We start from the raw sequence: 68985 nt of genomic DNA, 5'->3' as shown, positions 1-68985 counted from the left end.
AAAGATTACAAAATATGTTTCTGTTGGAAAATGTTCTACATGTTTTCCTATCAAAAGCACTAAAAAGAAAAAAAACTGCCACCCGTCAGTGAAAATGTTAATCTGTTAAACAAATATAACCTACAGTATCAATCACGTCTTTTTAAAAAGTGAACTTAAATTACTTTCCATCATGCAAACATCTTATATCGATTACTCAAGAAAAGACGACTGACGTTTAGAAAAGTAATGACCAAATGTATGCTGACATGGTTGGAATATTAAAAATATCAACAACACAGAGCAGTTATTAATGCTGTCTTTGATCTTTTAGGATACCATCTGCAGTACTGTATTAAGGTTTACAAACATCTAAAAATGAAAAAATTTGCATTCAGATACAGATTTTCATCGTGTGTCAGAATCAGGCAGGAATTTTGAGAAGGAAAGATAGCTTTACCAGACGCCGGGCTTTCTACCCAAAGTAGTATGTACATACATGGCAAACCCCTAACAGTCTTCTCGCTGAGCAGATTACAGACCTTTTTTTTTAACTTTTTATGAAAGTAGGGTCAGGGGAGGGGAAAAAAAACCCATAACAACAAAACTCCAAAAATTCCATCTCCTTTAAATAATTATTTAAAAGCAACGAGCAATCGCTAATTCACATTAATTGCCTGTGAGTGTTCGCTGTGGTAGTCGAAAACCAGAGCAGCTCAGCCCACTGCCTCAGGGCCATCGCTGCGAGCAAAGCATGAGCAAACCACGGCGAGGTGGCTGTAGGGTTGGATTACGTTACTCTAAGCTACTCCAGCTACTTTGACGACAGCCCTCTGAAATTTGGCGTTTGTTCTTTACCTCCCACCAGCTCCTCCCCCCGTGCCGTGCCGTGCCGCCCGGGACCCCACGCCATTTGCAGGCCAAGGCTGCGAGCGCAGCTGCCTTGCGAGCCCGAGGAAAAGCGGGCTAACGCACGCCTACCTCGCCGGGGCCACACCACGCGCTGCATCTTGCTTATTTGATCAGATTTCTACGGTTTTTGAATCACGACAAGAGAATTCGATCATAAAAGGATACGTGGTCCGCAGCTGTGGCAAAGTCCTTCAGACCTACTCGTACGCTTCCACACGGACAGAAACCAGAAATGGTTGGGGTTCCCCATCCAGTTCACCGCTGGGATCCGCCACTTTGCACACCTGCCCCTCGGCGCACACAGATCCCGTACGCCACCCACAGCAGAACAAGTCTCACCCGTTGTCCCATTTCCACGCCTCGGACATACCGCAAGCACGGCTTTGGAAGTAAGAAACAACCGGCACGGACTAGCCACCTGAAAAGCTCATCATGAATATTACCATTTTGTTTTTCATCCTCTAGCACCAAGCAAAGTTTTCTTTAACGAGGGAGAATTAAACTACTTCAGTCAACAATTCTTCTTGGTTTACTATATCCTTCAGCCCGACAGACGACGGCCAAACCAGTTGGTTTTACCTGAACTCATCACCTTCCAGAAGGAACAGCTTTACATGTGCAAGCACTCGGGGACATTTTTGCATACACCTCAAGTGATGTTGGCAAGCTTTCAAACTGCACAATGCTTACTGTTGTTTCAGTTTTATCAAAGAAGTATTGCTAACTAACTCAGGCTTTTGCCCCTTTTTGTCATTGTGAAAATGGACCCTCCAGAAATACACCTGCACTCTTCTGCCCGCAGGCTCCCGAGGAGCTTGTATCATCCCGAGAATTCATGCGGGTGCTCACACGGGTCACGTCTGCGTCCTACCGAGGAGGCGTGATGCATTTTTCATCAAGAGAACACCTGCCTGCCAGGAAAATCCCACTAATGGCCTCTGAATAAATCATAATTAGGATGTAAATGGAGGATAACTGTCGCACTGCTCTCTCCAGCACTGGGATTCAATAACTACCACAGCAGGGGCTAAAACCCTGGTTTGATTTACCTCCAGAGGAATGTTGTTTTGTTAAATGAAAGTGATGAAATTCAAAGGAAGATTTATCATACTAAGTTGCTCTCAAAAGTACTGGTGCTATTTGCTCTAAGTTTGCCTCCAATAATCAGTATTTTTTGCTAGCCCTCCCAATGATTGCTTGAGACAGTTGTCACCTAATTTCAATTATACCCCCACCTGTTCAAAAACACTCAACATGCATTTTCTTCAGGAGGCCCGGACACTCTTTAATTGTTGATTCACCTAAAAATATGAAAAAAACCCTCCCTAAAACCCTAGTTAATGGGAACAATTATCTTCTCTTTAATGCTGCCACCATTTTGACTAATGCTGCAACATCAAACAGTAGCTAAATCCCCAGAAACTCCATGGTTACTTCATTCCAGTGGGATTACATTTGATTTTGAGAGAAAAGGAAAATTAAATATGCTGCATAAAAGTCTCTTTCATCCTGGATTACAATTTTCTTTTCTCTTTCCTACGAATTGCCAGTTTTACTTTCTTCCTGTACGTCTACAACCCCATCAACTTGAGGACTAATTACAGCAGCTCTGTGTGGCCAGCTGAGGAATACCCAAGTTCCCAGGCCAACGTCCAGGCGCAAGACTGGAAAGAGCAAGCGACCCTCCGTGCCTGCCTCCCAGCTGTGGTGCCTGCAGCAGATCTGGGAGAGGCACGTTCTCCACTCTGGGCATGTGCCTCGATCTAATCTTCCGCCCATGGGGCCGTGGGATGCTCAAGAAATTCTCATACTCATCCTTAAATTGCAACCTTTCTTCCTTAAACATGTAATCCTGGAGCATCTCAACCATAACAGTACTTGCAAAAGCAATAGCAAATATTGTAGGTTTTTATGAATTACAGGTTTTCCAATAATCAAAAGCCTCCTCTTTCAGAGAAAGAAAAGCCACAGACTGTCATTGCTGCCCTCCCAACCTACTGAACACTATCAGATGGCTCAGCTCTATAATCAACCACAGCACATCTGCATTGTCTCTCCACACTTGAATCAGCTGGTGCATCTCCCTGGGGCATTTGCCGGTCAAGTGCCTTGTGCCTTCTCTGGACCGCAGCCCCGGGCACAGCGGGGTTTGCTGGGCTGCCCAGGCTCACACCGACAGGCACAGCCAGCTGTGCCTATGGAAGGTCAGTTAGAGGGTGGACTCAAACCTGCAACCATCTTCATCAACAGCAAGGCCCTCACCATCACCGGCACGGGATCACACCACACAGACCAAGCAGGATGTGCCAGATAATTAATGAGACTTTACACAAGTACTTCATTAACACCTGGGACCAACCACAAACCTTTTGCTGCGTTATACTTACAGCAAAATTTTCAAAAGTGCCTAAGGTTCATTTTGAAAACTGACAAAATTCTCTAAGATCCCAACTCCCACTAAAAGCTGATGGGGCTCAGGCTGCCGAGTACCCAAACTGACAGCTGCCCCAGACCTGTTCAGCTCCCAGCTCAGCAGCATGGGCACGGCACTGGGTGCGAATGCACCTAGACTGGGGCACAGACTGGGCCAGTCCTCATGGGCTGTACCACTGACTGATGCTCAGTTTGTCAAGAACCTGGGCTTCTCCACACTGCATTCTACTTTCTTGGGCATTTCTGAATGAAGACAGACAGACGGGGCCAGAATTTTGGAAAAATTCGTGTGTCTAAAAAGCAGATAGAAATTTAGGAGAACTTCCTAAAGAAAACAAATGAACTTAATGTCCAGCATGGAAAGCATAAAAAGGGAGCTGGGTACAGAATTTGCTTAAAAGCCAAATGGTACTTTTAGAAGCATCAATCTGAACCTTTACAGGCTTAAACTCCTTCCAAATTCAGACCATCAGGATCTTAAGAACTTCTAACAGTTGTACAGTAAGGGTAAAAGTCCCAAATGCATCCACTCAAATGGTCCTGAGCAATCGCAGTCTTGGATTTTAACTTGATGATGATGATGCAGAGAGGTTCACACACGATGTTGGGGTAAAACTGACCAACCACTATCCTTGCATTGTTAACAAACGCATTCGCAAATGACATCTGCCCTGGCAACCATTTACTGCCAGGATGTGATTGTCATTTGCTATGAGAGCCAGCACCCCGCACAAGCTCACAGGGGAGGCCACCGGTGACACACAGCCATTTCCCTAGCTTTCTGTAAAGGATTTCACTCACAGAGGGAGGGAGTTCAGAATGCTGCCAAAGCCACAGCAGAATCCCTTTTTCCTAGTAGATTCTTGCAACTCACTTCTGACGCATGACTTGCAACATCGCATCAAAGACCACCTTCCTACTAGAGGAGGCAGGTGATTCTCAGAGATGAGTGTCAACACGCTCTGTACCTTAGCTCAAAACAAATCAAGAAATGCCAGGTTCCCTCAAGAATTAGAGCATAAATGGGAAACTATGGTCCTTTGAACATGGTGGGAATTATTACTTTTAGACACAGGCATTTTTGCGTTCTTGGAAACGGAAGTCTCAGACTCCTCCTAAAAGAAAAGGTAATAAAATAAATAGTTTGGGGCTTTCACACTCTCTACTTCCATGCGTTCCTTCTGCAAGACAAGCATAATGAGAAAAGTTATATTGCACAGTAAACAGCACGTGACTATCAAGCAAATGGGGAATACGGGGACAAAAGGGTTTGTATGTGCTACGTGACGAGCAGAGTGCTTTTCTCACTGCTCAGGGAGCTGCATGCACTGCAACAAGCCCCTTATTTCAGGGCACAGCAAACACCTCCCAGACTAGAAAGGAACAGGATCAGTCACCAAGTGACATTACAGTGGAAAAAACAGATCCAATTGGAAAAAAACAGTCCAATCTTTCTCTTCCTGTTTTTAAAGAACTGAAAACCAAAATACGTAATTTTTTTGCTACTGCGAGACACTGTTTAAATGGAGCTTGCTTTCTCTAGTATCTAACAAACCTCTTTGCATACTGCATATACCAGAAACCCGTATCAATACTGTAAACATCCCACCTGAAATCTGAGCACTTTGCTGATAGAATACAATCATTTTTCTTTTCTTTATTTTTTTCCCCCAAAATATTGCACAGGCTGTTGTGGTTTATTTGGGGTTTGCAACACCAAAGCACTGCACAAAGCCCAAAACCATCAAGGTCTAACCTCAGAAAGGCCCTGCTGCAACTGCAGGTCAAAGGTTTTGCCTCCTTTGAACTAGAAAATATTACAAAACTCCCTAAAAAATTACCTGCTTCATTATCTACTAAAAAAACCCAAAGCAAAAAAATGGTATTCACATGTTTGATATAAGATCTCTCTGGTATTTTCTTTCGTGTTATATTTAAGCCAACCTGGGAAATTTCCTGATCATTGCCTGCCAGAAATGCACTGCAAAGACTGAAAATCAGATTCATAAGGAGTGGATACTTGCAGAAATTGGATTCTATTAGTAACTATCTGGATTCCAAAAAGAGTCACCTCTTACCAAGTTAACCACTCCCAGATGCTTTAGCTTCTTCACTGGTATTCCTTCCAGTTTGGATAAAATCAACAATCGTTCTGATTTTAAGCCTGTCAGCAATTCCTTCACTGTGAAAGACCCGAGTTAATCAAACTGTACCCACAAACAGGCTTGTGTAGCAATGCAGTAACAACTTGTGACACTTGCACTGGCAATATAGAAAGAAATCTTAACAAATTAGAAGTTGACACTGATTTTACCTAATGTGAACCAAAAATGATGACTAGGAAAAATAGTAATTCCTTTTCAGCACATTTTTAGCATAATTTTTCTTAGTTCAGCCCTGTGTATGCCTGCTTCGGGGAGTATGTGGAACTCCACCTGCAGGATTTCCCCTCATTCTTGAAAACTTTTTCATAATTTTACCAACTGGGCACCCACTAACACTTTCTGCAATAGCTTCTTTTTTTCTTCTTCTAGCAAAGGCAAATATAAAAATCGATATAAAAAAATCCAGTCCCAGTAATCATGCACTGAGAATGGAGAAAAAAATGCTTGGAGATGTGACATTTTAAAACATCTCTGTAAGTTTAATTTTTAAAGGACAGAATGAGGCATATTAAATTCTTCTCATACTATAAGGTACGCATATCACTCGTACAAGAAAACTCCAAATAAAATGATTAATCAAAGTGACTGAAGAGGCGTGAAAACAGTGCAAGCAGGAATTGGTGGAGGCATCTTTTTTTCTTTCGAATGAATTCTGTTACATCCTTTCCCTTCAAAACAATAGTGCAATTTGGATCTTTGCTTTTCTGATTTCATTGAAAAACACTTACTAAATACTTCTGCTGATAAGAGCATTCAGAGCCATGCTCTAGAGTCACTCTGTGTAAAGGCAAGTGCCTTCTCTACTGGTAAGAGCAGAATGGGACGATATCAGGCAAACGCAGCCTGTAAGAAACCAAAATGCTGTCTTCCAGCAAAAGCTCACTCTAATGGAAATGCAAAGCAGAAAGAAACTCTGAAGTGATAACACACATGCTGATTGGCTTTGATAGAGAACGTTTTGCAGCATTTTTGAGGAGGTATCAATAGGATCATGAAACATGGTGAATGTGTAACAACAGCAAAAAGTGGTGGATGCAATGTCAGAAATTTAATATAGAAAGGACTTCTACAAACTCTTCCTTTCACAAGCATTCTTACACAAGCAATCCTCTTCTTGGCAAGGGGCTGCAGGATCAAAATATAAAAAGTATACATAGTCAAATGATTTTTCAGAGATACTGAACTTTATATATGTAATTCTTTTTGTGGGAACAAAACTCTAAATTGTGTGGTACCGGTTGGTGCTGCCAGTCCCAAAGAGCATTAATATTTTAGAGCCTTGATCCTGTAGACCACTGGCTTCCCAGGAGGGTCTATAGAAATTACTGAAGACTTTATTTGTTGGGTTTGGAAATGGCTATACTGTATAAAAATGTTTTCGTATTTATTTTTTAAAAAATTAGCTTTACAAAAAACCTTTTCCCTTTTTTTCTTTTTCTTTTTTTTTCTTAAAGATATCATTATCTACAGGAACCCATAAAAATTCTTCCATATTTACATCTAGATAGCTAATCATTGACAAATATAATATGTGAAATAAAATATTGAAAGTGAATATCCAACCTTTTAAATAGACATTTGGCTCACAGCATAAACAACAGAGAAAACAAATAAACAGAACAACAAAAAAGATCTGCTCTTCTTACAGGCCTGATCTTTTCCTTTCTCTTAAAAAAACAAAAAGGAAAAAAGAAAAAAGTATATTGGTGTGTTCAAACACGCTGCTTCTAAGCAGAATGCCAGCAACAAACTGCTCCCATCCAGCACCTCACACTGAAAAACCAAGTTCTCTGAAGCTCGTGTGAGCGGCTGCTGAGACACGCGAGTGCCCAGCTGACGCAGGACTGGCACCTGTCCCCCACGCTGCGCCTCATGCATCGTTTGCCTTCTATTCTGAGGAAGGGCATGGCCCCCACACTCCCCTCCTTTTGTTCTCAAGAGACGCCGTTTAGCTTCCTTCTTAAATGATATATTTGGCCACTGATGCACGGAGGCTAAGATTAGGGTAGGAAGATGACGGCGTGCCTCTAGTTTCCGAGTACGCACAGACACTTGCCCTCTGTTCGCTCCTGCCCAAACACACACGCCGCCCCGCGCAGCCATTCACGCACTCGGAAGTTACACGGAGCACCAGGTCCTCTCACGGGGAGCAGGCCAGCGTGCCACACAGTCCCTCCTAACCCTTTGGAAAATAAATTTCCTGGCACGTCCCTTTCGCCAGCAGTCTGGGAAGTGCCGAGGAGGAGGAGGAGGAGGAAGAGGAGCCCGCACAGCCGGACAGGGCCAGGCCAGCAGCCCAGGCCCCCGCGGCCCCCGCTGAGGGGCTGCTGCCTGCAGCTGGAGTGCAAACTGGGACTTGGGAGGGCTACGGGGAACACAAAGCTCCTCAAAATGGTCTCCGGTTCCCCTTGCGGGCACAAATTCTCTAAAATTCGGGCCTTCTGCTTGTTGTCATATACTGGCACATGTGCTACAGCTAGTGTAATCAGAACTCAAACTGTGCTATATTACATTACAGCCACTCGCACTTGCGAACGCCCCCTCACGCACACATATACGTTGGCAGGATACATCAGCATTCACGTAAAGCTTTGGAACTTTTATCCCTCATCATTAAGAGCGAAAGCTACTTAACCGGTACCTTACTGTTAATTGCAAATGTGCTTTAGAAGCAGCATTTCCTTAGATAACTTTCCTCTGTAAATATCACAGTGACCATAATATATCATTAAATGTATTTTGCTGAAGTGCACAGCCAATAACCCTGGCTATATATATATTTATATAATTCCACCCACCCCCAAATCTCTTTAAAGAAAGTCTGTAAAAGCCGGTGTCGCAGTGTGAAAGCTTCCTTGAGCATAGGAGTTTAAACAATGTACCTCACCATAAAAAGGAAAGAGAAACAAATTAAACAGCTGTAGGCGCATTATCCCATACTTCTACAGTGTTGTGTCTAAATGCTGTGCTGGCTTGAGAAAGAGTCTGTGCACGAGTCAATCTGTCTTAAAATACTGCTGTAAATATTGTCATTGGTTCGGTTCTGCAGTTGTGTTCTCCTCTTCATCCCTCTTGGGCTTCCCTTTCTCCTCCTCCTCTTCCCTGATGGCCTGGATTTGTTCTGAAGATTGGTGCAGCGTGGATTGCTCTGCGCCTGGCTTCTCTGTCCCGGCTAACCTCTCCTCGTCCTCAATTACTTTCTTCCACATTTTATGGTTCTGAAGCAGGTGCTGAGTGATCTGACAGTAGATTTTCCTCCTCTTAAATGTCTTCTTTCCTGTAAAATACCGTGTGACATTAATGTGCTGTTTTCTGTCAGAGAAGAAGGAAAAGGGACTGAAGTTGTAGGAAGCAGACAGGGTGTACTATGACATATAGGAACTGCACCGGCAGATTTTTTAAACCACAAACTCAAACAGTCTTAAAATTCAGAAAGCTATGCCTCTCCAGAGCTCTGGGAAATCAAAATTGTGTCCTCCACAGTTCAGTCCCAGCTTCATCCTATCATAGGCTGCATGCTGCCCCTGGCTATGCAACTCACAGAGACATCCAGCACTTGAATGACTGTGCATAAAACGTTGCTGAGCTGTTTCTGATCCTTTTTTCATAACAAGAACTTCAAGACTCTGATCAACCTACTCCATAACACACACACATTAAATTCTGTGCTCCCCTGCTGCCAATGGATCTCTGCTGATTGCCCTAGAAAAAAAGTCCTGATTTTGTTTTCTCCACATTTTATCTCTTATCTGAGCTGTAGAAGGATAATGAATAAGCAAGGATTAGTAATCAAAGGAAGCAACCCATTCCTCTGTTCCCTTCTCAACGTCAGAGATTTACCACTCCACGATAGCACTGGAGATGACCTTAAAGCCTTTGCACAACATTGCTTTGGCAGCAGAGTCTGACCACTGAAAAAGTATATAGTCATATAGCCAAATACTATCAGGGAGTTCGCTTGCCTTTGGTTTTGAAGCATCAGTCCCCTGCTGTTAACCTATGAAATGTTTTTGCCACTGGTAGTTCTCATGGCTCCTGACACAGCTGCTCTACAAGTGTTTTGCTATCTGAAGTGTGTTTTTTTCTGTGTCAATATAGCCTGTCCAACACAGATTGTCAACTCCTTAACAGTACAAAGCTTCAAAATTTTCCCTGCTCATTAACACTGGCAATGGCAGTCACAGAACTGAAATAATAACTCCTCCAAAGACAATTGCTGATTTCTTTTTTAAAGAAGGTGACGTAGAGGAATGTCTTGTACCAAATAAATTTGTGTGGATTAGTATTTGCAGGTTGCCTAAAGTATGTCTGTGTCAGGATCCAAAACGTTTAGCCCTTGAAGCTTTTGAACTGGAAACAAAGAGCTTTTCACTGAGCGCAGACCAAATCCAACTCAATCCTTCATTAGAAAGCCCTTGGTTCCCAGTAGGAAACCTTCAGGTTTAGCCCTAATAAGAAGCCCCTACCCTGCCAATGCCGCGGCAGGACATTCTCTCCTGGGTTTCCTGGGTGACCCCGCATCTTGCTGCTCTCTGCAGACACCAGCAAGCACTTGCTGTGGAGTTAAAATTTGTCCAAATCACTAAAGATCAAGCCTGTTTAATTCTTGTATTTGCATTAGCACTTCGTGGGAATTACATGCTCCTGTATAATAACAAAAATGATTTTAAACTATCTTAAGGTTTTACAACTCTTAGATTTATCTCAACTGCTTTAGTGAATTATCAGGACCTAGGTGAAGTGTTTTCTGCCACAATTATATTTCCACCTGCCTAAAAAACATTTCCATCACAAAAAAGATCTTCACCAACATCTACACAACTCTTAATACCTATGCATCTGACATCTCAGCCTTTTGTTTCATTGAGAAAGTTTAGAACATCTAAAATTGTGTTGATCATAGGTATAAATTTGTAATGACCTGTAAGACCCCTGTATTGACACAAAAGATGCCATAGATTTCTGATTCAGACCCACACAGTCACAGAGAATTTAGGGAACTGGAAGAAAACAGTTTGCAACACGTTGGTATGATTGAGAAGATGAGCACCCCACATTTGGCAAGAAGAAATTAGAAAGAATTTGTTTGGATATTTCAAAACTTGTGATACATTAATTTTTAATGTTTTGAAAAAGATAAAGAGCCTAAAAGCACCAGGTTGAATAGTAAAGTACTGTCATGGAGAAGAATGTGAAAAAGAAAATAGAAGACAACTAAAAAATGGTCTGTTTTCAATGTGACAAGGGTTAATAATGGTTTGTGCTTTGAACCTGAGAGCAACATTGTTAGACTTGACCAGCGGCGAGACAGAAGGTGAGTGAATATAGAAATGAAGTGAAAGGAAACTAAGGATTTCAAAGTAAGATTAGACACTCCAATGGATAAACGAGAACATCCTTCATCTTTCTTTTTCATACAGCAATATCAGTTTCAGGCTTTGGAGTCTATGTTGGATACCAATCACATACACTTTCCCCGGTAGGCAATTCCATAAATGCCAATCTGCCACAGAAACATGAGGCTCTGCCTGCTATTACAGAGCTCATTGATCATAAGGTGCTAAAATAAACCTATGTGTGCCATATTACTTAATGTTTGCTGTCCTCAACAACATTTTTTGTGCATGTGAACCTGCTAAACTTAAAATACATGCAAGTGTGTGTGTGAACAACCGCAACGATTTCTTAAATACAAACTGTGTACGCCTGGATCTTACTAGAGAAAAAAGGTCAGTTCTGCACATCATGAGATGTAGATATTAGTTCCACGTCCTTATGTCACTTATTGCAATCATCAAATTTTTCTGCTTCTCAGCTTCCCCAACAGAAAATAGGGATGATACTCAGTAGGGCATGAAAGTGTGTGTAAAAGAACAGAAAAAGCGAGGCCGTTAAGAGATAAAGCTATGTACCAGTATTTCAGTAGTGCAGTTAAGGCTAGTGCTTTCTAGAAGGACTAGCTATAGGAGAGGGAGAGAAAGCTGACCCAGAGGAGGGAAATCAAAGAACAGAAGTAGGAAATTCAGAGGGAGGAGGAACACAAAAGAGGGGAAAAGGTAATACATGCAGGTTTAAACTGGTAAAAGAAACAGGTCTACAGTTGCAGCCTCTTCTCACAAATCACTTCCAATGAGTTCCTGAGATCTCCTTTCAAGGTACAAAATTTTCCTCTCAGTATGACAAATGTCGGCACTGTTGCCCTTCTGGAGGAGAGGCAGGAGACTATCAGCTTTAGTTACCGATTAGCCAGAAGGGCCAAGTGACTGCAGCTCCCAGCACGCAAAACAGCAATGCTCAGTGCTGATTCTCTCCCCACTCTTCTCCACACATTACCTTGAAGAGATTTGCATTAAAATACATCCAAAACTCCTTCAGTGCATCAGTATCTCAGAGCCTCATTCTATTATTCCTGTACATCATGCTAACTCATGAAAATGAGGAGTGCTTTCCTCAAAAAATCTTCTCCCAGCCATCTCTCCTTCAACTGAAATTGCTGCAGTCTACTAACATCAGTGCTGAAATAGTCTAAAAATCCCTCATGCAGACATGGGTGATTCACCACCAGAAACCTCAGTTGAAGGTAGACATGAGCAGTAGGTATGAACAGCAATGCGTATCAGTCCTGAAACCATGGAGCGCCTCCATTACCAACATAACTGGCTACATGCCAGCTTCACCAAGGACGGCACTGAATCACTATAACTCTGGAGAGGCCCATACTGAACCTGACCAGCTCACAGACTCTATGCTTTTACAATATGGCTGCTTATTTTTTGGTCACAATAGAGAACTTGCTCTGTTGAAAAATGTAAGTGTGAACAACTTACTGGATTCAGCATTTTCACAAGTTTCCATTTCTGCTGTTTCTTCCTCTTCCTGCTCATCAGTGTCTCCTGATTCATCACTATCTTCTATCCATTTTCCTGGCATCAGACCTGCTGAGTCATAGGAGTTACATAGTGGTCCCACAATGTGAGTGATGAAAGATTCCTGGAGGTGTGCCAGCTGAGGAGCAGAGCGATCCATGAAAGGACTGATTGGCAAGCCCAGGCTAGCCTCTTCATCACCCTGGAGATGAAAAATAGCGGTAATTTCTCTGAAGTAAATGCAACAAAACCGTGTCACGAAAAGCAGTAATGCACATCAAACCAATTAAAAATGATGAAAGAAAAATAATTCAGCCCACAGCCACTTTCATAGCATGCCAGCATGACATTACTACAGTGCCATCACGTCAAATGGTTAATCGAAGTTACAGCTCTTTTCTTGTAAGAGGACCTGCTGACGACAGTGTGAATTTAACAAGGATGTTAGTTGATGACTGTGCAAAATGATGCCCACCGCCCTTGTCCTGTACTTTACACTGTGAGTGTGAAAATTTGAAAATTATTATTTTCTTTCTTCACATTATTTTCAAAAAATCTCTTCTGATTTTGTGAGTGTTAGCTCACAAGAACCTTGTAGTCAGCCACTTGTTTGCAGGGAACAAGATTGAACCTCTATACGCAAGGGTTATCTCACTGAACTAGTTTTCTTATTAATTTTGTCCTTACAACCCATAACAGAGAGAGGTCCTCTTGGCTTTGGGTCATAAGTATTTGTTTCCTGAGACTATTAGAATGAACCCTATGAAAGCAGTGGTTACTCAGAAGCAGTAAATTTTTCCCATAAAGCTTTTTGCTAGCTTTTTTGGGGGAGAGAGAGTAGAGGGGAGGTATAGGAAGACTTTTTTTTCCCTCCTCTTATGATGTGAAAGAAGGTTAAAACTTTCCTGCAGAACCAAGTCTGAGATATTCACTCACAGCTATCACAGCAAAGCTTCTGGTGATATCAATGAATTTTCAGCTCAGTAGTGGATGCCACCTCCCCGAGAAAAAAATCTAATCCCCCTAATGAAGCTTGATATACAAATTACTGTTTTAATACCATACAGAGATCTATATTTGAGAATATAGATTAGAATTTGGAGAGACATTTTCAGTTTCCATTATGCTACAGATTGCCCAAATTCATCTCCTTGTAATCTAAATTTTCCAAAAGTCAAGGACAACATATCTGGTCAACACCCTGTTGATAACTGTGAAGGTCAAAGAATAAGAGTTAAATTTTGAAGCATGTACAACAAATGTCTCATTTCCTTTTGTTTTGTTTAGTAACTTTTATAACAACCTACCCCAAAATGTTATGTCCAATCATTAAATGCAAAATATTAGTGTTAACAAAACACTGAAACATGCCATCCATTCTTGAAATAGCAAGTACATTAAGTAGAGGTGGCACCTCACTCTTCTTTACAGTACTCATCTGAGACTTCCTACTAGAAAGCTGACTATTGAAATGTATACAAGTTCTGTTTTCATGTTCCGTTAAAACGTGATTTATTATGTGAAATACCTTGCAGGGCATTTTTTGATTCTTTTTAATATGTCTAATCTGTCTTCAAACAAGTATGCTGAGCATGTGGAGAAAAACAGGAAACATACTGTAACAATATGATACAGCATTTTTAATGTTTCTATGCAACATGTTTTTAATAAGGAGTTTTTATTTATATGGGAGTTAAATTCTTCAAAGGAATTGGTGTTTATTAAAGGAAATTTAAGAAAGATATTTCATTATTTTCACAGCATAGGTGGAATGTACATATATATGATTTTTAATAACAATTCTAGGGAAATTTAAACTTCCCATAAAATTATCCTTTTTAGAAATGAGAACATGAAGACTTTTCCCTTCTCAGAAAAAAAAGGATGATCAAAAGCATGGCGAAGATGGTTTGCTACATCTCTCATAGCACAGTACATTAATGAAAATCAGATTTTAACCTAGGTTAAATAAATTGAGAATCTAGGTTATCCTCTTTAATGCCAAAAGTAACTCCTAGGAAGAAAATGTTCCCTGTTTTCAATCCCATCAGCATCCTGGCAGCATGGCAACTCTTGCCATACAAAAAAAACCAAACCAGGAAAGCCACTGGGGCATACTGATTCCTCAATACAGTGAACACACATCTTCTATTAAAATAAAACCAAAACATCTTCATATCTTACTATGTGACCTCTTGGAATTTGCAAGCCAAGAGTTCAAACACATTTGCCCACAATACCCATGCCAAAAGGAATGCTATTAACAAAGATAACATATGTGTTATTCTGAATCAAATTTTGCAGAGATGATAAATCTCAAATGTTTGGGGTTTTTTTGCTTGGGGTTTTTTTTTTTTTTTAGTTACAGGATTGTAAGAAACATAATCTCCAACAGTCCTTTGGTGAAGCTTCCAAGAGCATGAAAACAGTAGCACACCTTTCTGACTGATGGAAAACAACCCAGATTCCTACTGTGGAACAGATAACACAGTGTTGTCCCACATGTGCTCCTCCCAAGCTTGATTCAAAGCTCACTATCCAGGAATTTGACAATATTAATGTGTTAGAGCACTTACTGCCCTCTGACATTAGTTATGCTGGATCAAAGGAGAGTCATCCTATATCCGATTAACAGGTTTTGTCTGCATGCAGTAGTCACCCACATAAGCTATGATCATCACCAGAATTAAGTGAAGTACAATTTGTTGGGAAAGTTGTAATGAAAACAGACAAATATGAAGAAAAGCATTTCCTAAAAGACAATTTGGGAGATGAAGGTTAACCACTGTAGTTATGGGACTCACTTTCTTTAAAAAAAAGAAAAGAAAAATGGAACCAACTATATATGCAACATATATATATATATATATGTTCTTTCTTTTTCTCAGGAGATCTGAAATAAATGAAGAAGTTTCAGGTCAACATCTGGATTTTATCCCTTTTCCCATTTCTTTCCATACTGCAGAAGGCAGCAGCAGCAGGAAACCCTGTTTGTTTTTTTTTTTCTTCAAACTGTAAGTACAGTAAATTTAAGGGAAGATGAAAAGGCTTTAAAAGGGATTACTCTGTGATTTCAGGTTGCTGCACAGGCTCCCCAAGAAGTCTGTTGGGGTGTCTGGTTCAGTGATTTAACCTGCTTGCTTCCACTCAAAAAGACAGGATGTGGAATTTAGTCTAACCAGCACATTCAAAATATATTCCCACTCGGGGAAACAGAGGAATAGTGTGGGAACAGCCCTGTTCCTTGCACTCAGCAGGGGTAAATAGGTTATAATGAGAAAAGGTTCAATTAAGGGCTCCCTTACACCTGGCAGGAGAGGACCAGTGCCTGGCTCTGTTCCCAGGTCTTTGTAAATCAATCTGTGGCTGTCCTCCTTCCTCATGCCACCATCAGTTGAGCCTTGCGTAATTAGTGCAGTTGTACTGACAAACCTTCTGAAAGCTGAAAGTGTTCTCTTAAAACATGAAATATGAGTCAGGATCAACGTGTAGGGCACAGATATGGTTAGTCTGTGATAAACTGAAAGTCAATGTTACAGTCCTGCTCAGTACGTAAAGGTTCTGTGTGTGTGAACAGAGACATGGCCCGCAGCGAAGCTAAAATAATTCCTCTGCTCTGTTTAGATCATCTCAACAAGGATGTTGTGTCCAGTTTTGGAGACCACATGTCAGTAAAAGTGTGAGCCACCTGAAGTGACTGCAGAGAAAAGCAATGAGAACCTGCTGATGTCTTGAAAAGACATAGAAGGAAGGATGAAAAGGTAGTTTGCACTAAAGAAGACAGAAAAGGAGATGACTGCCAACAGAAAAAAAAGAGGAAAGGAAAATTTGTCTGCCATATCCACTGTAAGGACAGTTCCAGACTGGAACAGTTAAGCCTGTAGAAACCCCATCATCAGAGATCTTTGAGGACACATCAGAAGCTTCAGTGACAAAGGGACTTTCACTAAACCAGCAAAAGGATGGACTAGTGTAACTCTAGCCATCCCCTTCACCTCTATTATCTGTGATTTTCACTCATCACCAGCACTAGCATGCTGCAGGACTGTTTAACATAAGACATGCAACCAGCAGATACCACTTTGGACATGCATTTATTTACCTGTTCATAAAACTCATTGACAATGCCTTCTGTCCACTGCAGATGCAAATCTTTGCATTTTGCAGGCCCATTTATATCGGCCAGTTTGATGCACATTTGGCAAACCAGCAAGCGGTCGTTCTCATTAGTCCAGTCAATTCCAACATCATCATTCACCTAGTAGACAGAAAAAGGAAAACCATGGCAGTAATCCTGGGTAAAAGGATGCATCCACAGAAGAAGTTCTGTCCTGGGATATCTTACAGTATATTTAGCTATTTACAAAATCACAAGTGTAAGCAGGTGAACTAACCCAAGATTGGAATTTACAATCAGCTGTAAAGCAATATGTAAAAAAAAAAAATAAGTGAAAACCAAGGAACATTGAGATAAATTATGAGAAACTAATATTTAGCAAATGCTGTGCCTGTTTGAAAGCATTTGGTAGGAAAACAAACAAATGCAATCTTTCCATGACATTTCCAAGAAGTTACTACTTAATTGGTATACAAAGATAAATTACCATCAAGTGCCATGCTGATTTAATTGCAGCGTGAAGATACATGTAACAAGCTTATTTCCCTATTTGATCCAAGTATATCTGAAAGTGTTCGCTTTCTTTTTCCTTTTCTCTCTTTTTCCCTTGCCACCCACAATAAAAAGGGATATATACTATCAACTGCTCTAAAATAAAAGCATCACCTTAAAAAATTACAGAAAGGCTAAGGTTAGAAGACACCTTTGGAGATCATCTAGACCAACCCCCCTGCACAAGGCAGGGCCAGCTACAGCAGGCTGCTCAGGATCATGTCCAGTTCGGTGTTGCGTATCTCCAAGGAGGAAAACTCCACAACCTCTCCAGGCAACCTCTTCCAATGTACAACTCCATCACAGTAAACACATCCTTTCTTATTTTTAAATGAAGACTCCTCTATTTCAGCTTGTGCCCACTGTCTTTTGTCCTGTCACCAGATACCACTCAGAAGAGTCTGGCTGCATCTGCTTTACTCTCCCCATCAGGTATTTATACACATGGCTACATCCCATCAGGTACCATGGACTCGTGTGTGTCCAGTTTGTTTAATTGCTCCATAACCTGATGCCATTCACTGAGGATGTCTTCACCACTTCAGACTTCGTCTCACATCTCAGGGGCCTGGGATTCCTGAAGCCAGGTCTTATCCAGAAAGAGTGAGGCTGTGAAAGCACTGAGAACTTCGGCCTTTTACATCTCCAAATGATCAGCGATACCAACCTTACCTGCCATTAGTCCCATTTTCCCATTTCAGCCTTTTCTCCTAGAGTATCTCCTAGTGTGGGAGGGGCTGTCTTCTACTGTCCACTTAGTTTTTGAAATTCAAATCCCTCCTTGAAACACAGCTTTAATTGTCAAGCTTGCAATAGTTGAAAATGGATAGAAAGTTGTTATGCTATGACTAGAAACTTCCATGTCCTCCGTCAGCAGGTCCCTTGCCCCATACAGCAGTGGGCCCACATGGTGAGCGCTTTGCTTCTGGCATACATGATCCAACAGAACTAATGGCAGAGAGCAGTAAGTGCTCCAATGCATTGATGTCATCAAAGTGTCGGACAGTGAGCTTCTTTCATTATTTCTTATTGGTACTTTCCAGAATGCAAGTGTTCTGGTGGGAGGATGCTTACATTACATGAGTTTACACTGACTTCTGCACAAAAGGGTCTCTCTGACTGTAGCCTCAATGTACTAAACTACCGTTCAGCAACCTGATCAATAATGTGATCATTAAGAGCTAATTTTATCAGTTACAGCACCTCCACCCATATACAACCATGTCAGGTCTGCTCTCTGAGACCACTCTGGTACAAAAATGTTTTTGCCAACCAAACATAAAAAATCTCTTTTTAAGGCAGTGATTACTCTGGGAAAGCCAGGCTCAGAAACAAGCACTGGTTAACATGTCTTCATATATCACCTTCTCCTCCACTTTTTATTCCATGACCATTTGACTATTCAAGCAATAAGGAGAGACAAGGAGGTTAACAGATTTCCTTACAAATCTATAGCAAGCTAGCAGGACGTGATACATCAGACCACTCTCCTATTTATCTGCAGTGTCTCAAGTATCACCTTGCTTGGTTACAACAGTGGTTATACCTGCGGTTGTCCAGCCCGATGGATTTAAGACAAATTTAGCTTTCGATATCCACTATTTATGCCTAGTACTTTGGTTAAGCTTGTCCTCTTCCACAGTTAAGACAGTTAATCCCTGTGACAAAGCCACAGGAATCACTGGTTTAGCCTGTCTTTTTTCATTCCTTACTTATGTTCACTGAAGTGAAGGTTTTGGTCTAAACTGTCAAATTCAAAGGATGTATTCAGATGGTCTAAGCTACCCGTGCTTTATTGTCATTGTAGCCCTGACAGATGAGAATCTGCCAATACTGTTCAATACTTTATGAGGAAATCAGGCCAGCGAAAACGATCCCAGAGTTTAAAATTAAGACCTAAAGAAATCCCCCTGATATCAATGGAGATTTTGGGACATGACTATCAAGGGTGCAGAAAAAGTTCAGACTGTTACGGGTCTACAAATCAGTTCTCTGTCTACTCTGGACCATAATTTAAGGCCTTTCTTTACAGCTTCTCTTAAGGCCTAACAGAGAGAGACATGTTGCAGGGAAATGGAAAACAAAGCCAGTCATACACCTGCAGGCTTCACAATTTCAGGATACAGGTTCACCCTAAGCAATACCACAAGAAAACATTTTATCATGTTTATCAAAACATCTTAAACAACTAAGAGGTCCTAGTCATGGATGAGAAACACACTGAGCTTGGTGTGTTTTTCACAAGGAACAGGAAGGTGGTACCATCTCCAAAGGCAGGTATAATCTAGATAATATGCCAATAGCTTCGATGGATGATGGAGTTTTTTAAAGTAACTTCCAATGTGTTAGGTTGAAACTGTACAATAATTTTTAAAAACGGTTTCCCAGAGTTGCAATTTTGTACTCATAGAAGGGAGCATGCAGGAAAGATCTTTAGTGACCTTTCTCTGGGGTTTACCGATTTGAAATGAAGTAGGAAAGAAAGATCATGCTTTCATTGCATTTGAAATTAGAATTTTAAAATTGTTATGATTTCTGTGCTTTGGTAATGTAACAGTACGATTAAACCAATAAAAATTCGTATTAAGCATTTATCCATTATGGAAAATTGGTACGACCCTTGATTTTTTTTCCCCCCCAAGCACTTTGCTAATAAGTCTAAAGGGCCAGGGAACAAGAAAACAATGTTGAAAAGTGGGATGTAAGTGGGATTTACATTGAAATAGTCCATAATATCCTTAGCCTTAAACCACTTTCTGAAAAAACTAAACATATGTAATAAAAGAAGCTGTGCCACTAAACCTAAATAAGTAAAAAATAACAGAAGTGCCAGATCACTATTTAGTAGAATGTTTTACAGCAGCCAAAAGGACGTTCAGAAAAGCGAGCAACACAACAGCCTTTCTAGCCTTTTCACTGCGATGCTACCAAGCCCCACAATCTTTTCTATCCATCCACCAGAAACCCGAACCAATCTTCTTACCTTGGTGTTGAATTTGGCAACAAAATCAAAGTGTTTCTTCAGGTCAGTAGCCAAAATTGCCTCAATGACGAGGAAGCGGAAATGTTTGAACTCCACGTGGTCGAGGTTGACCAGGAAGTTATACTCTGGCCTCGACATGAAAAGGTTCCAGGCAGCAGCAGCGTGGTGGTTCTCCAGGACAGAGCGGTCGTTGTACAGCACCGCCTGTGAAAGAAATGTGGGCAGCTGAAAGCTGACAAACCCCTTGGCAAAAGGGACATTGCCGTGCAGAAATGAGAATGACATGGGGATGATGCATGAGGGAGGTTTGGGTTTGGTTGATTTTTTTTTTTTTTTTTTTTTTAAATAACTTCTCGAGGTCTGGAGATGTGATTTTGGCAGGCCTAATAGCAGACACCTGAACTGTTGTGATGGTGAAGATTTATTGGAAAATTGATTTGAAAAAACTGGGTCTTTCATGCTCAAGGGTCTTCAGTTCCTGACTGAAATGCATCATATGACATTAGATTATTCTGTTTCAATCCACAAATTAATGACTAATACAATATAGGTTTGTGCTTCCCTGTTTCTCAAACCTAACCTCATTTAAGAGGGATTATTGTCTTTGGTGTTCGTACCTGGCAATTCTGTCCATGTTGGACTGATTCCAAACACAGAAACAAGTGAAATTCCAGTTTGCAACCTGACACACACAGCCTGACAGATTCCTCAATGCTAAAATCCAAAATTGGTTAAATCTTTACCAAAACAGGATGCGTAACTCTCATAGTGATGGCAATTCTATTCAGCAACTAAAGAGCGATCTATAAAATGGACCTTAGGGGACAATAACCATGCAGGAAATCTCTCCACAAGCATTCAGTCTTTTGACAATTTGGTTTATGGAAAGAAAAGCTTCTATGTAAAATAGATGCAAGTTTTGTAACTTTTTACACAAATATATACATATATGTTCCAGTGGCTTTCCATTTCAGTTGCATTTTAGAGATAAATTCAATTGCATTCAATTGCATCTAGAGATGAAAAAATTCAATCCTATCCTAAATTTTGGAATATATTCTTTACTCCAGAGCACAGGTTGCTGAAGCAATGCAGCTTTACTGCCTATCTTGCCTAACTGCACAGTAAACATTTGAGATAGATATATTCCGTTACTTAGGCCCAACTCCTGAGGGCAGATTTTTAATACAGCAGCACTTTATCGTTACTGGAAGCTGATTCTGCTTGTTGTGAAAAAGAAGAAAAAAAGCAGATGCCAAATACAAATTCTGCAAATTTCAGATGATATCAGATTAAAAAAAACCCCAAAAAACAAAAAACCCCGAACCACAAACCAAAATCCTCAAAAATAACAAGAAGAATTTGAATTTTTCCCATTAATTTATTTTCAAACTAGGGACAATACATTAAGGCTAATCATCTAACTTCCCTTGTTGATTTTTACAACCACAAAGCTACTCGTTTCTTAAAAACAGATTTAAGGATAGCATACACCTTCTATCAATCTATTTACCTGGCCAGAGTATCGAAGTTCTTGATCACAGAAAGATGTTGCGAGGATGAGAAATATTACTATCAGTTTAGAGACAGAAACTGATACAGAGCAAGTTCAGGTGACTTGCTCTTGGTGAGAGAGGAAGTCTGGATCCAAGTTGGGGAGTAAATCTAGAATTTCTGCATCCCTACCTGACCTCTCACCATTAAGCTATCTTTTTCTCTTTCCTTGTCCATAGAAACATTTTTCAGCACAGTATGCTGAAGCCAGGCAGGTCAGCTATGTAAAGAAAGATGATCTCATAATTAAGCCAATAAACAGTGACTCAGAATTGCTGAATTCAACTCCCAGCATTGGCAGCAACTTCTGTGTAACCTTAGGTAAGTCTCAATTCCTCATTTATAAAGCTTAGATTCTTTTCCACACCACACCCCCAGCCCTGATAGATGCATAATTGAAAATACATTAATAAAAGACTGCAGCTGTTCATATTCTATAGGAAGAGCAGAAAATATGTTACAATCATGCACAAACTATCTTGCATGGTGCACTGTCAACTATACAGGTGTTTTTTATTCTATTTTAATCTTTCTTGTGCCTTACTGGGTAGAATAATTCTTCCCTTATTTCACAGTTACAGAGCCTCTGTGAGTCAACAGAGCATTAGCTTCTCCTTCACTGAGCCATTTTATCAGTATCTTTCTTAACAGCTATTTCTTAACTGAGTGTGGTGAGGGTGTGTAAGAAGACTCTTACTGATAATCCCCAAGCGAAGTGACTATTTCTGTCACTTTGATAAGCTGTTTCAAAATATTTGGTAGACTTTTGCTTAATGAAAGCCACAGACACCACTGGCAAGGAGAAGCTGTTACCAAAGACCTTCCAAACATAACAGCAATGCTGCTTGCTATTTATTTACCTGAGGAGCACTTGTCGCTACCAAAAAGGCATTGGTCCTTCCTGGATGATCATAATCATGCATGGCTGCAGCTACATAAAGAGCCATCAATTCAAGGGCAGGGATGTTGCCAGCTAGGCATCCATAGCTGTCATCTGTGGGTGTGTATGTCTTCGAAAACACATAACCCATATGGCCATGAGTGATTCCACTGTCAGAATCTGAGCAGAACGAAATAAATTAAAAAAAAACAACAAACTTACCACTTCTTCAGTGACTTACTGAGACAGACAGAAGCGACAAAGCAGGAAGAGATGGAGTAAATTTACAATAGATAACAGAAGAGTAAACACATCCTGACCTCAACGCTTTCTGATACTATGCACATGATCCAGAGCAATAAGACACATGACTGAAAAGGAAGAAATTCTGATCCCACCTGGGGATCTTCCTGCCATCCAGCAGAGCCTGTTCTCAAACTATGTAGGTTACTAGCAATAAGCCATGGATTCATGGCCATGCGGGAACTTTGTGGGTAACTCGATCTTCCCACTCCTTCCTCAAATTGCTTCACCACATAGATTAATCTATGAGACACTTACAGTCCTTAAAGCAATGGACTAGCATTTCTTGGTTCATTTACAGTGCATGTTTTCCAATCCAAAGGTCTAGACTTTGGATCTTTGCTGATAATCCTCTTAACAACCTTTTTTTGAAGCAGCTTGAACATGCCTGTCAGAGGCAGATACTGAAGTGAGATGCTTTGCTCATTTTGCATCCCAGAGTCCTGAGGGAATTGGCTGATGTAGTTGCCAAGCGACTCCCCATGATATTTCAGGTAAAGTCCCTGAAGACTGGAGAAAGGGAAACATTGCACCTATTTTAAAAAAAGGTAGCAAGGAGGACCCTAGGAACTACCAACCTGTCAGCCTCACCTCTGTGCCTGGGAAGATCATGGAACAGATCCTCCTAGAAGCTGTGCTAGGGCACATGAAGGACAGGGAGGTGATTTGAGACAGCCAGCTTCAGAGTGTCTTGAGACAGGCTTCACCAAGGGCAAGCCCTGCCTGACCAACCTGGTGGCCTTCTATGATGGAGTGACCACAACAGTGGACAAGGGAAGGGCTACCAATGCTGTCTATCTGGACTTCTGTAAGGCCTTTGACACAGTCCCCCACAACATCCTTCTCTCTAAATTGGAGAGATGAATTTGATGGGTAGACTGTTTGGTGGATGAGGAATTATGGACACATCCAGAGGGTAGTGGTCAACAGATCAATGTCCTGATGGAGATCGGACATGAGTGCTGTCCCTCAGAGGTCTGTACTGGAATTAGTACTCTTTAACATCTTCATCAATGACACGGACAGTTGGATTGAGAGCACCATCAGCAAGTTTGCAGATGACACCAAGCTGAGTGGTGCAGTTGACAGGCCTGAGGGACGGGATGCCATCCAGAGGCACCTGGGCAAGCTCAAGGAATGGCCCCGTGTGAATCTCATGAAGTTCAGCAAGGCCAAGTGCAGGCTCCTGCACGTGGGTCAGGGCAACCCCCGGTATCAATACAGGCTGGGGGATGAAGGGATAGAGAGCAGTCCTGCCGACAACAGGCCGCTGCAAGTGGGTAAGGGCAACCCCCGGTATCAATACAGGCTGGGGGATGAAGGGATAGAGAGCAGTCCTGCCGACAAAGACTTGGGGGTGGTGGTGGATGAAAAACTGGACATGAGCTGGTGATGTGTGCCTGCAGCCCAGAAGGCCAACTGTATCCTGGGCTGAATCAAAAAAAACGTGGCCAGCAGGTCAAGGGAGGTGATTCTGTCCCTCTACTCTGCTCTGCTGAGACTCCATCTGGAGTACTGCATCCAGCTGAGGAGCCCTCAGCACAGGAAAGACACGGTCCTGTTGGAGCGAGTCCAGAGGAGGGCCACAAAAATGATCAGAGGGATGGAGCACCTCTCCTATGAGGACGGGCTGAGAGAGTTGGGGTTGTTCAGCCTGGAGAAGAGAAGGCTCTGGGGAGACATTACTGCAGTCTTCCAGTACTTAAAGGGGGCTTATTAGAAAGATGGGGACAGACTTTTTAGCAGAGCCTGCTGCAACAGGACAAGGGACAATGGTTTTAAACTAAAAGAGGGCAGATTTAGACTAGATATAAGGAAGAAATTTTTCACAGTGAGGGTGGTGAAACACTGGCACAGGTTGCCCAGAGAGGTGGTAGATGCCCCATCCATGGAAACATTCCAGGTCAGGTTGGATGGGGCTCCGAGCAACCTGATCTAGTGGAAGATGTCCCTGCTTATTGCAGAGCGGCTGGACTAGATGGCCTTTAAAGGTCCCTTCCAACCCAAAGATTCTATGATTTTAAGATTCTATGAATAAAAATGTTTCCCACCCCACCAAAACATCCTGAAGAGTTTCAGAAAGGATATGTTTGTGCCACACAAACACCACCAAAATAAAATAGAAGTTGAAGTGTTTTCTGCAGAACAAACTCTTGCTTTTTCAGTAACTTCCTCAGAACTCCCACAAAATACAGACAGGTCTTCTAGTTGCTACAGCTAAACCTGGAGAAGTTAATATAAAGATGCAATAAGAACAACTTCCTGTAAGGAGCAATTGTAAAACAGCAGACGAGTGGTCTTGCAAACTAGTTGCAAAATGGTAACAAGTCTCTTTCTTTGGAGACAGTGAGGAAAGGCAAAGGAACACCTCATGACAGCCAAGCAGTGGCAAGCACACGGCACTACCTGCATGCCCCAGCAGTTCTGTAATAGCAAAACAATGCACGGTTTGAGAGTTTAAAAGTTTACACTGCTTCTGGAGCAGCACTGAAAAGCACTACGAATAAGAGTTTTCTGAGGAAAAAAGATATTGTAAAAATCAAAAGGTAACAAACATCTGTTGTTACGGGTGAACACAAAGGCTTGCATTCACACATCGTTAAATGTAAAGTATTGGCTTTTGGAGGACCAATTCCATTCTCTTCTAAGTTACACAAAGATACCTTTACACCTTCAACATCCAATGTGCTACTGAACTTAAAAGTCTATATAATAACAAGTACTGCACGCAATCCTCAACTGTTGGCTTTCTTACAGCAAATTTCATGACAAAAACTTTAAAAATACAACATATATACTTGCACATTTAAATATACCTGAATCGCTTGCAGACCCGTGATCATTAATCACAGTTGGGAGTCCTGGGATGGGCTGAGTAGTAAGGTACCAAACAGCATGTAGAACATCAGTTGCATGGATTCGGTTGTGATCTGTGATACAAAGCAAATGACCCTGCCATTAAACATGACGGATATTTCCGACAGAGGGAAATCAGCACCATCTAGTGGGTATCGCATGGCAGTCAATCGAGCAGAGACCAAACATTATCACAAGCATGAAAAACAGACGTATTCTGTAAATGCTCAGTTTTTCTTTTACTAAAGTTGAAGCACATTCAATGGTATGTCTCACACCAGTCAAGAAACAGCAGAACAGCAGAGAAACAGCACTATCTGCAATGTAGGAAACTTTGCAAAGGAAGTGTTAAACAAGGAGCCTGATCTGTGCCACCAGTTCCAATCCTTTACTCCAGTGGTTGCCTTTAGCTAGTTAAATGATACCGGGTAAATATGCTATTAACATCTGATTCAAATTAAATCAGTGGGAAAACCCCATCTACTTCATCACCTAGCTTATAAATACAAGGCAAGTAACACTTAGCCGACGCTACTTGAGCAAATTTAGGTGCTGTGCTAGCAGCTGCACTGCAAAAAAAATCAAACTCGGGATATGTGTACACTGCACAGTTAGACCAGGTACCTTCTGCAGTTTGCTGGCCGGAGATAAGAGTTTAGGCCCTGGATCCTGTAATCTGGCTTACTGCAAGCTCTCTTTGTAGAAATGAGAGACAGAAGTCACCCCAAAGCTCGTACCACCAAATCCTTCAAGACCAGATACACTATCCCGCAACCAACACAACTGGCTGAAAAAGAATCACATGCTAGTTCAGCACAAAGCATCATCTAAACATACATATCAAAAAGCAACCATGATGCTGAAAGAGGGGTAATGCTTTTGCTGCACCAGGACGAAAGCTTACATCTAGGGTTAAACCACTGAAAGACAAGCATTTTAGCTTGTGATTCAAGCTAATTTTGGGCAAAGCACAGTTATCTTCTACAGTGACTAGTTAAACACAAAGAAATTTGATAGTCTGAATGATAACCTGTGGCTACATTACTGCTGCTGCAGTTCTGCAAAGATGCATTTCAGAGGACAAAGCATAAAAATGTGGGCCTCCACTGCTGAGTCACCCCCATCTGTAAAACTCACAATAGCTGGCTACATCTCCAGGTAATCAGTCATCTTAGTTGGTGACACTTTGGTAATGCCAATCAATCATGCGTCTCTCATTGGCAAACCAAATGCTGGAACAGGCTTAATGGGAATAGGTGAAGAGCTAGGTTATATTAAGATAATGGTCAAGAATCAGAATAGCACTGGAGATAATATGTATCCTTTAGGAAAAATTACCAACACACAAGTCCAGAAGTCCACTCTAAGAAGTAATAAGTAAAGTTGACTGGATTCATTAGAGGTGATAAAACCTCTGTACTCTGGGGGAGTAGAAGGGACTGGCAGCAAGATGCATAAGCAACCTGTTTTTTATACCTGCTGCATCCTAAAGATAGGCAGTGTGCAGCTGACGGAGGGCTTCTCAGCACTGAAGCTGAACTTCACCCTAAGGCTGCTCCTTCTGTGGGAGAAGAGGAAGGAAGCAGACCTGGGATGGAGAAAGCACCCTGGAGAGCCATATTTGCCCTCTTGCCACTGCTAGGGGATGGATAATGCCAGCTCCTGCTGGGGACAGCCACCTGCGCCCTCCAGAGCAGCACTGCTGAGCCCACGTTTCTAACCCCTACCATCAGTGGGGCAGCAGCCGCCAGCCTGCATTTTCCTGGCTCTGGCAGAGGAGGGCTCACCATCTTGCTGACCCCACCCTTGAGGCAACTGCCTACTTCGTCTACACCTAAAATCAGCAATATCCTGCCTGCCAAGGACATATGGGCATAACAGGGAAAGGTTTATTATATTCACAATTTGCAATCACTTTGCTTACTCGCTAAAGATGAGCATGTCATGCCACTTGGCCCTTTTATTTACCCCTTGCTTTCCTGCCTTGCTCTCCTTTGTCTTCCTTGTGACCTTCCCTTTAAATAAATACTTGTTAGTGACAGCTAGCTGAAATTTTTAACAGCAGAACAGCAAGCAATACAGAAATGGTTATTTTGGAAAGAAGAAAGTAAAATAAGGAAGCAGCCTCCTCTCCCCTACCTTCCTTGAAGTACTAAGAACATCCCTCCTGAGACACTAATCTCCTCACACAAAACCTAGAGGATGGCCAAGCATAGGGGTCTAATGTTTTTCTCAGGTGTAAAGGCTGGATTAACCTCTTGTGAAACTTGTACTGATTTAATCCAACTGGGACAGTCACCATTAGTTTTGTGTGAATAACCCATTTTTTGGTTCAGCAACTAGAAGACAGAAGTGGTTAAGTCCAAACAAGTTGTTTTGGCTTTCACCTGTTCACAGAAATGAAAAACTGGAAGGTAAATTAATTTTTTATTAGACAAAATATTCTGCTTTACCAAAATGAAACACACTTAAGAAAAAACAAAGAAATGAAGGGCTAAACTCAAAAATTCCTAACACTCTATGAATAGTTAAATGTTTTAAACAAAGACGAATGGTTTCAGTAGGATAGACAGACCGCGGGACATCCACCTAGAACCCCCTCAGGCTATAATCTGCTGCTTCAAATCCCTGATCATGTTCAAACACAAAGAAAGATCTGAAATTTGGTCTCTCACTTTTGCAGAAGAAAGTCCAAACCACCTGGCTGGGAGGCATTTTGAAGTAGCTTTCCTTCAATGCCTCTCACTGTAGCTGTTCCAATTGGCATTTAATATTTTGAGAAAGAGACTATATGACTTACTAAAATCAACGTTTCAGACATTTTTCTGGGAGGTGAGAGAAAATAGCATGTCCTAGATTCCTCAACACTATGGTTATCTGCCAGCTAAAAGGGGGTAATAACTCCCTCTGTCCTCCTGGAGAAAAAAAGAGTCTTTTGCAGTTGAAGCAGTTTGGTAACTTTGGTTTGAATTAGTAAATACTTTGGGGATGACTGACAGCAGGTTTTTCAGTGAATAAATGATTCAAACTGAAAAATATCAGTCAAGCTGTAGTGGCAGAAGAACAGGATGCACTCATTTACTTGGCACATTTTTTCTACTTTACAAAGCTCATCTCCTTCAGTAGCATAGCACTTGCTACTGTGTAAAACTCCAAATTGCTTAGGGCAGGGAAATGTTTCAATAAACTCCAACTGGGGCACTGGGGTACACCTCGCATCATCAGGAAACAGTTCTTTGTACCTATAGTAGCTTTATATGGTTTCAGCCTTACACAAAATTTGCCATGAATTATTATGAAACAACATGAAACATTAAATGCAATGAAAAAAAACAGATGAGAGGCTGTGGTTCATCACCAGCCTCTGATTAGAGAGCAATCCATTTGGTCATGATGTAGCAGAAGAAAAAAAGTAGCTGTTACAATGACGGAAGAAAGGCTTCAGTAACAAAGTGTGTGGAAAATACCCAAAACTTTAGGGAATCATCGTTATCTTCTGGGAATTTTTACTTACAAGGTATCTCTCGGTATCCACATTCCAAGGCATGGAAGTAGTTCATGAATTCCCTCACTGGTATTTTAAAGGTTTCAAATAGCCCCATGTCTTCAAAAAGCCTGTATGATACCTGAAAAAACAAAGCAACCATGCTGCTAAATAGACCAGAAGAACTCTAAAAGTTAGATATAAAAAACACTCTGTCAAATTACCCACGAAAACACGCTTTCCTGGTAGTATTTTCTCAAGTACATCTGATCTAGCTTTTATCTGCTTTTCCTCTCACCCATTTTGGAAGTGAAATGGCAAAAGTGACTTCTCCAACAGGACTTCAGAGGCAGCAAGCGGCTTAGCAAGCAGAGCTGCTCCAAGTCTTTCTGCACAGAAAGATGACTGTAGACATCCAGGAAAGGACATATTGGGAGGGAGAATGTGACGGACGAGTGAGGGTATGTTCAGGAGAGATGAGTGCTCAGAAATGTAGACAGCAGCTGCTGCAAAATGGACACTTTTGAAGACAAGTTTGAACTTGACATACAGAACAATGAGACACAGTAGAATTACTGGCTGACCTTTTCACTTCTTTCACAAATTGGACCCTAAAGCCTTTCAGCTTCTTTACTTATTTACTGCTGTTAGCTAAATTCTGTCCTTTTGATGCCATCTGTCTGGTAATGATCTGCCTAGAGCTAAGCAATCTGAAGCACATTTGGAATGATGAATGCTATGCCGGTAAGAAATTCTTACAAATTATGTTTCTTTTTTTACACCTGAATGTAAATCAGTTATCCACCCCCGTGTGTATACAAATTGAGACCTGTGAGCTGCACCTAAAGTTTAATGAACATAAACTTTACATGTCCTGCCAGTGTGGATTTTTACAGTAAGAATAATAAAAAAGGGTATCAATTTGCAGCGTCAGTGACCTCTCCCCCATGCCGGCCTCCCCTCCTAGTCATTCCCTACGAGGGAATGCGAACTAACTCTGGCAAAGCATTGCAACAGGCAGTGATGATGCAGAGATGGGTTGAGTGTGGTGTCTGGCACCATCCAGGATGCCCCTCTAATGACACGCATCTGACAGTTGCGGTTCTGCTGGTGGCCCCAGCTCTTACTTCTGTTCCTACCATAATGGTGTAAGTGCCACTAGCAATGCAGTCAGAAAAATCACTGCTGGTGGTAATTTCTCTTTGTGGCCATGGCTGTTGGCCATAAAGTGAAAAGTTCTTTATAGCAAAGGAGCTAAGGAACTACTGAATTACAGTGCTCTGGAAGACATGAGCTTAGAATAAATGGTAGGGCCTGTAGACAGCAAAACTCTACTCTCTGAAAACCCCATGGGATCCTCCAGTACTGAGGCAGAGCGAAGAGACTGACTTTATGCATAGTTTGGATTAGAAACTGCACAGAATTCTGCTTATCTATCTAGAATCACAGCTGAAGTAAATCAGTTGGGATCCAAACTTTCGCCTACAGAGATGAGGTATTTTACACTCCAGCCTTAGGTCACTGACTGGTAAGCTTCATATTTCCAGCAAAATATCTCTGTATTAAAAGAGGAAGCATAAAGAAATATTATTCTGCAGGACTAAACCTTACCGGTCTATGGCACCAATACTGGACAGGTATCATAAATAAAGCATGTCAGAAAAGCATGTTTTTTCTCCCCTTGGATTTTGGGGGGTGGGAAATTCCACAGCAGTTATAAAGAAGTGAAGCTGACTGTGATGGATATGAATGATAGCTCTTCCCCATGATTTGGAGTAAAATGGCATTATTCTCTGTAGTCATTAGAAAGCATAAACAGCCATGCAAGTAATTTGGACATTTTGGTAATATTTTCTTTCTCACTTTCTTAGCAAATGGGGAGTAAGAAGGAGTAAGGGCAGGTCAGAAAGAGGAAAAAAGGGCATTGCTATCTTCCAGAAAGTCAACTAACTAAATTCTTTCATTTCAAAAAAACCAGAAAAACTGTGCAGCTTTGTTTGTTTTTTGTTCTGGATTAATCACTTTTAAATGCTTCTGTCTTTTAAAATCCTTCCTTCCCAAACTGCACGCTGCTTCATGAGTTCCCTGGGAGTTAGAATCCCACGGGCTGAGCACAGCAGCACCCTCACAGCCACGGCACAGTCCCTACTGCCAAGGACAAGCCCAGGGAAACTCCGACGGCTGCCAAGCGCTTGGCAGCGGGTGCTCCTCACCACCTTCTCCCTCCACCCTCCATTTTCTGCTTGTCTCTACAACTGCTAACGCCTGAATGAATCATTTATAGCCCAGGTACTTCTGTCAGTGCTGCCTGAAGAAGGACAAGCACTTTTCCCAAATGATTCCTAATGGAAGCTGCTTTGGAAGTGGGGATCGTTGTTCACATGTAGCTCCTTTCCTGGGTGTTGCAGGCACACATAAATGGCTTTCGTTGGAGGACATGTGCAAAGTTTGGGTTAGCGGTTCCCTACTCGTTGTTTGCAGGCAACCCGCGTGCACTCCTTTTTTGTCTCTTGTATTTGCTTTCTTCAAACGTGTGTTTCTTTTACGTTATCGGCACTGGTCTCTGGCTCTGACAAACACAACTCCTCACAAGGGCTGCTGTGAGAATCCCAGGAATATTCCATCCCCCAAGGACTGAGCTCCCTCTCTCCTTCATGTAACGGTGGCAGTTGCTCTCTGCAGAAGCCATGCCTGATGATGACATGACCAAACATTCCTCTTGGTACCATCCAGGGATCAATTCACATGCACTGCAGTGATGCCACCCTGCCTCGACGCTGCTTGTGTATGGGGAGTGTAGGAGCACCACCAGCACTTCTCGTCTCTGTGGGCCCAGTAATAAAGGTTAGAGAGAGATCTTGACTTTAGCCTATTCTAATTTTATTTGGTTTCCCAGGCAAATGAGTTTCTCTTGCACAGGTTTTAGTTTTATAGGAGCTGAAGAAGAGTGTTAAGTGTGATTGAAGACATTATCTAACTTTATGGCCTGTTGTGAAGCATCAACTCAGCTGGAGAGCTCTGCTGTTCCTTTCTGAAATGAAAGTGGTATGTAAATTCCTCTCTAACCTCTATCATGCATATTTGTTAGTGCCACATTTAGAGTGCTTGCCACTGTACTTTGCACAGATGCTTTTATGGTCACTGACTCATTTGGGGTCTTTTTATATGTCTAAATCAATTCAACATTCCAAAAAGAAGAAACAGAAATCTCAAGCAGCTTTAAAGATACTAAGCTAGCATTTGCTTTCTAAACTGAATGCTTCCCTAGAGGCACGTGTCAACTCTGCTTTGTTCCATCTCATAAATTTAACCTAGCAAGGCAAACATAGTTAATTCAGCTTGTTAATTTACTTATTTTTAATAGATGAGTCCATTTAATGGCAAAATACAGAAAATAAATCATTAGAGCTTTTGTTTTCCTTTGCTTATAATATCCCAAGATTTAAAAATTATACAAGAAAAAGACAATACTTTTGGCTGGAGAAAAAGGTTTGTTTATTTTAGTTCTTTTATTTCTGAAAATAATTTTGTTAGGAACATCTGAGTAGGTGGGGGAGAGAAATGAAGGATTTATATTTTATGAACAAGGTTGAACTTGCTACATGTTGCTCCTAGAGAGTGTGAGTTATTACAAACAGCTGTTACAGAAAATGTTAAATTTTGATCACAAATACTTTTTATTAAAGCTGCTGTATTTTATTTCACAGGCCTCATTTTGTGGCACTGCAGAATGGTAACATGCTTAGAACCTGCACAAAAAGCAGACGTTGGGAAACAAAATGTGCAGCTTTAATGCAAACTGAGGGAGGCACAGGGGAATTGTCCTGAGAGCTACAGAACTCCATGCCATTTTATCAAGTGCTTAAAAGCTATAGAGGTATCCATGTAAAACCAGAACAAATGTTGGCTCACCCAAACTGCTGGTTATGCCATTAAAAAAAAGTTCTGCTTTTCCTTATGTTTTGTTTACCATTCCATGCTATTAGAAAACAGTGTGACCAATATGATCTAGAAGAGCATTTTAATCACACACTCACTGTCTAGTGCAAAAGTGCCTCAATTGTCATAACTGAATTTCTATCAATATCCACATCTAGCCATAGTTTGCCTATTTCTCTAAAATTAACCTAGAGAACTGGTAGGCTGGTTAAACATAGATGTTACTTGCCAAGCTACAGAACAATAAATGTCAGACCACAGAATAAATTTGAATTCGTACTGTAGTTTTCCTGGTTGACCGCTGGATAATTGAATCTAGCTGAATAATAGTTAACCATCAAGGGACCAAGTTTTGATACAGCATTCTCTGGAGCTTGTTGCACTGAGATCTGCCCGACACGCTAAACTCTGTGTTTGTTGGGGATGTTAATTGTTCCACATTATACCAATTAACCAATTAACATAATCTCTTCTTTCCAGCACTTATCACTACATAATGCTTTGTAAAGTGATACTAGATCAGTCAGATTCTCTTGGGTTTTTTTCCCTTCCATCCCTAAATAATAATATTTACTTGCCTTTCCTGTTTAATCAACCTCAATACTTCCATAAGAAAAAATGGCTAATTTGTCAGTGTGCCAGGAAAAGAGGCAGAACAGAGAAGAAAGTTCAGCCAAGAAAGTGATAATGGAAGTGATATTAATTGTGCTGGGTAGAGACGGGCTGTGACAGTACCTGCATTAAATTTACAGGAGGGAATGAAAAACTGATGTTTGAAAGAACATCTAGTAAGCTCTCACATCCTGATTCATAGTAAATTAGTCTCCCTATGTAACAATTATATGAATTTACTATCAAAGCGCTGACTCTTTAAAGCCGAAGAACATAGCAAGGACTATTTTTTCCCCCCGCTTCCTGAAGCCTTGCTTTCTTGCACAGCCTGACTGAAATATCCAGTGTAAAAAAAGTACCAACGTTCTGTATTTCCTGCATCAATGGAGTATATATTTACTGTTTAGCTCTCCCATGAGAAATCCTTTCACAAAGAACTCAGTAAGGGGTGCAGCACCTCTAGCAGACAGAAGAGAATATTCAGAAAGGTTTATGTAAACTCATTGGCAGAGAGCAGCAGGCAAAACAGGTGTGTGTTTTTTTCTTTCACATTTTTGAATTTAAAAATGTAGAAATTTGAAAGTAAGAAATGTAATGAGATGGAGGTCATATTGTGACCCCTGACACATAATTCAAAGCTGACAATTCATTGGATGACCACTTTGTAAGGACAATGGGTCTTATCACTACTTTGTCTAAATCTGTCAATAATCTAGCCAGTCATTGCATACAAGATATCCTTCTCACCTGACTGAGAATCCGACCACATTTCTTTCCAATTTTTTCCACCAAATCAAAGATTGGGAAGTTCCAACTATTTAGTTGCTCCATCAGGGGATCCAAGTTGTCCATAACCAGAGGCTCAGGAGCAAGTACAGGCTTGTCCTATGCCAGAAATCAGAATAAAGAGGAATTTTAGTTCTGTTAAGCATCTCATGCAAAAACTTATGCTCTTAAAAACTAAGGTCACATTAGCATCATCTATAAGTCAACGGTACTGTACTCAGCTCAGCAGAGATGTCCCCATTTCTACCAGCCCTGCAGCAAGTCACTCTCCTTTATAATTTGTTTCACTTGAATAAATAGGAAATTCTGTATCTGAAACATCAGCCTCTGAACTTATTCATGAGACACACTCATTTGTTCATTCATGGGAATCATTCATTCATTTCCAAGGGAGTCTGTCTTCATTGTAAAATTTGTTGCAGTACAGAGGGAAAAGCACTCAGTTTCTACTTCTGCATCAGGACCCATTCATTACAATCTAACACGGCTAAAGGAGCTTGGTCTAAGAGAAGACTTGTACTTCTTATACTGAAACCAACCTGTTTTTCAAGGTCTGCAAATAAAAGATGGGTTGTGCCCCTCCTTTCACATTTCACCCTGTATAATTCCTTGAATTTCATTATTTCTAAGAAACTGTAGATGAGTAAATGCCAAAACAGATGAAGAAAAATGCCTTCTCTCAGCGTGTCCAACTCCAATTCAACTGATTACAATAAATTTTTTGAGAGCTCATGCCAACTTAGATTTATTAATTCAGTTGTACAACAGGTTGTGGAAAAATTAACTAAACAAAGCTTTCCCTCTACATCTCAATCAAGCTTACAGCTGAATACAGTAGTTGTGAGAAGATCATCACTTGTTCACCATACTGCAATGTGCTTATGTTCAAGACATACACCAACAATAATATCATGCAGCAGCCTCACACAAGTGTTAATTTATTTTAAAATAAGGACCACTGTATATATTAGCCAAGATGGCAAGGCCATTGAGAAGCTGAAGTGGCTGAAGAGGAAGACTATATATCATGCTGGTAGTCTGAGAAGATAATTTCTCTTCCTTCCAATCCACTCCCTTTAAAGGCAAGGCTACCACAGAGGCCAAACATTTCAGAAATACCTAATGCCAGATCCATAAACTTATATTTATTCATCAAAATAGATGGTTAGTGTTTCACAAGTGGCCAGTGCTTAGCAGCTCTCACACATTTCAATGGTTCCTTTCAATTATTGAAAGTCAATCCTCCTACTGCAAGGTAGGACCCTGCTGCAATTGCTGCTTAAAACCATGGTCACCAGCTTTAGACAGGCCCTAGTTTTTGTTTTGTTTTGTTTTTTTGGGGGGGAGGGGTGCTGTTTGTTTGGGTTTTTTGTTGCCTTTTTTTTTTCTTCCCCCCCAATGTCAGTATACACTCAGTCTACTGTGCGAGTGGAACTTAAACAAGCTACCTCAGGTGGTATCAAGGGATGCAGAATGATGGTCTCAGGTGTGTACGTCCTACAGACAGATCCCTTCCGTGTCTGCTCTTTGGAGCAATCTGTCTCATCATCATTTTGTACGATATCACTGCTGTCACTGTTGTTGGTCTCATAGTCAGAAGTGGCTTGTGCAGGATCATCTACAACACAAATCACAAAGCTTGTTGTGTGAACAGCAAGGATTGCATGAAAGTCATCCTGTGACCTTCTGAATAATAGCAACAGGATCTCTGACTCATAATACATATGTGCTGCTTGGCTGGGTCCAAAGTCGGACAATCTGTCCAAAGGCATTAAGGCATAAAGCCTGCAGAGTGCAAAAAATGGGATTGAAGAGCGAGAAAAATTTTGAGGACCATTATTTGAGCTGACTAGGTTAGATGAGGGAAACTATTTCCTTTATATTTTAACTCTATTCTTCAGCAGCATTTTGCACATGTTGTACATACAAAAAGGAAAGGAGCCTCAAAGACAACTTGTACAGTCTTACCTATGTATGTTCTCCTTTTAAGACAGACAGGCTTATTTGCCCATTCAGTGAATGATAAATCACACTGATTTAATATGTATGGTCCACAGACAGGCTTATCTGCCCTTGCAGTGAATGATTAACGAATTTTAAAGGGTAAGGAGTTTTTGATGGACAGGGAATTACCTGTTCTGTTCAGGGTGTGTGTGGTACCACCATTTCTATCTAGTGTCCCGTCACCAGCTTCTATTTGGTTATAGGGTCTGCCACAGCTGAAATACATCAAGAAACATGCACAATGTAAAGAACCATGCCCATTAGTCTTATGTAAAATGATTTCCTGCTGATGGTGTAAGATTATGTCATACAGTATAAGCTGTAGTATAGGGGGCATTCTCCAGAAAAATTATAAGAGCAAGCTGAAGTTTTATTGGAAGTCAGGAATGCAAAAAGACAAAAATACAAAACCACCTTGGATTAACTAGCCACCACCATTAAATTCGTGTTGCCAACAGTAAATCTATACAGTTGATACTTTTTTAAATGAATTTTTTATTCTCTACATTTATCAGTACAGAAAAATCCCCTGGGTTTGTACTATAATTGCCCTATAAACATGAATTAAAATGATGCAGATGTGCCAGAGTGCCATACAATCTTATACAATTCAATTTGAACACAGTCATGAAGTGTCTTTACTCTCTTTTTCTTGCTTAAAACTAGAATATGTTCCTCTTAAGGAGGAAAAAGGTATTTTGCCATTACTTCAGTGACAACATTCCAAGCACATCAGAACCAAGAGGGTGTTCTGGACAGAATATGAGGTCAGTGGTCTGGCATCCAGGCATTTAGCAATGAAGTTAGAAGACATAGTTTGCTTCATCATTCCCAGAACAGACAGACACTGTGGGATGGATCACAATATCATGGCTTCCCTTCCATTAAAATGCTTTATTCCTTGTGTTTCATTCCCTCTAAGCTCTAAACATTAACTCAATACCAGCTGGAACATTTCAAATTACAATGTCCCAGTATGATTGAGCCTAGGACCTGAAGGAACAATGATATATCATGAAAACATGAGAGAACAAATCTGAAGCCTCATTTAGCAGTATTATATCAAATCTGTCCATGAAAAACTGACAGCTTAACATTTCTTTCTCTGGTTCAAGTCAGTATTTTGTAGCATACCTCATATATAACAGCCTTTGCAAAGCAACTATTACAAAATTCTTTTAATTGGTCAAACTTTGTACTGGAAACTCTGCACCAATGTAAGTTCACCATATAAAACCAGCTAAAATCCTATGCCAGATGGCTTTTGACTGGGTCATCCAAAACAGATTCTGGAGCTTGGTATGCCCTGCAAACATAATGAATTCCTGAAAGAATTTTAAATAAAGTAGTGCATAGCCAAGAAAATAAACGTTGTATGACTCAGGTTTATAAACAAGATGAAAAAAAGGTATTAACTTCTCTCTCCCACATTTCTTGTGGTTTCCATAAGGTCAATGCTAACACGCCAAAATGTAAAAGTAAAAGAGAAAGACAGTCTTTGATTGGTTGTAACGCTACAAGGCTTTTGCGGCATTATGAGTGTACCTCTTTATTTCCAGAACATATGCAAACGCACACTGATTTAATATGTATGGTCCACATAAAACACTATATTTAAAAAAAGATAATTACTGAGCTACCTAGTAGAACACTTGAAATGTGCTCTACGTCAGAAGTAAACGTGCTCATGAAACTTTAACTCAATCCCCTTCATGCACAGGCATTATAATATACTTCTTAATCACAGGATTGTTTAACATTTTTTCCACAGGATTTCTGCCTCATCCACTAAGCAGAATTCAAAATGATTACTTACAAGTTATTTTAACAGCATTGCCTAGTATATGTGCTTGTTTAATGAAACTTTCAAACTCTGCTGTCGTACCACATTTCACTTTGTAAGTAAAAAAAAAAAAAGTACAGTAAAACTGCTGTCTTGATGCCACTGCCTGGGTGGAACTGATTCAAGGCACTGAACCCATCAAGAGTTCATTTTCTCTTTTGTTGTTGTTGTTGGGAGAAGGACTGGTTTGGTGGTGGCAGAGGTTTGCTGACTTGGTATTATTTCTTAGCAAGGCAGGTTTTTTGGCAGTAAATGTAGGGGACTGCATACCATGAAGACGAGCAATCTACAATATGAAAGATCAAACATTAAAAGATTTATTTCCAGTGTTTGTTAATTAATTTAACTTTCTCAGCTCGTCTTAACCATTTAATTTCTTTGGGTTTTTTTGTTTGGCTGTTTTTTTGTTGTTGTTGTTGTTTTTATTTAACTGTGCTTACATTACTAAGGTGTGCATTATTCATGTGCTGTTGGTCCAGCTTGTATCTGTGGATATGACATCTCTATATACTAATGGCTAGAAATGTGACAGTGCTTACGATTTTGCAATGGACTTTATAGGAGCAGTGACTATTAGTAATAGTGGATGCCAATTCTATTAGCAGTCATTACTCCATAATATTTTAAATAATGTGTTTCTTTCAAATAACAACAAAGTCTATGCCAGCAATGTAACTATTTGTAAAGCTTACACAGTCTAAGCATTTGAAAACAAGGAAATTAAGAACCTAAATATGCTATTCAACCTACACAGAACACATAAGGCAGTAGCCACATAAAAGCTAATGAGCATTTTACCAATGATTACAATGAAATCAAAGTCTACACATATAAAGAAAATATATTTCATTACTATCTACAACAACCTTACATTATTTTTTAACATTTTTCATGCAACTGTTAACTGTTCTCTTTAATAGAAGAGCAATAACTGTTACTAATTAAAGTAGTAATACTTTGTTGAAATAGTAATAAAGGCGTTTAATAAGACAGTAGCACATTTATGGTATATTTCTTACATGTTATATAGTTTTCATTTCAAATGAATCAGTGCAAGTACCAGTTTTGCAATACCTTTGTAAAACTTTTAAAAGCACTTATTTTCTATTTAGTCACCTAAATACATATTGAAAGCCTGTCAGGATCCTAATCTAAACTCCAGTGAGGATGACTCCCTTGAGCAAAGTCATAATCTCCATTTTGACTTTCTCACACCCACTGCCTAGCCCTAAACGCAGCATACCAAGACATCCAAAGTCATGTGACTGAAGCCAGAAATGAAAAACTATTTCCAAAGATAGTCACACTTGATAACATTTAACCCAGCCTCAGATGACGTGTTCTCCTCTGGCTAGCCAATAATCACAAATCACTCACTACTATGACCAAAAGTAACATCTAATGAGTAACGTAACCTTGAAACTGCACTGGGACCGGCTTCTAAATACCAGTGTTTCCCACTATTCTGAACTGGACACATATTGCCAACTCCAATAATCTAATTTAGCAACTGAATCCTTTTTGAGAAGACAAGCAGAACAACTTTCTTTGCAAAATGCTGATTTTGCAGAGCAGGTCTGCGTATACCTAGTAATGGGCTACTTTAAAGTATGAAATTAAATTGTGTTACTGTAACTCTTAGCAGTAGAAGGAACTCGGCTGCAGTTGATTTCTGAAAAAAATCTCAGTGCTACATAATCTGACTCTGCCTAGGGAGGACAGGATCCACTCTTTCTGAGAAAGTGCTCAAAATGACATTGTCTTCAGGCATAGTTGGCACACCTTTATCAGAAGGCTACAGGCCAGCAGCTTCTAAACCCCAGCAGTCAGATTTTTTCTATCAAACATCAGGTGCCTGCTGTGAAATAATTGGCCTGTGACCTGAAAGTGACTGTCATGTTAAGGGCAGGGTGTGAGCAACACAAGTTGTTAACATGAAATACATCTTTGGGATCTGCAAGTTATTGACAAAGAACTTATGAATCAGGCTGTGCATCTGACATGAGTAAAAGCTATAAATGTAGCTAACTATCTTGCACTTTAAAAGCACTTTGTAGCATCATTACTCGTATACTAAGCACTGCTTAGATATGGTGAAATATCTACACACAACACCACAGCAAGTCACCAAAACTTGTACGTAGGCCAAAAGAGCTTGCTCACGAGAACAACGTGAAATGATTCCAACACATGTTAAATGACTATCTTACCTGCTGCAGATGACAGAGGGGCTGATAATAGGGTCTGACAGGCTAGGTGCACTCTGAGTGGAAGTTAAGACTTTGTGTGGCTTTAAGCCTTGCTTGGTGACACTATCTGTGGAGTCTGGAAATAACACGGAAGATGTTTTTCCAGTAGGACTTGTGGCAGGCGTCCCCTGAATTGGTGAATGGCATGGGGAGGTGAGAGGTGAAATATTTGGCGGGATACCTGGCAAGAGAAAAGAAGAGTCTTGTCAATTAACAGAAGTGGCAGATGGTTGTATGAGTTCACTGTGCAGAAATACTCCTCTTGATGTGCGCAGGCACCAGCATAGTTTCCAAGTGGAAAATATAAGAGAAAACCCTCCTCAACTGAGCCAAGCCCATGGCTGTCACAGAGAGATGAAGCTCCATTAACAGCAGCCACTTCTACCTGCTGAAGATCTGGCTCAAAATATGAAGCATATTCTCCCTGTTGAGCAGGATGCACTACCTGGCAGGCACAAAATGAAAAGCATGCGTTAGTGGCATGACTACTGGTATCAACACATGCTAGTGACGGATACACTGAACTCCAGATAGGCAGTTCCCAGACCCATCTGCAGTTTTTCTTTGCTTCACTGTCGCCATCTGTAAAGCAGGGATAAGAAAGGCTTACACACATTCCCAGCAAATTTGAATTTCTACATGTGTGAAGACTAGCAATAAACCAAAAAAAGCAATTTTTAGTAGTCATACATTACACGAAAATAAACTACTGCACTTATGGTGCCATTTCCGCATTCCTCACAGATTTCTGCCTTGATCTCGTGCAGCTTGAGTTTATTTTTCAGTATCTGTTGCTCACTATGGGAGACTTGTGACGATTACCTGTATTTTTTACCATGGTATTGTACTCCTGAGCTAGTGTATCAGAAACTGCCAATATCCACATGTGCACACACTAGCGAGATGTATTTCTCTCTGTCCCTTATTCTGTCTAAGCACCACTGCCAAGATGAAATGCATCAGCCGGTGTTTGAGACAAAGTGCAGCCTTCTTTTTGAATCAACTTTACATTTTCTAGTCTCAGACAAAAAGCTTCCATTCACAATAAAATGCAGAGGAGCAAACATAATCTAGCTTAAATGGAAATGCATGTAAATTGACCTACCTCTGTTCTAAAGTTTGTAGGAACTCAGCCCCAGTTCATTTACCATGTTCATCTTCAAAGCCAAATGATACAAAGAGCTTAGAAACTTTAACTGGTTTTATGTTTGAATTGTGCCCACTATCTAAATGCATTCCAGACACAAAAATTATCTCAGAATAAGGCAGTATGTTGATTTAAATTTATGAAATACTAACTTTGCAGGATATATGTGTACAGTTCCAGTGGTTTTTCCTGATAACAACTTGCTGTGATATGAGGTTAAAATATTATATGGTGTTGACAATCCAAGAGTTAAAAATAATTTCTTACAGTTACTACACTGTAATTTTGAGATATCCAACATCTCTGAAGTTTTGATTAGGTTATTTCTTTAGCAAACATGTGGTATGTATAACTGTCTTAATTCAATGGTTGCAACTAGGATGTTACAATGGTCTTGAGATCAGAAACCTACAGCCTACAGAGCAATTAAAAAGTTATCAGATGGCCATGACATATGGAAATTGCTTTAAAATACTGAAAGCCTCTGTTTCACATTTACTAATCCTTTGAGATACCTGCTTTCCATCCAACAAAAATGTATCTTTAAAAACATTTCACAGTCTGTTAGTTGGGACAGGGGATTGAGTTGGATTATTATCTATCTATGAGCTATATGTTACCAAGTCATCTTCATGACTGTTACAGAATACAATATATATGGTCATCTTTCAACAATTTAAAGCAAGTCCTGGGAATTTAAACAGCAATTTCCACAATAATTTTTCTAATCACAGCTTGCTTTCTACTGCTAGTCTGAGCTGCTGTCTCTTGGTTGTGTTTGTTTTTTTTTAAAGAGTAATTTGCCAGGGTAGGTATGCAAAAATAAATAAATTTACCAGGCAAATACAAATCTGTCTTCAGTAATCCAACATTTAGCCATTTATTGGCAAAAGTGAGAGAAAACATGTCTTGCTACAGCAATGAATTTTCAACAACCAAGATATGAGAAGATTAACAACACAGGAGAATTTTTTTTTAAGTACATCCATCTACTAAGGTCCTCCAGAACTTTTACACATGTGCAGTGTTGAAGAAATAATACAGTAACTTCAATGTAATGTGAAATTACATATGAAAACACTTGAGTTTACCTCAGAATTTTGCCAAAATAGGTATAGCTAACAGTATTTCAAAATGCTAATGTTTTCACGCATAATTAAAGACCCATTTTAGTTAGATTTTACAGATTTATCTAGATAACTTGTATCAAGAATTACTATATATTGCCAGTGGAGCTAATATATAAAAGTCTAATTTGTATTAACTAGTGCAAATTGAAGCAATTCTTTAGTTGGAATATGAAAACTAATCATAGTTAAAAATATATGATTGTAAACAGCCTAAACTATCAAAATATCAATCTTCTTGTGATGGAATGGAGCTCTCCCTTCAGCATGGGGGAGCTCATGTACTTGGGCAACAAAGATGACTATTAACACTTTCTGGAAGCAGAAGAGACTACATGTAAAATGGACTAATGGGCTTGGAAAATCCTGTTTTCCAAGTATAAAAGAATATACATATACACACCCTCCTTGCTCCTTTCAAGTTAAAAGGTTAATCTCTGAAAATCACAAGTCTAAGATGGATTTGTTTTGTTCTAAACCAAATTTCTGGATTCTTGGTACTGTATGTCCGTTATTTTCCAGGATCGATTTTATTAATTTGCCTATGTACCTATTACCTTTTAAGACAATATTGTGTTACTTTATCTTCACTGTGGTATTAGAAAGCAGCTTCTGTACGAGAGGAGATGAAACAAACTCTTCAGTTTGGAAAGGAGATACAATGTGACAGTGCTAGATATGCAGAATAATTGTGCATCCGTATCTTCAAACCCGTCTCTAAGTTAGGATTCTCTGACTTTACTGATGTCAGGCCTCAGGCATCTATCAATTTCCATCTGATGTTTAGGTGGCCAGTATCTCTGAGTAACATTATCTCAACATTATTCCATGTTTGGAAGGTCTGATTTAAAAAAGGAAGGCCTTGTGATCATTTTGAATTGCAAGTTAAAGCATGGGTAAACAGTACTTTATCCTGCATTTGTACAGGGAAGAGAACCACGTTACTGTGGATTAAGACTGCTTTGTGGCTGTCATTGCATATTTCATTACCAATTAAGAAGTCACCTTCTCGATTTCTTTCCCGCAGTTAAAACAGGAGTCATTTTTTTTAAAGGCCGAGAAAGCTGAGTAAAAAGCCCCATATTTCTCATCTCTAAAAATCAGTAAGAACTACCCAGACTTTCTCAATAATGAATATACAGAGATAGACCTCTGAGTTATAATGGCTTTGTCTTGGATATGTTTGCATAAGATGGGTCAGTTGCTACCTACAGCTCTGAATGGCATTATGTACGTTGTACTTCAGGAAATCTCAGTCACACAATATGCACAGACAGTTAATCTAACAAATGCTACAGAAAACACTGTTCTCAGCCCTGTTGTAGTCGAAGGAATCACATAGATATAAACTGCAACACGATTTAGTATCACACTTTCCGCATCATGTCATGACTAACCTCTATAAATTATAAAAGTCAAAACATTTAGAAAGGCATCACCATGAACTATAGTATTTTAAGCCACTGTTTTTTTTTTTAATAAAGGGAATTACTATATTTATATTGATGGCAAAATAAGAACAGACACAGATTGGACAGAGATCAAAAGCAGCTGCACGTGCTAGTCACGGCGATGCAGCTAAGCGAGCCTGACAGAGCCATGGATGCCCACTCACCTTGCCGGCTCTGCCTTTTGGTGTTCAGGTGGTTGGTAGAAGGCATGGCGTAGGACGTGGAGAAGGACCTGCTCTTCGTGATTGTCATCAGAATTGAGCTGTTCCAGGAGTCAGTGCTGCAAAACCAGAGCACAAACATGCATCATTCGACACAGTAAAAAGCCTCAACAGCAGATCTTAAGAAGTTAGGAGCCATGGCAAGAAGTATGCGATACTGAGGTAGCACAAAATTTGATGAGGAAAACAGCACCTATCTGCTGGCTGAACTGCTATTTGTGAGGTGCTCAGTATTGTATTCAGCAAAAATATTTACAATGCAGACACTCCAAAGCTGGACTTCCTTCAGTGCTGAGGCCTATTCATTTTATTTATACAAAGATGTCTTCATTATATTGTTCCGACAGTACAAAGAGGCTTAAAAGTTGACTTGAAATGAAGTTAAATTTATATTCCCTTTTAATGCCTCCTTATAAGAGACAGAAGTGCCAGAAGTTCTCAGAGTAAATGAAAAATCAGTCTCCTTTGACTCCTCTGCTGCAACAGCCAGGGCAGATACCCAGTAACCCTTCGGGCTCTGGAGGAGCTCCTCAAGGGGCTGGAGGAGGCTCTGAAGAGCCCTGCATTGCTGTTGCTAGTGGTTTACATCTTCTCTGGGTGAAGCACTTCATGCTCTAGCCAACTGAAATGCATGCTACATCTCAAAAAAAATCCTACTGACAGACCCTGAAGACATTGGTCACTGATTCAAGAGAAACTCACTGAAGAAGAGGGTGCATGTGTCTATGTGTGGGGAACAAATGCTGCTCCCCTACAACAGGGTGGGCACATGCTTTCACCGTTCAGGCTATGACTGTGTACCAGAAGAGGCCAAATACTTCTGTAAAGCATGAGAATTGTATTTATCATTGTTTTCCCGAATGACACCCATCAAATGTCAGCTGCTTGCAGGGATGTAGCACTGGCTCTTATGAGGCCTATGACTTCTCTGGACAGATCTGCTAGGTCTCAGCCTCCGCATTTCTCCTCACAGCCTCACATCCAAGTGATGAGATGACATGCAAGGCAGAGGACAGCCTTTTAAAGCAGCCCAGTCCCAGCTGAACTTGAAAAAAAACTTCAAAAAAAAAAAAGAAGTGTTCTGAAAGAAAAAAGCATGTAACATTGTCTTAACTCTACAAACACCTTATTGTTTTAGAAGAGCAAGCACTACCTACAAAAATATCTGCTGGTTGTCTTCATTGGTCCAAATTCCTACAATCTGTGATGATGTAAAATAAAAAAAGAATCCAGCTCTTTTTTTAATTATTTTTTGTTTGTTTTGTTTTCTGGTTTTGTTTTTTAATTGACAAGAAGAATCTAACACACTGGCCCATTGCAAAGAAAAACCAAAAAACCAAACCAAACCAAAAACCCCAAACCACATTCTTCGACTTCTTAAGGGAGAACCACTGGATATAGAAGTGACTGAGGGAAAGAATGTGGAATCTCTATTATTTTTCCCAAATCATTTGAAGCTATCAGAGGACTAGGTCTTACCAGTTTCGTGGCATAGGGTTGGAAGAATAGAGGATTACTAAAGAAGATTTAAGGGGGATTTTTGCAAATATGTGACTACAGAAATCTGGAAGTGATGTCCCAGACTGTGAGGAACAAGGTGCATATTTTGTAACTGCAGAATCTGCCACAGGGTAATTCCAGTGTCATTTCCCCTCTCCTACCCTTCAAGCCACGAAATTTTTCTTTCTCTGTGACCTGTGGCATGCTTGAATTTGGTACAGTGAGAGTGGCAGATAATAAAGATTTTTTTTTCCCCCCTTCAGTTCAAAATTCTTTTCCTTGAAAGCAAATCTGTATTGGTCTGCCAAAATTGTTAAAGCTAGACTTATAGGATTAATTTTTCCCCCTTCTGGAATACACATTGTTTCTCCTACTGTAACAGAAGAACTGCAAACAGGAGGCTTGGGAGGCTTGACAGAGCTATAATTATACAATTGGCGACATTAAACGTAGGAAGAATTGAGTTTGTTTAGTTGGCTCATCATGCAGAGTTATATAACAACCGTAGAAAAGGACCAACAATAATATTTAATTGCTCTCCTTCTCCCTCTGATTCCCATCTTAGGATGCTTACATACTACGTGGGAGTCTGGGATCAACAGTATAAATCAAATGCACCCTGGGAACCACAGGCTGGTGACTGAAGAACATTTCCATTTAGTTATAGCTTCTTTATATTTATTTTTACTGACACAGATGGGACTCCTCACAAAGGGAACTTTGGCTAACCATGTATTTTTCTTGCACCAGACATTCAGTGTACTCTGCAGGCTGCCTTGAGCACCTAAGTGCCCTGCATGACAGCCTCCTCTGTGGGAAAGGTTTACCTATCTGGAAGAAAGGCCGACCAAAGCAGCTGTCTGGGGCTGTGTTCACCCAAGATATCCAACAGCAAACACTGGTGATGTCAGGCCTTCTCAGGCCATATCTTTTTCTCCACTGCTGGCACTAAATTTTGAATTGCAGAACAAACCATGTGAGTCTTCTGATACCATGGATCTGATTTATCTTTGTGAATTTGGTGCTTTTGCTCTGCTCTTACTTTACCCATAGCAAAGCATGTCTCCATACTCCTCATCCAAGATGATAGCCCTTGCTGAGGTGGGGAAGGGACCTGAACTTTATTCTCACAGGGTGACACTGTAACTGCCAGACTGCATGACTGACTGCCCTCCACCCTTCCTTTGAAGGCTCTGTTCCTTTCTGACTGGAATAGAAAAATATTCAGGAAGCCAGAATGGAGCAAATCCTGTTTAAATAGCTACACAACATAACATAGTTAACAGCGCCTGGGACCCAAGCCTCTCTTCTCACAGACAAGCACCCTTCCCACAAGACTACCATCCATTCAACTCCTTCCTGCACTGGCTGCTACTGGATTATCTGCTGCAGCCCTTGTGGAGGGTTAAATGCAGCTCACCTCAGGCTATCTGGTAGCATGGAAGTCCCAAAATTTGAGATACCTATGTCTGAACGTCCTCAGGCAGAGAAGCAACTTTATTAGGGTAGTCCTCTACAAATGCCCTAAACCAGTTAGCTGCTGGCTGTAAGCAGCTGAGTGGACACAACTTCTCTCTCTCCATTTCATCAGAGGACTATGTATTTTATGACTCTGGATCAGGGATCAGGCCCTGAGAAAAAGAGAATGGGTATGAGTGAGCAGGGAATACCTAACTAATACAGTCAGTCATGAGGGATTACAGCCATAAGATGAATCCCCATCTTTTCAGAATACTAAGAACTAGTGTGCTTCTGGGTAACTCTGAAAGACTTTCAGGGAGGTGCTTTAGGAAACTGGAACTAAATTTTGGTATGGGCACAAAATGGAGTAGGTAGGTATCTCAGCCTATGCAAACCTCTTTGCAGATCTAGTGCTCTGTTTCTACGATGCACTATATGAACATCACCTTAAAGTGTATGTGTCGTGATTGAATTCAGAACTCTTTTTTCCATGCAAGACAAATAAATAATGTATAATTCCTCCAGTGATATTACTGAAATTCATTCCAAGGCTTTATTAATTATTGCTTTGTAGTTGTGATTCTTCCAGTACCAGCACCTGCTTACAGAACCCTTGAACATATGTGGCATCTTGAATTAATAAGTAAATAAATACATCATAAATAAAAGTGGGCACTCAGTCTGCACCCCAGCAAAACAGCTGTGTATATTTGCTTCTTGTGGCAAATTAGGAAAAGCATTTTTAACTAGATGAGACAGTTGGGATTAAGGACGGGACAGTTGGGATTCTGAATCCCAGAAGCTAAACTCTACATGGTCAATGGAAAAGAAGTTCTACTGCAGTGCTTGAAATTAGGGAAAGTACGGCAACCATCCTGCAAGAAAACTTTACACTGCCCGTTTAATTTTCAGTTTTGCTTTCAATGTCTACTAGCAAATCTTCCTTTGTAATTTTACTCCTAGATTACACCTTCTTGTTCCCCCAGTGGTAACAAATCTACTTCTTTCTCTCCACTAAATCACTTTTTGACTTAGCTAACTCAATGTTTTTTATTTACCATCTATTGCTGGTATTGCATTTGCATGAACTCATTCAGAGAATGGTAAACCCTTCTTATATCCCAGAATGAAGTGCGTACATGGGATGCAGGGCATGATACTCCATTTCTATCGACAGAACAACATGGAATTGTGTACTTTAGGAGGATCCACTTAAAATCAGGGGTTGTGTTCTGGAAGTTAGTATCTAGAGAATGGAGAAGTGCTTTATGAATTGGTTTAATAACAGGACCACAGCATTAGGTGTGTTCTTAGAAGTGATGTTCAGCAGCTGGGTTACTTGTTAGAATTCTTTCTTGGCTGGGCAATACCCACAGAGGAAACTGCTGCGTATCAAGAAGACTTTAGCCAAATATCTTGCCTTCTTTCCAATTTTATTCTGCAATTCTGCACTTTGCTAGCATAAATTTTTTATTTATTTTGCTTCCCAATAATAGGAATATGTTTGGCATAATATGACTAAAATTGGAGATGCCACTTCTTTGGCAACCCAATTTAGAGAAACATGAAAAGTCTGCAATGAGGGACATCATCACACAGGACCAACGAAATTTGCTCAAAGAGAGACATAAAAGAGAGAGGAGGTGATCTGTAACCTGGATGTAGATGATTCATGAGGTTTGATGCTGGCACTGCGATCCCTTCTGACTGGAGCTGGCTCCAGTGTAGGTAGTCCTGTAGCTGATGTTGTTGTGGTCCAAGTTGAGGACACTCGTCTCAGCAGTCCTGGAGGCAAACTTCTCCGTAAGCGCTAGAGGGAAATCAGTTGCTTAGAGTTTATTAATTCTTACAAAAACTTTCAACATGCAGAAGAAAAACATTTCCATTTGATTAATTTTGCCTGACAACATCTAGTAATACCTTAAATCTGTATTCTCCCAGGTATTATGGTGCCTACCTTCTATATCAACACAGCCAGTGCTTTAAATGCTTGGAGGGTCTGGACAATGTTCCCTATTTCAAGTTTAAAAAAAAAAGTATATATCCACAGCCCCACAGCCACAGATATTCAACACTTGGAGCTCTCATGGGAGTTAGCAAATGTTGCTTGTGCTCTTTAAAAATTTTGGTCTTACATGATGTGGCCAACAGCACTTAAACAAGTCATCAGGGCCACAAAGGTGACTGAGGGATTGGAGCATCTGTCATAAAAGGAAAGGCTGAGAGAGGTGGGATTGCTCAGCCTGAAAAAGAAAAGGCTCAGGGAGCTCTTACCAATGTAAGATCAGAAGGGAAGGTGTAAAGAAGATGGAGCCAGGCTCTTTCCAGTGGTGCTCAGTGACAGGACAAGAGGCAATGGGGCACAAATTGAAATACACGAAATTCCATTTACATATAAGAAAATAGTTTTACTGTGAGGATGACTGAACACTGAAAGAGGTTTCCCAGAGAGGCTGTGGAGTCTACATCCATGGAGATACTGAAAACCCAACTGGATATCCTCCTGAGCAACCTGCTCTAGGCTGAGCCTAGAGGAACCTGCTCCAGGCTCAGCGCGCTTGAGCTGAGGGACTGGACTAGATGATCTCCAGATGTACTTTCAACCTCAACTGTTCTGTGATTTAAACTCTCATGAATGCTCAGAATCAGTGATTCAAGGCAAGAAAGGCTGTAAGAAAAATAAGGGAGGGGAGCTCCAACTTTTTGTTCTGCTATATCTACCCAATCCAAAGATCACGCCCTGAAATAAAACTTTCATGCTCTGCGATATGATGTCTCCTGAAAAGCTCAGAGAAAGCATCACTGTTTACAGCAGATTTTTCTTAACCACCCTGCATTTTTCTTTCATCTGACTCTTCCTTTTCTCCACTAACAGGACACACATTGTTTTTCTGAATTTTTGAAGGCAGAGGTAATAAAGGATGATGATAGAGAATCTTTGTAGATCCAGATTTGCTGTTGCAGATGCTACGATTTTGTAAGATATTTCTCTTGTAGTTCTCATGAAGTGTTTATAGTTCAGAAGTAAAATAAATATGTCTCTGTGATAGAGAGCTTTGACTTTGCCAGAGGGTTAAGAGATATGAGATGGAAGACACTTGTGGTTCTGAAGCTCAAACTTACAGAAAAATATGTTAACATACTACCTCCTTACCCAAAATGCTCAGTGTCAGATGCTTAAGGTAAAGACCCTAAATCTATATTTAGACACTTAAATAAAGGACTGCAAACTATTAGTTTTATGAACTGTAATACATTTAGGTCAGTGAATTCTTCAGTCAAATTAGTTCTCTGTAGCATTAACTAATTTCTTCATCCTTCATTTCTCTTCTCCTCACTAGGTATTTTCGCAACAGCAAACTGGTATCTGTTCATTGTGTTTGCTCATGTGATGGCAGTGTTCTTCCACCTAACTTTTCCCCTCAGAGCCTAGAGTACAGCCGTTACAGACATGTACATTAAATGTGCTTAAAAACCTGTGAACGTCCATATCATATATACAGCTGCTACATAGGCAAATAGGGTAATAATTATCATCAGAATAAAATATATTAAAGAAAAATCACAAGTGTTGCAATTCAGATGCTGGGAAATAATGGAATGAATGCTGGCTGTTAAAAGCATTTGCCTGTGCAATGTATTCTGCCTACATTTAATTTTACAAGGGAGATTGCAGTACAAAAGTATTTTTCTTTAGTTTCAAAAGTGAAATGTAAGCCTTGCAGGACAGCTAATTAGCAACCAACTTGCAATTCAAACCACTTCAGAGCTGGTGTGTTCTTTCTAGTTGTTCAATTACTAAATGTGGGTGGTTAACACTGGTTATTTCCTGTCGGAGTGCTGAACATTCATAAAGCCATCTGTCAAGGCAGTTAATATATATACATTTTTTTGGTTCAGTCTTCTTTTTCTTCTCAAAACTACTTCTCATGTAGCAGTAGTCTTACAATATTTGTCACACTAAGTATTGTGGTGATCTTTTTTGTTTGTTTGTTTGGTACACAACATTTTAAACTTGATCCAAAGCACCTGGAGGTCATCAGTAGAGACTTTTTCATTGACTTGTGTAGGTTTCACACCTCTAGCTAAGGGAAGGAAGAAGAGATGGAAGTTCATACAGAATTTCAAATTCCAGTCTTCAAAGTGGGCAAAAAGTACTGCAAAGGCAAAAAGGAATCACTACTTAATTCCCCACCCCACATGCAGTGGCTCAAATCTTTTGAGTGAGAGGGGAATTTCTATGTGAGAGGTAATGGGGCAGACTTGTCAGTCTGGATGCTGAAAGGCTTTTGCTTGCTCTGCTCCCTATCATTTCTTCTCCCTTAAGCTCCAACCAACACCTGCAAGGAAATATGCACACCATCTATGTGACCTATCCTGTGCTGAACATCATCTTCTAAAAATGCCTGAACCAAAGTTGACCTGGCCATAACTTGAAGGATATACAGGAATTGTCTTAGTATGAAATCAACAGTCTACTTAGGTGTCCGTTTACAGTACAGTCTGATTAGTGCGTAAGATGTTAGTCTGAAGCAAACATGCAAAAAGCCCAGTGACATCTCCTGCTAGTACAGTGTTGTCCCTTTAGGGAAAGCCAAATTACAAGATGACAGACAGGGTCCAGTACTCACTTTGGGAATAGCTAGTTTCTCTCCTTTCTCCGGACATTCCTCTGAGTCAGAGCAGGTGTAGTTCTCACTGAAGGACACCAAAGGGTTCACCCTTGGCTTGTGGATGGCCTGGAAGGTTAACTGCGTATTAAGCAGGTTGCTCACTGTTCTCAGCGAAGTACACACATTTGGGGGCAGTGAAGGATCTGCCAGAAGGTCTGTAATGAGCCCATGTGCTTCTCCCATGACAGCGATATCCACCGTGATACTGGTACCAGAAGACTAAAGAAGACAAAAATAACAGATTTAAGACAATAGAAGTGAACAACCTGCTGAGCAGTGTCTGAAGCTGTGGTGAACTCTCCACAGCTTTCATTAAAGCAGTTACCCAAGGAGTGGAAAAATAATAACATAAAATAATTCTTTAAATAAGGAGAATCATGCTGAATAGATCAATCATCAGGCATAATGCTCAAAGTCCACAACGAGTTTGGAATTTCATCATATTCGATTTCACCACTTTCACCATCGGCAACTGACTTATCCCACCTGAATGAATTGTTCAGGCTCCCTACAGAGACATAGGCAATGGCCAGGGGCTATTTGCACAAATAATTCTGGAGACATAGCTTAGGATGGGAGGAGTTTCTCTTGAGAAATGCCGTTCTACTAACTACAGAGACATCTAGAACAGCTAATGTTCAATGCTTATGCTTAGGTGAACAAAATGAATCCCAAGTATATACTGAGATTTTAAAAATATCTCCACACTATTAAAATACAAAATTTTGCTACGGTGGCAACAACATTCTTCTCCAAGCAATTGCATATTAGGCAGTTATACCAAAATTGAAATGGAATAAAAAGTGGATTTTCCAATCCTTATTTTATTCAGACGGAAGTGATGAGAATAGTCACTCTCCACAGACTTGTATGACCAATTCAGATGGTCCTTACTTTCTCCTGGGTTTGAAATACATACCTACTTTACATGTATCATTTAGGAAGAATTATTAACCAAAGCGTAAGCAGAAATAATACCAAGAAGCAGCTCATATCACTGGCAAATCTTACACACCCTACCCAGTACGGGTATATATTGATCTGTAAATGACGCACTGCAAGCCAGCTGTAGCCCAGGCAAACTGTCTTCGTATATGTAGTCCATCCGTCATGCACACAGGTAATCTGACACAGCTGTAACACTGGGCTTCCAATGCATGCGCAAGAGGGTTGATCCATAAATGCATCTTTGAGTGTCTCCAGCGCTTCCCGACATCCAGCAGCTCCGACTACCATCTGTCCCAAAACCCAGTAGGGCAATGTATTGGCACTAAAAGAAACAGTCTATTGCCAAAAGCAGGGAAGTTGTCACGTCTGTGAATTGACAGCTATATAATACAATTGCAAAAGACTGAGGATCTTTAAAATCTACTAGAAGAACATTGAGACTAGATGCACACAGAATTAGAACAACTAGAAAGGCAGGAGGCATGTGAACTTTCAATGCAGCAGTGTCATTTCAGCCTCACTAGCTGATGCACTATAAATCACCATAAATTCTCTGTGGAATCGCTAATTCAAGACACTCCAAGGCCGACCATTTTTCCTTTGCTTTGTTTCTGACACATAAGCTCAATCCTGCTGCTACTGTTTGGGACTTTTCAGCAGGTTTATGTGCAGTTTGACAGACAGACCCATTCCAAGAGATTTTGTACTAAATTGTTTCCGTGTATTTCTTTGAAAAAACTAAGATACACAGTTTTCCAAATGGAGAAGTTATGCCTGTGAAAAGAGCATACGGGTTTCTTGGAGTGGCAAGTACATGGACAGTTGGGTAGACTGCTTAGCAGTAGAGCGATCAGAGCCCCGGCAAGGAGTGGTTCACCAGCGATAGCATTTATGCACCTCACAACACTCCCAAGAACAGCACACCAGAGCTTGACACTGCTGTGCTCTCACGAGAGGCTTTATAGGCAATAGCAAGGTATTTCTGAGGAAAGGATATATGAGCTAAGTATAGCTAAACCTCTCCCTGCTATCTTCCCAGTTGCGTAGTGTGGACATCAGGCCCTTGGCAATAGCTGTTTCACTCCACTGATCCACTCCTCGTGTCCTACTTCTTGCTAACACAGGATCCACTCCTCATGTCCTACTTCTTGCTAACACAGAGATAAGCCACGGGACCAGAAGACAGGCCTCCTCACTCACCACCCTCTCACGCAACCAGAAAACCGGCCTCTTCCCACATTTCTTTTCTTTGCCATGATACAAAATAAAAGAAACCAGAAACTGTTTGATATACTGAAACACTATTTCATCCTACTGAAAAAAAATTAATGGCTGGCTGAAGTTAATTTAATGGCTTTTTCATTGCTTAACCTCTCAGGAGTGCATGCAGAAGATTCTGGCAGATGCTAAAGAAAATTTTTAAATTAAAAGACAAGGCTTGGGAAGAGAAGAATTAATTATCTATCCTAATCTCAGCCCTGAAAAACAGACCGAAGGGGAGCAAGAGAGAATACATCATTCAAAGTGCGATAGAAGCCTCGTATTTTCAGCAAAACTGCATAATCTACAGTTTGAAATTCTGTTAAGCCTGGAGCCTGGAGTTGCTGACTGCCAGTCAGAGACAGAGATTAATACTTCAGTGAAATAAACAAGTCTGACTCAGCGGGCCATAAGCAGAGGCCCAGATTTTGTACAGCGGTACTAACAGTTTGCGAAGCAGCCAGCATTGTTCTCCATGATTAGTACCAAGCGGGGAGAAGGAGAGTCCTTCTCTTCTCAGTGGTGAATTTCTGCCACATGGCCTCTGACATGGGGGGAGGCCTTGCCACGTCTGGGTGACCCCTGCCTTGACTCCGGGACCCAGCAGTCATAACCCTCGAGTTCGGTGAGGAGCTGGTGCGGAGGCCATAGGGCCCAGGAAGAGGGCCGCCACACAGCGGGTGTGCATCCCCCCCGCCGAGCCCTGCCTGCACCTCACCGCCAAGGGCAGTCTGCGCTCAAATGGGGCTGGGCACTTCCACACGTAACACATCGTAACGCCGCTGCAGCCCATGCCGCGCCAGAACAAATCCGTGGAAACGACGCGATTCTCTCTTCGGAAGCATGCCTTGCACCTGGGAAAGGCTTCAGAGCTTGGCGATAGCACGTTCGATACCACCTCGCCTCCCGCACGATGCGCTCTTCAATAACGCACGGCGGCAGGACCTTTTGCGTTTTTTGACCAAAAGGGCACTATCTGCAGATCTGACACCTTCACCTGATACCTGACCCGAAAGCCATGCAGCCATCCACCCCACCCGCCGAGCGTCCCTCACCGGGGCTGAAACGGGACGTACCAGCACGGCCCGGCCACAGCCACCACACGAGATCGACAGTTACCGATCTGCGCAACAAGACGTACCGCGTTGCACAACACTTCAAAGTGAAAACACTGTACACGGTATGTCAAAGACATCACGGTATTGTAGTGAGCTGCTTTAAACCGCACTTACATGTATCAGAGTTAGAGTATTGTTTGAACTACTGATAATGCCTAGAATCCTTAGAGTGAGAGCAGATTAAAAGGAGGACAGACCAAGTTCAAATTCCTCTCAAAGAAGGAAGCAGAAGAGGGTAAACACTGCTCTAGTCCACCGATTTCAGTACATCAGCACCGCATCCTAAATTGGTACGGTTTAGATGTCGTAATTTAATTGCACAGAACTTGTATACAGGAAAACAGTTTCTTTTCCAAGCAGTTTGAATATTTCATCTATCTCAGGATGAACTTAAGAGTACCATCAGACTATTCTGACTGGATAAAATTATGGGTATTTAAATTCTTATTTTCTAAAGACAGTTACAAATTGAATGCATGAAAACGTTGTAAAATATTTTGATTTTTAGATTCTCTACTACAAAACAGTAGAGAACTGTGCATGCTTTTCAAACCATTACTCAAAAAGTAAACTAAAATGTGCTTCCCTAAAGAGGAAGGAAACCTGGAATTTTTTATATAGTACATGGGATGATGTGAAACAATATAAAGATTTATTTAAATTTCAGTAAGTTGCTGAAAATTTTAGACTGATGTAATTGTATATATGCATATACACTCACATGCATGCACATATATACACACAGAGTCTTTTTTATAGGGTAAAAGTGCATAAAAATCCACGCTCTGACTTTGTAAGTAGTTTTCTACTAACGTGCATAGCCTCTGCATGAACTGATCTGGATTCTTTCCAAACCACTTTACTCAACAAAACTCAAAGGCAGGCTACTTGGGAATAGAGGAATGAATAACATGTTTGCAATCAACACTAACAAACAACTAACTTGATAAAACAAAACAGAAAATAGGAAGAGCTAATCTAAGGTGAATTTAACTTCACACTGGTCAGTAGTCATTTACTAATCTATGCTAATAATTGTGAATGCAGTTTCCTCCCATGAATTTTGGAGAATACTGGCTCACTGTTCACTTTGTGACTTCATTCCAACTCTGATTTAAGCGATGTCATGTAGTGACTAAAACTGAAATGCTCTAGGGCATGAGAATGAGAAAGCAAACAGGCTGGAAACAAAAGCAAAACCAGATTAACTAAACATGCTCATTGATAACTAAGGTAAGGAGCAAAATAAATCCCAACGCTGAAAAACAGATGGATTTGCGCTTGCTTCCCTCCCCCCTTCTTTTTTTAAACTGGCATACAGGTGGGTGTTTTAGGCTGTGGTACCACCTGGAATTCCTAACTGAGCCCAAATGCACTTGCTATATGTTTTGTGGTTTTTATATACAGAAATAAAAGAAAGGGTTTTCCCCTTAAGAACTCATATGAAAAATGAGACGGCCAGATCACAGTAGCATTTATTACAGTCCGGGGACAGACATGCGCAGTTCACAGCACCAGCTGTGCAATCACCCGAGTTTGCATGGGTGGGGGCTTACTGGGAATTTGCAAGAAAACTTTCACGTACCAAGAAGCGCACCTACTGCTGCAACTGCAGGACCAAATCACAAGTAGCATGTCCCACTGCAACACAATTTTTTGTCAGGACAGGAAACTTATCTTCAAGGAACACTCTTAAATGCAATATGAAAACAACATTCTGGTAAATTTTAATGATCACTTTAAATTTTTAGGTTTGAATCGTTTGGTTTGGATTCTGTAACATGGCTAGGAAAAAAACTTTGAAAATTTGCATAATCTTCTGTAGGCTTTTATGTTACATTTCATAAAATTCCATTTGTTTTCTTCTATTAAATTATATTATGCATAACCCCCTAAGAATAGCTTTTTACTCACTAGAGGAAAAAGCAGATTAAACTATGTGGGAAAAACAAATTCAGGAAAATAGGAATAACAAATTCCTTTGTCCAGAAGACCTATATATAAATTTAGTTTACAAATTATTCCTGGTTACGAAACAGTTGACCTACCTGTGAAGCCGAGTTGACATCCTTATACTTAACAGATGCCTTACTGCAAATAAAAGTCTCCCCCCCACCATTGGTGTTCTGCATATGATTTTCATAAAACTGAACTCTCCCAGCTTAACTAAAAAATACTGCGCTCTCTCCACCCTACAAGAAAGAACGATTAACATGACAACACAAAACCAGTCAAAACTTAAGCATAATAAAACAGCAGAAGAAAGAAAAAAATAAAATAGTTATCAAACACAAACCACAATTAATTTCACACAGCCTCATGTTAGGGAAAAAAATAAAATCTTCATTTGCTGTGGCTTGTACAAGGAAAAGCGCTGAAGGCAAGAGATGCTGGCCTTTCACCATGTTACACTCAAGAACACTCTGTAAGTGAAAGAATGGGGGAGGCAAGAAGGAAAAAGGGGAAAAAAGCAGCATCCAGCATATCTTCAATCTTCACACAATTACGAGCAACAATAAATCATGATTTGATATAGTTTCCAAGTCACATCATGAATGCTCAGGCCAAGCTGTCTGGAAACAAAATTAAAAGCAAATATAATTCTCCATTATTTTAATGTCCACAAAGCGATTTGAAGGATAAACATGAATTGGCTTCTATGGAAATAATGAATCATTTTAAAGGCGCCACAGACTTAACTACTCCACCTTTCACTGAATGACTAAGGAGAAAAGAAAAGTGTGTGTACAATTCTTTGACATTTCACTTTATTTAAAGCTGCAGAACTGGAGTCTTACCCAGACTTCTTATATTTATTTTATTCTTATTTTGTACTAACACAGGATTTCAGGTTTTCTCCTCTCCAGCGAGCAAACAGGGCATTTATGAGAATCTCTTCTCCACCTTAATGAAGCAGAGCATTTCCACTGCTCTCTAGAGGTGGACCAGCCACAAGCTCTGTCAGGCACATTCTTTGGTAGGACTGAATATAGCACCTTCCCGTTGTCTCATCACATTGATCAAAAGAAAACCTTTCCTAATCATCAATGCAATCACCGATTTTGCTGCTGATTCTTTAAAGCACCCACAGGCGCATAATCGTAAAGCAGACGCTGAAGCACAAAAGATGAGCCCATAATGAGGGAAGACTCTAGATCCTGTGTGAGCCGTAGTGATTATGGTTTTGACCCTGGTTATATGGCGTTTGGGCTGGCACCACCACAACAAAGCAGACCTCCCTGGTAACAATTACACTGAACCCTGATCTGCAGAGCAGAAAATGTCACGACTGCCACACGCAGCGCGTCTGTAGCCTGAGCACTCGCCAGCACGATGCCAGACTCCAAAGGATCACAGCGCAGCCAGAGGAAATTTTTGAAAGTAGTTCTGCAAAAGTAGGATCTAATGAAACGGGGCTGACTGAAGAGTTGTACTTTTTGTCCCCTCAGCACTCACTGTACTGCAATGACCCCCTTCCTCAGCCGCAGTCCTGTGGCTGCACAGTCAGCAGGAGGCAGCCGTGCTTGGGGCTACGTGCGTGCTGGTGAGCGGGTTTATACTGGGCTCTCTCCATAAGCTCGCACCGTGTTAAACTGCCAACCATCTAATACAAAGCAAAGCCACTAATTTGGACCTTCCTCTGGTATTCCATCATAGGTTATTATAAAGTTTCTAGGTAGGTAATAATCTCTGATGCTTCCTCCCATCTGCCACATTTGCTTGAAATTGCCGGACGGCATGATCACATAAGACTTTCTTTAGAAAACCAGAATGAAAACAACATCATTCTTAAATGCCTCTAACATTTAATCTATTCAGAGCAATCACAAACTTTGCAAGTACTGAATTTGGAGCCTTTAAGAAAGAGGCACTGGTTTGAGAAGGAACACTTCTTTCTTTCTTATACGACCTGTGGAACGTATCACTCTTTATAGCACATTTTGGGGTTGCAGTTCCCATTGCCACATCCTGCACCTCTACCTTAGGTGACACCATTCACAAAGCTCATAGCTGCAGCTGCCTAAACTTCTTCCATTACAGGACCTTTCAGTTTGTGATAGCTTTGTCGGCCGAAGAACTCAGACTGAAACGTATACTGCCAGGTATTTGTCTGGGGTGAATTATTTCAGCGTTTGAGAAAAATTGTTCAGACATCTACAAGAACACTGTTGGAGTGTTTTATCCATGCTAAAAATTCGAAGGTGCAGTAAGGCCTTTAGCTTTCCCTGTCCTGATATGTCCAGATTTAGTTATATAGCCCCTGGGAAAAACAAAACCAAAGCTAGTCTTGCGTGACCTCTGCGGGTTGTCAGAAACCAGCCACCAAGCTGCCTGAGGATGCTGCCTGCCCTAAGTGTGCACACCTCCACAGGCTGCCCACGTGGCCTTGTGCACTGTGCTCAACATCCCAAGGGACAAAGGACCACAAGTAATCCAAACTGCACTGTCAGTCTGCAACTCAAACTTACACCGCAATTATTCTTCCCTCACATTGAGTGATGATGTCACAGTAATCGTGAGCACTGACACCACCATGATGACTGCTCCTCTCTTCAATGCCCGGGTGTGGGTGAGCATCTCCCTGGATGGGCCATGGCTGCTCAGAGAGAATTCTGTCTCACAGCTTTAGCAAAGATGTCTCCATTTAAAAAAAAAAAAAAATGTAGGAGATTCTTTTGCATATCATACTTAATAAACAAACCAACATGCCCTCAGGAAGGCATGGCTTCAATATTTTCACAGAGAAGCATTATGAATTTAAGGAAAAAAAAAAAAAAAAGAGAAACAGAGAATACATTTTACTCCTACGCAGTTTTGGTGCCATCTGTAACTTTCAAGGGAGACTATCAGTTCTTGCTTTCAGGTCACCTAGCAAGCTTTCCCAGATTTGTAACATGCACCAAAAGAAAATTTCTTTGTGGTTATTGGCAACCAAGCAACAACAACAAAAAGATAGATGCAGAAATCATCTCAAGGAGTGGGATGATTAGATTTCAAGACCTACAGACTAGGAAATTCTGCACCTGTGTGGATGCAAGTACTGGACATAAACCAACGCAACAGATTTCCCCACCATTTATCTGACAGAAAGGACCTCAAATTAACTAACTCCACTGGTACTGACATAAAGTTGTACCTAATTTTCCACATTTCCTCCTGCCACAGTAGAGCCCAAGTACCTCAGCTGCTGCAGAAAGCATAGGGGAAAGGGGCAGAGGGTTGTTGCCCAGAGCACGTGCCTTGGGTACACCATCGCCGCTCGACGGCACACAAGAATGGTGACGGCCAAGAGGAACCAGCCGTACACATGCTCTGCTTTGGGGTCCTGGGGAAATCCCAGCTCAAATGAAGATACTCAGCGAGTTTTGGTGACCTTCTGCGTAAGGCATCCTGCGAGGAGGATCCAGGGAAAACAGCTCCTGGAAGGAGGCGAGAGCATGGGGTGAACTTCCTGGCTAAGAGCCGCCGGTCGCAGCTTGGAAACCATGTGGAAACTCTGACGCTGATATTTGATGTTCTCAGCAGAGCCTTGGGGACTCAATCACCCAATTCCAAGGGTCTTTCCGTGTGATTTGGCTGCCTAAAAACCTTAAACTATCACAACTATCTCAGCCTGAAGAACTATCTTGACAACATAGAGCAGATCACAGAGTCAGTCACAAACAGACAAGGGTTTATTATTTAAAGAGTAGACACCACTCCAACTAAACTCAGAACTTTAAAAATTATTACTTTTCTTTAAAACACAGCAGATGGGAAAAATTAAATTCTAAATGGGGCTCAAATCTGCTTTGAATAACACAGACTGAGGAAAACAATTCTGTACTTCAGAGACTGTCCTCAATTGTCTTACATTATTGTTCTTCAATTTGTACATCAGATGGTCACAAATTGGTAGCTTGAAGCTGATAGTTTGCGTTCATGCGAAGAAAACAGTGACAACTGTCTTCAGTCTCAACTTGAGATGCAGTAACACCAGCTGGGACCCAGCAGGAGAGGGATGCTGGGTGCACACACAGCAGAGGATATACCATCTATTAATACCTGGTGATCCTACCCATTTGAGTTTACAGCTCCAATATCCCAACTGCCTGCTTAGCATGGGAAGCTATTTTAATTCTATGGTGAACTAAAACAGAGCAGCCAAATACACAGCATGAGTTAAAAAAAGATCCTTTGAAAGCAATAATCACCATTCTGCCTCCTGCGTACTAACTAATCCTCCCACATTTTCAACTTGACAGTCTCAGTTACACTAGAACAAAGCCGAAGGAGCCACATACTGCCATATTTTCTCCCTTTTAAAATATCTCAGACTGTTTTGGGATGCAACTGGAGAAGCAACATCACAATTAACAGCAAATTGCAGAAATATGTATTAAAATTATCCCATCTAAAGATCTGCATACACCTCAGTCCTTCACTAAGGACTGTTTAACAGTATTAAGTGTAACAGCATCACTAAACATCATTAAAACACAATGCAAAGAAATGCAGCCTCTAAATTAAGACAAAAGATGGGGGGAGAGGGAGATAAAGAATTGCTGCATAGTGTCAAACGTATTTTTAAATACTAAAAAGGAGTTGCCATCAGGGGAATAAACTAGAAAAAAGCAAACTCAGTGAGGTTTTAAGAACTGTTCACTGAGTGTTGAAAACCAGAATAAAAAAAAGTATTTAGAAACTAGGAAATAATCATCAGTGAAGCTGCAGATAGAGCGTCTTTAAAGTTCAGTCTGTTCTTACTGAAATTACGACAGGGATTTGGAAAAGACAGCAGGAGCCAGATATATATCTTGGGCCATGTTTTGCATATGCCGTAGCAACAGGAGCAGGAAGATCTCATGAAACTCTCCAGGCAACCAAGAACACTAATGATATTTAGCGGCCCATTTTTTTAGAACATGCTTCCACTGAAGCCAAAGGCAGGCAGAGGTGTTCTGCACCTTTTGAAAAGGATAAATCCTGTGCTCATGAAAGTCAAGTGATTGCCTTAGTGCAGTCAAGTTGGTCAAATTTTAACACTTTTTTCTTCTCCATCAGACCTTGTGGTTTGCATTATTTTAGTTCTCCTGATTTAAAGTGGTCACACTAATACATTTAATAACCATCTAGTGTTACAGATGCCTCCTCCTCTTTCTCATGACTTTATGTCACTAATGAACTCCCCTGTGAAAAGAATTTTTTTTGCTTTAAGACTTGGCTTTGGATTCTTTTATTATGACTCATTCAAGAAAAGCAACTGTAGCCTTAGGGACTTGCAGCCCCCAAATCCTTCACCATCAGTGCTGCAGAGCTGTAATTTCTCTAAAGTGCAAGCTACTTCAACATCTAAAGCCAGGACCTGCAAAAGGCACACTAAGCATGCACTCTGTGTGAAAATCTCCCACTTCTAGATTACTTGAAGGTAGACAGAGACAGATTACAGTAGATCAGAACAGAGAGAAACAGTAATCCATATACAAGAAAAACAAAACTATCCTCTACATGTCTTCCATTATATTAAAATGATTTTTTTCACTTAGCACAGATGTAAGCTGACAGATTGGCAAGCCCTGAGGACTGCTGCCAACCTACTTCATCCTTGACCTGCAAGGATCAACTTAAAGACCTATGAGGTTAGTTTATACTATAGGCTTATTTTGCTTTTGTTGTCACAAATGAAAGAAAAAAAATATTTCCTGCTCAGATATAAGGTACACAGCTGATCACAACAATAGGTCAATGCCTGCATAAGATGGCCATTTTCGGCCACTACTGGTCTGGCCTATAATCTATGAACCAGATGCTAAAGTCTCTAGGACTTTCTAAGCAACCTCATCAGTCACTAATTTCTTTCATGATTTGGTGACTGATTTGTCCTGTGCACAGTTTTAATCTAAGAAAAGTCCTACTTTCAACTTGTGGTTTTTAGGTTGTGAGCAGTTCTTGACTTGCATTTTAGAAAAATTAAAAGAGAAAATGCATACAATATCCCGAATTATGACACGCTGGCTGCTTCTAAATTCTAATTAGAAATCAATCCAATCTGTACTTCTGCATCACGAATAGCTCACCATACTGAACTTTGACCATCTGGATCAGTGTCTGCACTTTTTGATGAGAGCCAAACACTTCCATGGTTTTGGAAAGTTTGGATTTGTCTAAATCTAAATTTAATAGCATCGGTTTCTCATTTACAAAAGGCAACAGAACCATAGAGACCAAAAAACATATACAGGTCATGAAGCATTGGTGCTTACACTGGCAACCCAACCACAGAATGACTTCTATTTCTGCAGTGACTTATGTTTTCTGCTTGGAGGTAGGTATTAAGAAAAGAAAAAAATCAACTGTGGGTTACACATGTTTTTTAAAAATCTTAAATCCCCTTGTGAGGCTGAACTTAGTGGTTCATCTGAATCCACTCCAGTAAGAAATGAGTGATCACGTACCAGTGAGTGCAATAGAAGCCTTACTACTATTGAGCGGCGTAGGTATGCTGAATTTGGAGGGACAAGATGACCCGCTGAAACTCTGTCACTAGGACTGTTACTGAACTGTCACAAAAGAAACACAAATCACATTTAAAAAAGAACAAGTGAATGCAGCCCACTTAAATCGTCACTTCTTTCTTAGCACACGAACCAACCGACACAGCAGACACAGCATCAGTACTGACACTCTGGCCTTTTAAAGCTAAAGGCACAAAGGGCTGCTACCTCTGCTGACAATTAAGAAACAAGTGATGTGACAGCGTTGCTATAAAAGAACTATGAAGTCCTACATGACCACAGGATCAAGGCAAATTAAGCAGCACTGTGTGATGGGTAAGCCACCTGCAGCACTGACAGTGAACCACTTTTCAGGTAAGTAATAAGGTACCTCTGCCTGGATGCACGCACATGCAGGTATATAAGTAACTAAACATTACATTTCTTTAACAACAAAATAACCGATTACAGACTGAGCAAACTCTGCCAAGAGGGTCGACAAGGCATAGAGCGCCCTACGCTGCCCGGCCAGCTGGCACGCCACATACAACCCTGGCACCGGCGCCCGAGGGGTGAAGCTTGCCAGCGTCAGAAGAGAGGTCCAGTGCACAACCCAGCCACCAGCCACCACCAGGTGCTAGCAGTATCAGCACAGGGTTTGAGTTGTCCTTGAAAGGCAATAAAAGCACTGAGAAGTATGTAGACGTATGGAAGCATGGAGGAGTATGGGAATGAGTAAAGAATGAGTAAAGGCAAGATCAGAGTTTGGAGAAGAGGAAGATGTACTGACAAACTGAAATCAAGGAGGAGGACACAATGAGGGCCAGTTTCAAAACAGACGGAAATGATACATTAAAACCATACAGAAGTTCACGTTTCCTGGCAGACAGGTTAAAAGGCTGCTCTGAATTTTTAAAAGGATGTATAGAAAAGCAGAATCAATATACAAATCTCTCTTTTAACACTGAAACCCAACCACTTTAAAAGATACATCAGTACAAAGCCTTGGTATTTTAATTCAGGAGGAATTCAATTAATCGGTGGACACAGTATTGAGCTGTTTGCTGATGACACTTCATTTCCAATTTCACGAATTTGCCCTAGAGCTCTCTCACAGAGAGAACAACGGTGTCCTCACAAACAAGAAACAGTGGCTCAAGCTAGGCAGCTCAAGGATTCTTGTTGTTGACTTAAATGGGACTGATCCATAATGGATTAGACCCTGGAGATCACTTCCATATTCAGGTTCGCTAACTTTGTCGACCTAAAGCAGGGCATTAAAGTTAAAGGTCTCCCCCTTAGTCAGTTTAACTTTGGGAGGTTAAACTCAGAACAACAAAGATAAAAGACCACATTAATCACAAGACTTCATACCACTGACCATGCTGAAGTCACACACGTCTCTCTCTGCAATGTTTTATGTAATGTTTGTTAATAAATTGAAACAGATCACAAACAAAATTGTTTGCCATATAGTGCTCTGACCAATCAGCTGATGAAGGTTATGGATTCAGTCTTCCTACTTCTGTATTATCTCCCTGACTGCTTCAGTCTGAGTGTTACAAGTGTCCCAGATCCCCCGTTTATCCTATTAAATTAAAAAAACTAAAAAAAAAAAAAACAAAAACCAAACCCCCCCAAAACCACAAAAACCTAAAAAAAAGAGAAAAGTACAGATCAATTCTCTCTGTACACCCCTCTTCTGCTTCTAATGCATTTGGTGAGATTTTTGGCAATAACATTAGAGAGCACCCTTCTCTAGAAAGAAGTACTTCAGTTAAATTATTTGTTCTTTTCACTACTGTCATTCCTAGCAAAATGCTAACACAAGACAGAAAATGCATATCGGTAATGCTCAATCCGTGCAACACGCTGGCATTTTCACAGTAATGTGAAGACCACCCTTAATCTGAGTACAAATTTGTTTTAATGCTATTAAATGCTACTTATTTTAGTAGTACTCTTTTAATGCAAGCTACAGTTCCTATAGAGAGTAAAGCTGAAACATTCTATATGATATTACAACAACAGAAATATCTGACCAAATTAGACCTGCACAACACTTTATCCACTTGACCTTATCTTCACTGACAGATCAAAGAAATGTGTTTGATTTTCTGTCAATAAAATCAAGGTGGCACAAAAGGGTAGTGTGATGAGGTCCCATTTTGTTCTGCTTTTTAGGAAAGATGCCTTCAATTAGGATGGGACTTCCTTGACATGATCCAAATATGCCTTTAAGGCATAACTAACAATATAATGATCCAATTCTATACGGAGGCATGGTAATATACCTCACACTTAAACATGTTAATAGCTCAGTTTAAACAGGGGAAGGGGAATTAATTGTAAAGAAAGGAATTAACATTTAGTTGGCCTTTTTTTAAACAGAGGAGAAAATGCAAATCAAAAGCTGTCTTGTCTCTAAAGACTAGCTAATCCTTTGTGTATAGGGAACCATATGAGCCCATGCCAGCTGAAAACAAACAGAGAAGTTACAAAGAGGACTTCATATTTAACTCTGAAGCCTGATTTGTGTGGATTTGGGTGTACTTAGTAACCAGTCAAAAAAGATAAAATCATGTTCTGACTCTGTGCATAATTTAGGGGTTTCTACTCCATTTTAAGGGCTTGCTTATGTGATCAGCCTAAATGAGAACCAGTTAAAGGACATTTCACCAAGTGCACAGAATAAATTATTTTAAATAAAACCTGCCCATTGGCAGACTGCTAACCACACACAGTAACTATTTTTGCTTGTAAAATGATGTTCGTTTAGCTCTGTATAAACAATTTATGAATCCACTTTTAACATAACACAACCTTTACTCCCTGCACCAAGCTGACAGCCATGCAAAACCCCTCACGACTCCAGAGCAGCAGGCTGAACTCTGCTTCCTCCCTGGGGTAGCGGCAGCATCGGTGATGATCGGGATGCCAGCCCTTCATTACTGATGAGAACGTAACAAGGAAGGAGATCAGAGCGCAGGTCTTCTGCTGGAATGGAGCCACCGCCTCGCTTTATAAACCAAACAATCCAGACCGGGATTTCCCAGCAGGATGGAGCAAGGAAGCTCAAAATGTCATTTGTCTTTCTAAGGGTTACTGCCTTCCGGATGGTCCACTAGTGTCTCACGGGGTCAACAGCACAGGAAAAGGGGAGAGGGCAGGAGAGGGGGGTATGCAGCACAGCTATGAGGACATCCAGCTGCAGAAGTGAAAATCACAACAGGAAAAGGGGATGAGAGTTTCATAGCAGGGATGCCAGTGAGATAATTACAGAACAGCTGGTTTGAATACAAATTCAAGGCTAGAGCACAAATACTTCCATAAATGAGCACACTACCTAGGATATCCGATGCTAGGTAACCAGTTAAAGTGAGTTAGTGCTTCAGGAAAGGGTATAATATAACAGCAATAGTACAACCGAGCAGAACTTTTAATACAGCGCATTATGATCCTGCAGCTCTAGGTGCAGAAAAGCCTTTCCCAGGGATCACCAGATGGCACCACTCTTCCTTCAAATCGAGACTGTAACTCTCCTATGCACATGAAATGCTACCATCACTTTGGGAGGAAAAAGAGCTTCATCCATGTTTTTTATGTATTAGCCCAGTAGTCTCTCACTGTTCACATTCTTTCCAATGATCTTGAAAACCTTGTACAAACAACAAAGAAATTATTGTATCTGGGGAGGTAGAGGGAATCTCTTAACATTTTGAACTGACTCTCATACTAAAACATTCCGTAGCAGAAGGATTACAGACATTTCTGTAGGAACATAAAACTCCCCAGCAATACATGCAGTGCTTGACAACTGTATTAAGAAAGCAGAATTTCTTTCAGAGAAATAAGTCAAACATATAAAAATAACATATACAAGACCCTCTTCCTGTTTTTTCTTTCTGTCTGCTACCAGAGCTGTTGTAGATGCTGAACTCCATCTACAATTCTACAGTTTAGTTTGAAAGTATTCCCTAAATTTGAAGTTTATTGTACTTTTTTTTTAAATAAAGCTGCTGAGAGCATTCACATACCAATAATAATAATGGAAGACAGAAAATGAAGGAATATTGCAAAAAATGCTAATAATTAAACATCAGTGGGGACACACACAGACACACACACACAAAGACAGCGTTTACATGTGCATGCTTTCTTTCAGTTTGTTGATGTGATTTGCAAAAGGATGCAAAGTATTCAGCAACAGGTTTGCAATTAGGTACAAGCTACAGAGGCTGTGGAAGCAAATCCAGAATACAGCTAATTTGGGATGAAAGTACAGAAGCGGCACACTCAAATTGAAGTCTCAAAAGCCTTGCATCCTAGATAGGAAAGAATGTTACTTCTTTTTTTGTTCAATCCACCCAAGGACCCATCTGCACTCAAGACTCTACAGATGGATAAACAGAGGGGCTAATTAATCTGTGAGTGACTCCTCTAACTTCAGTAGGAGTCCCAGCAGAACTGGTCTGCCTGCTGTGCTCACGAGCCGAATTTCCTCACAAAACAGATTTTTGGTTTTCTCTAAGCAAGTCTCCCCCCTTTCAGCTCCCTAGAAGTCGACAGGCAGTTTCCTGTTCCATGATCTGTGAATCACGATGTGAACGCAAATCGCTGCTCCCCTGTGAAATTAAATTAGGTATCGGAGCACAGTGTGAGCAGTAAGTTTCCCTAAGATGCCAGTCCAGAAACTGGACTCTTTCTTTCCCCAGCTGAAGAATGAAGTTATGAAAGCGGGGTCAAGTTGATTATTACTCTTCGTACTCCGCAACATCAACCAGTCTGCTCTGAGCCAGCTTAAAATAATTTCTCCACTTCCCAGTCATTAATATAATGGTACCAAATTTAAAGAGTCCAATAATTCATTGTATTTATTTGTGTGTTCTTCTGTAACCACTTAACACCATGTGAATTGCAGCAATGCTTAACATACACAGAATAACATGATAAATCACCAGAACTTAGTGCATGTCATACAGCTGGAAAATTGGTAAGACAAGGGTAATATTAACACATGGCTTATCAAGCAGGAAAGGGGAGTATGTGATACTGCTTGTTTCACGCCTTTCAATAGCACTTTGTTAA

At 40.6% G+C, this 68985-nt stretch overlaps 1 protein-coding gene across 1 annotated transcript; it reads right to left on the bottom strand.

Annotated features, from left to right (window-relative positions):
• Positions 1-8251: 8251 nt before the first annotated feature.
• PDE3A (phosphodiesterase 3A, cGMP-inhibited) lies at positions 8252-55098 on the bottom strand. Its single transcript, XM_010284019.1, has 15 exons — positions 55024-55098; positions 52056-52316; positions 49080-49234; positions 44407-44522; positions 40479-40698; positions 36555-36640; positions 35870-36039; positions 34383-34520; positions 29115-29226; positions 25561-25674; positions 22422-22621; positions 20008-20211; positions 16458-16613; positions 12317-12557; positions 8252-8766 (listed from the first exon to the last, which is right to left on the bottom strand). The coding sequence occupies exons 1-15, from the start codon at positions 55096-55098 to the stop codon at positions 8519-8521; spliced, it is 2496 nt and encodes an 831-aa protein (XP_010282321.1). The 3' UTR covers positions 8252-8518.
• Between the last annotated feature and the right edge of the window lie 13887 nt (positions 55099-68985).

Source organism: Phaethon lepturus, unplaced genomic scaffold (genome assembly GCF_000687285.1).
Source record: "Phaethon lepturus isolate BGI_N335 unplaced genomic scaffold, ASM68728v1 scaffold8873, whole genome shotgun sequence".
NCBI lineage: Eukaryota > Metazoa > Chordata > Aves > Phaethontiformes > Phaethontidae > Phaethon > Phaethon lepturus.
The sequence above is the reverse complement of the archived record's forward strand: the minus strand, read 5'-3'. Positions and strand labels throughout refer to the sequence as shown.

Excerpts from the sequence above, each read along its gene's own strand:
- PDE3A (XM_010284019.1), bottom strand. The coding sequence starts at position 55,098 with ATGGGCTGCAGCGGCGTTACGATGTGTTACGTGTGGAAGTGCCCAGCC. Across the intron at positions 44,523-49,079 it reads CATGAATCATCTACATCCAG|CACTGACTCCTGGAACAGCT; the intron begins GTTACAGATCAC and ends CTGGTTTTGCAG. Across the intron at positions 20,212-22,421 it reads TAGCGACAAGTGCTCCTCAG|GCGGTGCTGTACAACGACCG; the intron begins GTAAATAAATAG and ends TTTCTTTCACAG.